At 41.3% G+C, this 72,089-nt stretch overlaps 1 protein-coding gene across 1 annotated transcript; it reads right to left on the reverse strand.

Annotated features, from left to right (window-relative positions):
- Positions 1–52,566: 52,566 nt before the first annotated feature.
- LOC145391687 (uncharacterized) lies at positions 52,567–53,853 on the reverse strand. The gene is made up of 2 exons (XM_080266233.1): positions 53,430–53,853; positions 52,567–53,177 (listed from the first exon to the last, which is right to left on the reverse strand). Exons 1-2 carry the CDS (start codon positions 53,851–53,853, stop codon positions 52,567–52,569), a joined length of 1,035 nt encoding a protein of 344 aa, XP_080122359.1.
- Between the last annotated feature and the right edge of the window lie 18,236 nt (positions 53,854–72,089).

A 72,089-nucleotide genomic window follows, 5' to 3' on the forward strand; every position in this document is an offset into this window, starting at 1 on the left:
TGCAGAAACACTTTCATGCAAGTGGTTTCGTCCTGAGCTGGCCATGGAAAGACTTCTACCTTTCTCTCTCTCATTGAATTCTGCTTAACTTTCAGATTAATGGAACAGCTACTTGTGCGAACTTTTTTTTTTTTTTTTTTCTTGATAAACATTGAAATAAATCAAATTTTTGCCTAACTTACTCTTATATTCTTTTTAGATCGCTGACTTTCAGAGAACGTGTCCCCCACGCCAACCACGTGCGGGCGGACTGATACATAGATACATAGGCAACATATAAGGATAGACAAGTTACAGGAACGTTTATACAGAGGTAATGAGACAATCCGGTATTCTCGTCAGTTCAAGGAAACTCACTTATACCTGTTCCCAAGCGATTTATTTTTTGGATATGAATGGCTGTTATCCTTTTATACTTTACCTATGGAGAACATGGCTATACTGGAAGGATTTATGTTTCACAGAAGAGGACACGGAAGTGTAATAAGCAAAATAATATACTCAGGAAAAGGTGTTAGGGAGCTTCCTTAACCGACAAAAATATGGGCCATAGACAAAAAATGCTACTTACTTATAGCTATACTAGGCAGATTTATGTAACACAGAAGAGACAGTAAACTGTAATAAGTAAAATATATCACTTAGGAAAAGATGTTAGGGAATGTAGAGAATTTGGGTCATAGATATACACTGCAATACACTCAACAAATATCAATAATTCCGATCTACCTGAGAAATAACTTTTTTTTTTATATATAATTTTTCCAGGGAACGACAGAGGATAATCAGCGCAAGAAAATCCATTCGAAATGGACGATTGATGTGAAACCTTTCACTGTACAAGAAGTAGGTAAGGTTATCTATATATTAATATTAATCTATTAGTTCTGGTAGGGCCAAAATGAAGTGTCTCTATCTATCAATCTATAGCCCGACGCCCTAATCCCGCAAAGGGTGGCCACAGACAAAACGTCCACAAGTCGCTGTCACCCACCAATTGACTGCCCTCCCCACAACTCACTCCTCCCACCCTCATATACCTTTAAACTCAATCCCTCCACCTCATCCTCGGTCTTCCCATCCTTCCATACACCCTCTTAGTCAGTCTTTCATTCTCCATTCTCTCCACATGTCCAAACCACCTCAGTGTATTTCTCCTAATTTTCTCAACCACATCCACCCCACAACGATCCTTCACTTCTTCATTCGTCAACTTGTCCCTCCATGTCACTCCACATGCTCCTCTCAAGTAACTCATTTCCACTGCTCTCACTCCTAACTTGGTCCCCTCTAGCAAGGCCCGTGCCTCGCTTCCATACGTCAGGGGAGAGATCACAATACTGTCATGCAGTGACTTCTTAACTTCCATACTCACCTCCCTATTTCTCATCACTGCTTTCAGTGGACCAACAACCTTCCTTCTCTGATGTACCCTTTCAAGCACTTCATCCACAATAGTTTCATCCCATCACACTACCTAAGTACTTGAATGCACTTAGACTCTCCATATCCTCACCATCCAACCTCATTGTGCATTCTGTGACTTCATTCCTCTCAAACTCCATAACTTTACACTTTTAACATTAACTTTCAGATTCCTTTTCCTACACACTGTCTCTAAGTCATTCACCAAACCTTGCAACTCCCATTCATCTTCACTCAACAATACCGTATCATCAGCAAACAGCAAAATCTTCCACATCTCACCCTCATTCATTAGAGCCACCCCCACATCCACTGCCCTACCTTGCACCTCCTTTACAACCCTATCCATGTATTTATTAAACAGTCACGTAGACATCACACATCCCTGTTTCAGTCCCACATTTAGATCAAAGAACTCACTCAGTTCACCATCCACTCGCACCGTAGCCCTAGCTCCTTCGTACATACTCTTCACAGCACTCAAGAATTTCCCCTCCACTCCATATATTCTTAATACCTTCCACATACCTTGCCTGTCTATTCTGTCATAAGCTTTCTCCAAGTCCAAGAAGGCAGCAAACAATTTCTCTCCCTTCTCTAGATACTTCTCCATTAAACATCTTAGTACAAATATCTGATCTACACACCCTTTTCCCTTCCGAAATCCCCCTTGTTCTTCTCCAACTAGCTCCTCTGTTATATGCCTAACCCTATCAATGAGTATTCTACCATATATTTTTCCAGTCACACTAAGAAGTCAAATACCCCTACGGTTACTACATACTTCTCTCTCCCCTTTTCCTTTGTATAAAGGAACAATTATACCTGGTTTCCAGTCCCGTGGAACCCTTCCGTCTTCCCAAGCCAATCTACACAACTTCCATATCCACTCCACAACAATCTCACCCCCATACCTCAGCATTTCACCACACACTCCATCAATTCCTGGGGCCTTTCCCATCTTGAGCTTCTTCACTGACGATTTTAAAATATCAAGATTCAGTTTGTCATCTTATTTACCTCTGTGAAGTTTATCACTAGACTGTCCATTTTCCATCGACAGCAACATCACTTTTACCTGCTAAAAGAAACAGCACAAAATAGAAGTTGCAAGCAATTCACTTTTCCCACTCTCCATTCAGCTTCCCCCCCCCCCTCCACACACACACACACACACACACACACACACACACTACTCACCAAATGAACCATATCACATCACAGATAATCCTTCAACATAACATCAACAAATACCTTTGGGAGTGACCAATTAAAGTGGCCAGTGCCCTGCAGCCCACAGAATTAACAACTAGATGAGCCTTGGGTTGCAGCAACAACAACCTTCAACAATATGGGTCTCAGTCTATTATTTCTCTCTCTCTCTCTCTCTCTCTCTCTCTCTCTCTCTCTCTCTCTCTCTCACCTGTCACTTGTCTTGGGGAACACCTCATGTGTTGCGTGTGCTATACCGACATTTCCACGTGATTTTGTGTGTTCTTACCTACCTAATTGTTCTCACCTAATTGTATCTGAACACGAATGAGTCAAGCTCGTACTATCTCATGTATTAAATCACTTTTATCTTACATAACCTTAAATTTATTCATTGTTTTGGCATACACTATTTCATTCGGTAGTGCATTACGCTGATCAATTGCCCTATTTTGGAAACTGAATTTATTTACATCTTTATCACTTCTCTTTTTTGTAGTTTTTTGCAGTGTCCTCTTTCTGATGCTTCCCCATAAGTTACAGTATATACTTATTTATGTCTATTTCCTCGTTCCCTGAAATACATTAATATAGCATAATCATGTCTCCTCTTTTCCTTCTCTCCTGTAATGTTGGTAGATTCAATTTTTCTAGTCTTTCTTCTTAGCTTAGATCCTTTAAGCTTGTTACCCATCCTGTAGAGGTCCTATGTACTTTTTCAGTCTTATCTATTTGTTTTTCGAGATAAGGATTCCAGACTACTGATGCATACTCCGGGGTTGACCTGATGAATGATGTTATTATCTTTCTCAGCATGTCTTCATTTATGTATGAGAATGCTTTTCTCGTTTTTACAAGCAGTGTATACATGTTCCGTACCTTCTCACTGATGTGGTCAGACGAGGAGAGTCTGTTATTAATAATCACTCCTATGTCCTTCTCCCTTTCTGATTATGTGTAGGGTTGAACTTCATAACTTATAATCTCAAACTGGTCTTTTTCCACTTTTACCAAATCGAATTACATGACAGTTGTCCACAATGAATTCCATTTGTCATTTATGGTTACATTCATGAAGTTTATATAATTCTTCTTGTAGCTCTCTGCAAGAATCTGCATTAGTGTTTCTCCTTGGTATTTTTGCATCATCAGCAAACATATTTAGATAGCTTCTATTTCCAGCGTTACTGTCTATGTCATTTATATATACTAAAACACAGTTGGTGCAAGCAATGAGTCCTCTGGAACTCTGCTAGTCACTTCCCTCCATGATGAGTAATTTCCCCTTAGTACTGTTCTCATTTCCCTATTTTCCGAGAAAATCCTGCATCCAACAATACAGGTTGATTGGATTCCTTCTTGAAGGTACAGATCCCATAAAAGTCTTTGGTGCTGTACTTTCTCAAGTGCTTTCTTGAAATCTAAATAGATACTGTCCACCCATCCTTCTCTTTTCTGTAATGTTTCTGCAGCTCTGTCATAATGGCTTAATAGATTAGTAACACATGATATTGCCTTTCTAAAACCGAACTGCCTTTATGTTATCATATTGTGCTCCTGTAGATGGTTCACCCAAACTTTTCTTATCAGCATTTCTAGTATCTTATTTACAACACTGGTCAGTCATACTGGTCAGTAGTTGAGTGGATTCTGTCTATTCCCTTTCTTGAATAATGGAAAAAATTTGCCTTCTTCCAAATATCAGGTAGTTTACCTTGACCTAAGAACTCTTTGAATATTAAATATATTGGTCTACTTAACTCTTTTGCACATTCATGTAATACCCAACCTGAAATTTCGTTAGTACCATTTGCTTTTCCTTTGTCCAATAATTTACTTAAGTCTCCCTGCACTTCTTTTTCTGATATTTGCATGTCTGGTAATATGTGTGGGCATGCATGTTCCATATTATCTCTCAAAATTATTTTCTTCTGCAAAAACTGATAGGAACTTTTTATTTAGCACTTTACAAATATCTTGTCAATAGATATTTTTCTTGTCAATAGATAATTCTCTCGTCCGTAATAGACTGTGTTTTATCTATAACTTTGTTTTGCTTCGGGTGTAGCTGTAATATAGCTTCGGTTGATCAATACTTTTATTTATAATGTCTTCCTCAAACTGTCTTTAAGCTTCTCTCGTTATCCTTGTATAATCATTTCTTGCCGGTTTGTAGTTGTCATATGCCCTCTCACTATCATGTTTTCTGTATGTCTTCCACGATAAACCTTTTTTTTTTCTTTTGATTTTCTACATTCTCTATTAAACCATTACTTTATTTTCATTTTTGTTTCTTTGTGCTGTGGGATGTAATTTTGGACTTCCATTTCATAAAATTCACAGTATTTTCTATATATAATATTTAAATCTTGTCCTGTAAGCTCCCTTTCTCAATCTGTTTTTAAGAAGTATTTCTTTTGTCATAGTAGTTGCCCTTTTTGTAATTTAGGTTCTTTTTGTAACTCTCATTATTGTTAACTAAGTCATATGCAATTCTAAAGTTGCAAGTTAATACTGCATGGTTGCTTTTGCCGATTGGATGGTAATACATTATACTGTCAACATAATTTTCTTGTGTAGAAAATAGAAGATCAAGTAGTGAGGGATCATCAAGTCCTCTTTTTCTGGTGTTTTCCTTTACATGGTGTGTTAGGAGAAACTCCTGCACAAGATGAAGAAGCTTTCGGTCCCAACAGCTTCCATGGTTTCTTACATCTAGAGTATTCCGATTTATAATTGTAATGAAATCTCCTTTTTTTTTTTTAATGCAAAGAAGAAGGAACTAAAGTCCAGGGACCCTCAAACCGCTCCTTCCAAGAAGAGAAAACAACACAAAAAAGAGCTAAATTCAAGATGCATTCATTTCGAGATGCCTGGCACACTGCGTTTGAAAGACTGGAGATTATGGGAAGTAGGAAATAGAGACAGAGTAAGACAGTTCCAGAGTTGACCTGTTGCGTTAATGGGGGACCTGGAGAAACGGTTGACCCTTACATTAGATGGCTGGACAGAAAAGGGATAAGAGTTTGTTGCTAGACAGGTGCTACATGCCCGCTTTAACAAGCACACAATTCAGAGGAGCAGTGACCATTGGTGCAGCGATAGAAAAGAGATAAAGATGCAACAGTACGTAAAGAGACAGAGGTTGAAGGGAGCCGGCAAGAGAAATAGAGTTAATGAGATGAGAAGCCTTTGACTCCACCCAATTGAGAAGAGCTGCTTTTGGGGAGCATCCCCACACATGAGAGTTGTTTATTACACAGGGGCGAATGAAACCCGTGAGTAAAGTCAATAACTGTGCAGGGGTAGAGAAGGCACGGAGTCGGCTTAGCACACCTAATCTCTTGGAAGCAGATTTTACAAGAGCTGTAATATGATCTGTACAAGATCAATCTCGAGAGAATGAAACCCCAAGTATGTTTAAGGATGATAGAGGATTGAGCTGGATGTCATTAAACATTAGTGGGTACTCCTGTGGAAGATTTTATCGGGATGATAGGTGAAAGAATTGAGTCATTGATGCACTAAAAACAACAAGATTACTTTTGCCCCAGTCAGATATACGAGCCAAGTCAGACAATAGGTGTACTATAGCCTCATCCCTTGTTTGTTGGAGTAATGGCTGAGATGGACGTTGTGGGAACAGAAAGGAAATGTGAAGGGTGGAATCATCAGTGTATGAGTGGACAGGGTTAGATGTACAGCTTAGAAGGTCATTGATGTTTATTTATTATCGTGGAAGAGAGTTGAGGATTGGACAGAGCCCGGAGGAACACCGCTGTTAATAGATCTAGGAGAAGAACGGTGGCGGTCTACAACATCAGCTATAGAACGACTAGAAAGGAGGCTATAGATGATGGCACAGAGAGAAAGATAGAAACCGTAAGAGGGCAGTTTGGAAATTAAAGATTTATGCCAGACTCAAGCGGAAGCCCTTTGAGATGTTAAGTGCAATGGCAAAGCTTTCGCCAAAGTCCCGAAAGGAGGATGACGAGGAGTCTGAAAGGTGGGTAAGAAGATCGCCAGTGGAGCATCCCTGACGGAACCAATACTGATGATCAGAAAGGTTATGAGAGGAAAGATGCTTTATTTTTTTTCTGATAAGAATAGACTCTGAATTGTACTCTCTGCCAGGTCTTCATTTTCGCCTCTTTCCGAAGTTTGTTTTTGGTGGCATGCATAAATTAGCCACAATTACTTTCCCTTCAGATGTGTCAATCTCTTCTGCTATCAACTCAACATGTGAGGGTATATCTAGTTCTATTTCTTTGACTTGTAGAATTTTCTGTGTTACTATTATAATCCCTCCTCCTTTTCTTAAATTGCTGTGTGTGCGTGTGTGTGTGTGTGTGTGTGTGTGTGTGTGTGTGTGTGTGTGTGTGTGTGTGTGTGTGTGTGTGTGTGTTCTTACCTAACTGTATCTTTATAGGAATGAGTCAAGCTCGTACTGTCCCGTGTCTTAAACCATTTTTATCGTACATATCCTAAAATTTATGAATTGTTTCGGCACACACTGTTTCGTTCGGTAGTTCATTCCACTGGTCAATTGCCCTATTTGGGACACTAAATTTCCTTATGTCTTTATCGCCTCTCTTTTTATGCAATTTTTTGCAGTGTCCTCTAGCTGATGCATCCCCATATGTTAAGTAATCATTTATGTGTATTTTCTCCTTCCCTGACATGCATTTATATAGCATAATCATGTCTCCTCTTTTCCTTCTCTCCTGTAGTGTAGGTAGATTAAGTTTTTCTAGCCTTTCTTCGTAGCTTAGATCCCTTGAGCTTGGTACCCATCTTGTAGCGGCCCTTTGATAACTTTTTCAATCTTATCTATGTGTTTTTTGAGATGAGGACTCCAGACTACTGATGCATACGCCAGGGTTGGTCTGATGAATGATGTTATGTTTCTTAGCATGTCTTCATTTATGTATGTGAATGCTATTCTCATACTTGCAAGCAGTGTCTACATGTGCCGTATCTTCTCACTAAAGTGGTCAGCCGGAGATAGTCTGTTATTGATAATCACCCCTAGGTCCTTCTCTTTTCCTGATGTGTGTAGGGTTTTACTTCCTAACTTATAATCCCAATCAGGTCTTTTTCCACTTTTACCAAACTTGATTACAAGACACTTGTCCACACTGAATTCCATTTGCCATGTACTGCTCCATTCATGAGGTTTATTTAATTCTTCTTGTAACTCTTTACAAAAGTCTGTGTTAGTAATTCTCCTTTGTATTTTTGCATCATCAACAAACATATCAGATAGCTTTCATTTCCAATGTTATTGTCTGTATCATTTATATACGCTAAAAACATAATTGGTGCCAGCACTGAGCCCTGTGGAACTCTGCCAGTCACTTCCCTCCATGATGAGTAATTTCCCCATAGTACTGTTCTTATTTCTCTTTTTTTTTTTTTTTTTTTTTTTTTTTTGAGAAAATCTTGCATCCAACAATACAGTTTGCCTCGGATTCCTCCCTGATGGTACAGTTTCCATAAAAGTCATTGGTGCGGTACTCTGTCATATGCTTTCTTGAAATCTAAATAGATACTGTCCACCCATCCTTCTCTGTTCTGTAATGTTTCTGTTACTCTCTCTAGTAACACATGATTTTCCTTTTCTGAAAACAACTGTCTTTCTGTTATCATATTGTGTTCTTCTAGATGAACTACCCAAACTTTTCTTATCAGCTCTTCTAAGACATTGCTTACAACACTGGTTAGTGATACTGGTCGGTAGTTGAGAGGATTTTGTCTATTCCCTTTCCTGAATAAGGGAACAATGTTTGCTTTCTTCCAAATATCAGGTAGTTTGCCTTGTCCCAAGGATTCCTTGAAAATTAAAGATAATGGTTTACTTAACTCCTCTGCACATTCATGTAGCACCCAACATAATATTTCATCAGGACCATTTGCTTTTCCTTTGTCTAATTCACTTAGCTCCTCCTGTATTTATTTTTCTTATATTTGTATATCTGGTAGTATGTGTGGGCATGCGTGTTCCATATAATTCCTCTCAAAATTATTTTCTTCTGTAAAAACTGATTGGAATTTCTTATTTAGTGCTTCACAAATATCCTTCTCTTGTGTGTAGGTGATCCCCTTATCTGTAATGGATTGTATTTTATCTTTTACTTTGGCTTTGCTTCGGATGTAGCTGTAAAATAGCTTCGGTTGATCACTACTTTTATTTACGATGTCCTCCTCAAACTGTTTTTGGGCTTCCCTCCTTATTCTTTTATATCCTGTTTCTAGTTGTTATATGCCCTTTCACTATTGTGTCTTCTGTTTCTGTTCCACAACAAATCTCTTATTTCTTTCGATTTTTTACATTCTGTATGAAACCATTTCTTTATTTTCTTTTCTGCTTCTTTGTGCTCTGGGATGTACTTCTGGACTCCTATTTCATAAAGTTCACAGAATTTTCTATATATAACATTTAAATCTTGTCCTCTAAGCTCTTTTTCCCAATCTATTAAATAGAAGTATTTCTTTAGGTCATGATAGTTGCCCTTTTTGTAGTTAAAGCTCTTTTTGTAACTTAATTACTATTAACTATGTCATATGCAATCCTGAAGTTGTAATTTAATACTGCGTGGTCACTTATGCCAAATGGAGGGTGATACATTATATTGTCAATATCATTTTCTTGCCTAGTAAAAATAAGATCTAGTACTGATGGTATGTCAAGTCCTCTTTTTCTGGTCCTTTCTTGTTGATGTCGTGTTAGGAAAAACTCCTGCACAAGGTCCAAGAGCTTTTGGTACCAATAATTTTCCTGGCTTTTTATACCTGGTGTATTCCAATTTATATTAACCAGTAAGTATAATTGTTTCAGATTTCTCCTCCATTCTATGTGGGAATGCTCTTAAACTCTGAATTGTTTTCTCTGCCAGGTCTTCATATTCGCCTTTTTCCCAAATGTTTGATCTGGGTGGCATGTATAAATTTGCCACAATTACTTTCCCTTCAGACGTACTAATCTCTACTGCAATAATTTCCACTTGTGAGAGTACATCTAGTTCTATTTCCTTGACTTGCAGAGTTTTCTTTGTTAATATTATAAGTCCTCCTCCTTTTTTTAAGTTCCTATCTCTTCTCCATATATTGTACTCCTCTAGGTTTAGTGTATCGTTTGATATCCTCAGTGTTAATTTTGTTTCAGTTAGGCAAACAATATGTGGTTCCTTTTCTTTGATATACTCATTCATCTCGAGTAATTTAGATACCATTCCAACCACATTAGAGTAAATCAACTTAATCATCTTGTTTGCATACTTGTCATGACCTGGGTCTACTACCTTTCTCCTTTTTATTCCCTCCTGTTTATGTACCACTTTCGAACCTGCAGTCCAATTACTTTGTTAAATAAAATGTGTTCTCTTCCTCTGATCTTGTGTCCTCCCTCTTCTCTTTTATAATCCAAGTTCCTCTTGAGTTAGGCTTCTTTTTATCCATACATTTTTGAAGTCCTCATTTTCCATAAGTTTGTTTGCATTTTTCAGTATTTCCTCCACGTGTTTACACTGTGGATGGTTACTTTCAGAGGCCTTGATTTATTTATTTCATATTTCCCCAGCCTTTCGTGTTCCTCTATGTCTTTACTACAGATTTCCTCTGACACTTCCTTCAGTATGTTCATTACATTTGCCATCTCCTTTTTGTCTCTAGAAATCTTGTTTTTAATTTCTTCCTCCTCTATACCAGTGATTACTAAAGATTTGTTGATGTCTGCTGGATCTTTGCCCAATTTTGGATTGTTTTGGATTATTTTCTTCATTTCCTTTTTAATGCTCTTTTCTTCGACTCTTGTTTCTAAGTCTTTCTTTACTTTCACCATTTCAGCATATTTGGTTTCCACATCATTTTTGTAGCTTTGCATCGCTTCAATTACCTGGGTTATCTTCTCCTCAGTATTACTTCTATGATCTATCAGTGTGTGTGTGTGTGTGTGTGTGTGTGTGTGTGTCTGTGTGAGGCAGTACTTACTACATATAGGTCTTCTTAACTCGTTTTTTTTTTTCGTCTTATCAATCTCCCGCATCCTCCTTTTCCTTTCATCGAATCTCTTCCTCTCTCTCTCTCTCTCTCTCTCTCTCTCTCTTTCTCTCTCTCTCTCTCTCTCTCTCACTGAAACTGGTACACTCAATATTTCCCATTGCTTATGAACTTCGGTCCTTAAAACCGGATGAAATCTCCATCAAGTTAAAGTCATTCTATTGTAGTTAACACACACACACACACACACACACACACACACACACACACACACACACACACACACACACACACACACACACACACACACACACACACAGACACACACACACACACACACACACACACACACACACACACAGTGCCGGATTTAGGCATAAGCTAAACAAGCTACAGCTTAGGGCATCACAGTCCGCTGGGGCCTCACAAAATTTCAGTTCTTTTTATGGGGTGGTTTTTAACATTTTATGCGGTTTTTTGTGCGCATCGTAAGTTTTTAAAAAGGCTTGTGTAGCAAATTTTAATGTGCAGTTTTAAAATTATTTTAAAAGTAATTATTTTAAGCAATGGTTTAAACCAAAATTTTCTGTTTTCAGGTGCACAATGAAAAGAACATTTGAAAGCGGATACCAGAAATGAAAAAGAAGGCAGCCGCTTGAGGAGCAACTCAAAGAATTACCAAAAGTTAAAAGTTATTTTAATCCGGGAACAAATAAGGATCCACAAATCCAAGGTGATCAGCAAAGTCCAAAACAACCACAGCCTTGTGCCTCTGTTACTGAGACAACAGAGTCTGGAATCTCAGCTGAAGAAAACACTGGAAGTGACTCAAATGTGAGCGTTGAAACAATAAACCAAAATTCACGGAACTCAATGATGTAGGTCAATGGGGTGTCTTAACCGAGGATGAACTCATACTGGATCCTTAAAGGTCCCTCAGAGTGACAACAGTGGAAATGCCCATTTGATAACTCAAAGAGGTCATTCAAAATTGAAGATAGATATTGTTCGAAAGGTAAGATTGGGAATGGCTAGTGGTCTCTACAAAAATAGGCTGTGTTTACTGCCTTGTCTGCAAGCTCTTTTCAACATCAACTGCAGTGCTAGCATATGGTGGGTTATATGACTGGCGAAGTCCCATTGCGATTCAAAGTCATGAACACTCTGAGGAACATAGAACAGCTCTCCTGACATACTTGACAAGAAAGCATAGTTCAACCTTAGACACAAATCTAGTAGAACAAATAAAAACCGAACAACAGTACTGGAGACATGGGCTCGAGCGTGTTGTTGCACTGACATGCACATTAGCAGAACGTGGGCAAACTTTTAGGGGAGACAATGAAACTTTTGTATCACTATATAATGGCAACTACCTCTGCCTGTTAGAATTAACAGCTAATCTTGATTCATTTCTTTCCCACCACGTAAAACAATATGGAAACAGACGACTTGGGTCTCTTTCATTTTTGTCTAAGACAATATGGAATGACCTTTTTCAGATTATGGATAACAGAGTAAAAGAATCAATTTTATATGATCTGAGAAAAGCAGGATACTTCAGTATGTCTGTGAACTCTACACCAGATCTTTCCTGTGTGGATCATCCAACTGATATAGTAAGATATTTATCACCTGATGATGGTTTACCATTGAACGCTTCCTAACTTTCCTAGAGTATGAATATCACTGTGGTGAAAGGATGACAGCTACGGTGGTGGACTCTCAGGCAAAGACTGCAAAGTTGATTTCAGTAAGTGCCGAGGACAGTCATATGATAATTCAGGAAATATGGCAGGTAAATGCAATGGAATGCGGCAAAAAATTATAGTGGAAAAACAAGCATGCCATGCATATTCCATGTGCCGGACATTCACTAAATCTTGTTGGCCATGCTTCAGTAGATTGCTGTTTTGATGCAGTAAACTTTTTTGCTGTTTTTCAAGAAATATACACTTTCTTTTCATCTTCTACAAAGAGGTGGGCTGTGTAATTATTATTCTTGGGTACAGACTCCAGAGTACCAAAGTATCTGTCCGACATTAGGTGGGAAGCACATGCCAAAGCTGTGTCTGCCATAAATGGAAGTTACAGGTTAATCACGATGTTCTAAGTTAGTGGTTCTTAACTGTTTTTGAGTCATGGACCCCTTCGAGAATCTGGTGAAAGCTATGAACCCCTTCCCTATAAAAATGCACATAAGCACATAAACACAGCATTTTGCATGCAATGAATATATTTTATTGAAAACTACCTCACGCAGCGTATGACATGCACAAAGTATAAAACAGTGTTTACAAAGAATTATTTTCTTACTCTTTTTCATGCAAAAATTAATGGCCACCCGATGAAAAAATGAAATACATCCAACTTGTGCAAATTAAACAAAACTTTAATTCTGCACAAAAGTTCATTTCAACGAGAGAGTTGTTGTTGTCTGACTTGAAGAAGAAGATGAGTATGTGGAGTGGTCTTTGACAAGGAAACAATTATGTCATCACTGACATCCAGTTGATTTCGACTTTTCGTTTTGATAGAAACACGCGCTGAAAACCCTGACTCACAAAGGTATGTAGTAGCAAACTGAATCAGAGCACCCATAGCTCGCGTTGCCAGACGAGGGTAGGTTTGTGTCAACGAACACCAGAATTCAAGACTCTTCGTTTTTATTTTTTTATTTTTTTGGGCAGCTAATGATGCCAAACGGCATCACGCAATATTGCTAAATTGTTCTCAATTATTCTGACCTTCACGGACTCCCTGAAGCCCATTCATGGACCCCTTGGGGGTCCATGGACCCCAGGTTAAGAACCCCTGATCTAAGTCATCTCCATACTAATGAGAACGAAAGTAGTGATACGAAAAGATAACCTTGTACTCCTCTGGAAAAAGTGGGGAAGCTGGAGTCTGTTTTTATACTACACTTATTGACTCGTTTACTGGAGGAGTTTCATAAAACCTGTATGGCTCTCCAGGATCCACAGATTGCACTTACTACATGCACAAATCTGTACACATCATTTTCCCACTTTGTAAAAAATATTTGAGAAAGTTTTCGTGATACTGAATAAGAAGCTAAATCCTAACTGCCTGATGTAGAACACAAGTGTGCTGAGAAAAGAAAGTGAGAGAGAGAAAAAAAAACAACAACAACAACGATGGAGCTGCACCTTTTGCTGCTGATGAGCTTTCTCTACGAGACAAATATCTCTTGAAATCTTTTATTCCTATAATATATGCCCTTGAAGCAAACTTAAGCAGAAGAGCAACAGTCTACAATTATGCTGCAAACATATTTTCATTGTTAGTTGATTTAGAAGCTTTAGAGGCACAGCTGCATGAAGCAGTAGAAACTTTAATGAAAGAGTATCCAGACGATAATGATATTAACCTTACTGGGGAACTGAAGGACTTCTACGCTTATGTCAAGCAAAATTAGTCACGAAAAGAAATTTGTCACTAGGATCTGTATGAAATCATCTTTCAAGACCAGATGCGTTTAGTTTTCCCTAATGCGGAAGCAATAGTACAGCTATTCTTATGTCTGATGGTAATAAATTGTTCAGCAGAAAGGTCATTTTCACAGCTAAAGAGAATAAAAATGAATTGATAGCAACCATGTTTCAAGACAAACTGTCTGCATTTAGCATCATGTACACAGAAAGCGACAAGCTGTGTACTACTTTATATTATTTTGAGTGCATAATTCATTATTATGCATTTGAGAAATCAAGAAAGAAAAATAATGTTTTAATTTTTATCTGATATCAGTTTTCTTATTTTGCAGACAAGTTCTTTATTACTTATATTAATAAGAGTGATTCAGATTAGTTACTGTGTCAGCATTTTGTATATGTATCAATGTATCTTAAAAAAAAAAAAATGTATTTTTAAGTAATGATTCCAGGGTATAATATATTATAAACTATGAAAGACCTCAAGACAGCCAAATGATACATATGTAATCAATAAATGCATTAATTTTAATATAATTTGTACTTTTTACTGTAAATACCCTGCTGTTAAATAATTAAAAGACATGCATATCTCTCCATTTCTTGATGGCGTCACAAGGTCCTGTTTTGGTATGCCTCTTTGTGAGCCCATCTGGTGTGACTTTTTAACAAGGGGCCTCCAAGCTTTATATAGCTTAGGACCTCACAGAGTTTAAATCAGGCACTGAATGCATGCTGTTGTTGTCCCACTGTCTCCAAATATTTTTGTACCTAAATGAGGTATGTCCTTAACATTTCTGATACAGTGTTGGTGTTTCTGATAATACAACGATGTGTATCCTAGTGATCATTTTGCAGTGAGGTAATAATTATCTTAATGACGTTATTGCATTTTAGGAACTCGTGTTTATGACTGTGGTCTTATGTGTGGCTGCTCAGTAGCAAATCTTACATGCTATTGGAGTTAGAGGAGGTATGTAGTCTCTGTGTGCTTTCTAGTGACTCTATTTTTCTTTTGACATTGGTGGTAATATGACTAGTTGAAGTTGTTTCTAATGTGTGCTGTTACGATGGTGGTTAAAATATGAATGGCTATCGTAAATGCCAGAAATTGTGTCTTCCGCGTGACGAATGCCTGAAGTTTGTACTGGGTGATTTTATGACGATTTTAATAATATGACCTCTTGATGATGTTTTGACTGATCTTTTTACATAATGGCTACCTCAAGATGTTCCTGCTTTGTGAGCTTGCGACGGTAGTGATAATATGAGTGCCTGATAGTGTTTTTATTGTGTAATTTTATGACGGGGACGATGTTATAACTGCGTGTCAGTGTCAGTGATATTATGTAAGGCTTTGGTTATATAAGTATTCTTATTACAATCCCAGATACCGTTATGAAGAAACCTACGTTCAGTATGGATTGACTACAGCCTAACTGAAAGGAAATAAAAATCATCCGACGGAAGAAGGAATAAGGTAAGAAAGAAAAACTCAGTAGGTAAGTCAATAAATAGATATCGTCTGTCTGTAACAAGACTAAATAAAGAATACTTAAAGGTAGTGGGAGTTTACTTAACTTGAATCGTCCTTGGGAGGCAAGAATAAGAGTCATGAGTGGAACTGGTCAGGGGATCAGCAGCAAGAATAAAAACCTAACTTTAGTAGAGGATAAAACCGTTCAGGGGCAGCAATGATGAAGGGGTCTGAAATCGAGGTCCGGGTGAAGGTGTTTAGGTTCGGCCGCAAATATACCAACTTGGGGGAAGCTGCGCGAGGAGTTCCAATGATAATTTGTGGATGAAGAAGTTATGATGGGTGGAGAGAGAGTGGCGTGGGGTGGAGTGGGAGGGGTGGTATGACTTGGAGTGGTTCTGGTGTGGAGATGGTGATAGGAGAGAGCGTATTAGTGGTGAAGGAAAGATGATGGTGGTGATGATGATGATGGTGATGATGATGGTGATGAAAAGTTATGACGGACAGGGGAGTCTGTTGGTGTGGTGTAGGTGGTGATGCGGGAAGGGGTGAGATGATGGTTTTGGTGGTGGTGGTGAGGGAGGTGATGAGATGATGATATTGGTGGTGGTGGTGAGGGACGGGATGAGATGATAGTGTTGCAGGGAAGGGTTTGGTGTGGTGGGATATAAGTGGTGATACTCTATAAATATGACATTACGTGGAAAAACATCCAGCCATTTTGCGAGATCCATCCTACGCAAGGCCATCACTCTGACCGGGGCGTCCTTACCACTAGACTACCCAAAACCAAACGGAAATGGCCTATAATAATTAACATTTTAAAAATCTTATCACCTTCAATTTTGGGGGCTGCTCGTTTTGACTGAGAGTGCATTAAAAAGACGCCCCTCCCACCCACCCCAAACACCATAAGAGCATTATCCAACATCATCAAATTTCAAAGCTGGATATACTGTTAAGAGTAAAATGAGTGTGTGTGTGTGTGTGTGTGTGTGTGTGTGTGTGTGTGTGTGTGTGTGTGTGTGTGTGTGTGTGTATGGAGACATTACTTCAATATACATCATCATCATCATCAGCCGTTTTAGTATCCACTGCAGGACCCGCCTATCCCGACCGAAGTGGGGACAATACAGCCTATGTATCTCTACCAGGTGGCTTAGGCTGTCTGGTAGAGATTGTATGTAGGGTGTGATTGTAATCTTGGAGTTGCTTTGGATGTGTGTGTAGTCTGTGAACCAAGTGTAATCGGCCCGCGCAAGCCAACTGGATACAGGCATACTTTATAGTATGCGACACTGGTTCATCCACAGCACCCCTTACGTCTGCCAAAGCCGGGTGAACACTCTCGAAGCTTATTACCGTGGTGGTACGCCAACCCTGGTTCTCTCATGTACGAAAATGCACACTTTACCACTGTACTACAGAAGCTCCAATTGCATATCTATCTATTGAATATATATATATATATATATATATATATATATATATATATATATATATATATATATATATATATATATATTCAGTTGGAGCCTCTGTGGTACTGCGTGCACTTGTGTGTAATTCACCGGGTCGGTCAGAATCACTTGATGGTCGTGATCGTCAGCTTTTACCCTCCCGGAAGGGAGCTGAGAGCTCATAGAGTCCGATCTAAGGGCAAGGCTGTGACCTTCACACACGCACACACCCGTCCCATTGCTCAAGGGGGACAGTAACCACCCACTTCGTCAGTGAAACTTTTCGCAACCTGAGCGAGGAGCGAACTCCCGTCCACCAGTTGGCAAGCGAGAGCGTTACCACTGCACCAGCGAGCGGTGTGTGTGTGTGTGTGTGTGTGTGTGTGTGTGTGTGTGTGTGTGTGTGTGTGTGTGTGTGTGTGTGTGTGTGTGTGTGTGTGTGTGTGTGTGTGAATAAGGGGAGACATTACGTGAATATATATGTACACAGTATACACTATATATATATATATATATATATATATATATATATATATATATATATATATATATATATATATATACACAGTATACACTATATATATATATATATATATATATATATATATATATATATATATATATATATATATATATATATATATATATATATATATATACACAGTATACACTATATATATATATATATATATATATATATATATATATATATATATATATATATATATATATATATATATATATATATATATATATATATATATAGGGTAACATAAGGGGTTGTGATGGAGTACCAGTAGAAAATGATAATGGGATGTAACTGAAGGATATGTATCAGGAAAGGAGGTTTTGCATTTGTAACTCGTATTTCAATCACAAAGATGCAAATAAATATACACGGTATAGAGGGAACGGGGATCGTGTTGAAAGGAGCATGATTCATTACGAGCTCGAAGAGAAGTCGATGCTGGGAATGGTTGCTGATAGGAGGGCCGTGGGAGGACGATGTGGAGGTCTGTCAGATCATATGATTGTGGTAAGCAAGATCAAACTGAGAGGAATGAGGTGGACCAGGAGAGAGAGGAGCAGTCAGGGAGAAAGACTGAAAGTCGAGAAGCTGAGGGTCAAAGAAATGGCAGATGATTACAGGACCAAAGTAGGGGAGGAGTTGGAATCAGTGAACTGGAATTAAGTGGATCTGGACAGCCTGTGGAATGCATGTAGGGATTCCTTAGTTAGAAATGCTAAAGCGGTGTGTGGTGTGGCAAGAGTAACAACAAAGAAAAAAGATACGGCATGATTCGATGAAGAGGTTAAGAAAGCAGTGGAGGAAAAGAGGAAGAAACGGCTAGAGTGGTAACAGGACAGGGTTCAATTGAAATTAGAACCGAATATATTGACAGCAAGAAGCACACAAAGATTCTGGTGAAGGGATAAAAGGAGGAGGTAAATGATGATCTGCGAAGAAAAATGAATGCAAACTACTCTGGGGATAAAGTAAGGATCAGATGAAAAGGATATTTTGAAAGCATGATGAATGAGAATAGAGAGAGCTGAGCCACTGAAAACATGATTGGTTTTTAGGGTGTGCAGAGAAGGAATGCAGTACCAGGAAACATGACACTCACACACGTGAAGAGCGCTGTGAAGGGGATGAAAAAGGGGAAAGCAGCTGGAGTTCATGAGGCGTATGCAGAGATGATTATGTGTAATGGACAGAGCGGAGTGAAGTGCTTGTTGAAGATATGTATGAAGGCATGTATGAGTGAAACCGTGCTATCAGAAAGGAAAAAGGCTGTGATTGTATCGCTGTACAAAAGTAAAGGTGAGGGAAATGAGAGCAAAAAAATATCGTGGCATAAGTTTATTGAGTGTGGTAGGGAAGGTATGTGGAAGAATTGTTATATAGAAAGTAAGAGAGATATCAGAAGTCCTAGTGAGTGATGAACAGTTGGCTTTAGGAGTGACAGAGGATGTATGGATCAAATATTTGCAGTGAGACAGATAGTGGAGAAAGCTTGTGAGAAGGACCATAAGGTGTGTTTGGCATCCATGGACAGGGGAAAAGCATCTGACAAAGTAGACAGAGACGGATTGTGGAGCGTTGGTAATGAATGGTGATGGAAGGAATATCTCAAATTTATTGTATGCTGACGATGGAGTACTATTTGCAAATACCGGACAAGAACTTGGTAGACTAATGCAGAGTTTGGCTAATGTCTGTGAGTGTCATGCCTTGAGAGTAAATGTAGAAAAGAGTAAAGTGATGAAAGAGAAGGTGACTTCCAGTGCAATGTTACAGTGAATGGAGAGAGACTGGAATTAGTGAGAAAGTTCAAATGTCAGGGTACAGTGATACAAAAGAGAGGAAAGTATGCAAAAGAAGTGGAAAGTAGAGTGACACAAGGAAGAAAAATAGCTGGTGCAGTGAAGGCCTTGATGAGAAACAGAGACTTGAGTGTCGCAGCTGCGCTAGACTTAGATTAAGGAGTGTTAGTGGCAACTTTAACATATGAATGTGAGAGTATGGTGTGGCACGAAAATGAAAATTCAAGAGTGAGAGCAGTGGAGATAGGACTGCTGAGGAATGTATATGGAGTGAAGAGAGTGGATAGGATATGAAATAATGTGATTTGTGAAAGCTGTGGAGTGAGGAAGTCTGTGGACACCAGAATCGAAGAGAGTGTACTGACATGGTATGGTCGTCTGGAGAGAATGGATAACAATAGAGTGGTGAAAAATGTATATCTGAGAGAATTTGAAGGAGGAAGGAGACGAGGCAGGCCAAGAAGAAGGTGGAGGGAAATGGTGGATGAGTGTGTGAGGAAGAGATGTTTGAAAGTCGGTAAGGCTAGGGGACTGACAGGAGATCGAGCTGGCTGGATGAACGGTGTGAAGACAAGCGCATGATCAGGGATTTGGCATCCCTTTCTAACGTGACAGCATCCGAATTGTTTCTATCGGATACGTTTATGTGAAGTTACAGAAAGTGATGAATGTTTTTGGTGTCTCATATAGAGCCAGGATTCCGGGGTCTTGAATGGTGAGCGAATGGAAGCGTGGCCCAACTGACAAGGCAAATTTAGGCTGTCTGGACATTGCTGATCCCCACCCTGCCCTAGGGTTGGAAATGAGGTCAGGATGACACACACACACACACACACACACACACACACACACACACACACACACACACACATATATATATATATATATATATATATATATATATATATATATATATATATTGTTACGGAACAGAGAAAGATAATGTACACTTTAAGTGAGAATACTAATAATCAGTACTGTCCCGTAAAGGTCCAGGTTCAAAATAACAGAGTTAGGTAAAATTACAAGTTAAAGTTTAATGCTCAAACTAACAACAAAACATTCAGGACTCATAAGGATAATGTAATGGCAAAACACAGGTTAAATATATGGTTAACTGCAATAGCCTCTATTAACACGAAATTAACATGAGTAAATTTATCTAAGTCAGCCCTGATAAAATGAAAACACACTGGATAATGCTCAGTTAATGCAAGATAAATTATTACAGATACAAAATATTATTAATAATGACTGACATAAAGAACCCTACATGAATTACAAAAAACGTTACTAGGCCTAAGAATTAACACCTTATGCTATACAGTACAAGAAAAAATGCAATAACACTTATACTCAAATTACACACAGCTGCTAGATGGCTGGAGACTTCCTGAGCACTCACAATAACAACTGTACAGGGGAGGACAGAGATGTGAACAAAATGAGGAGCAGATCTAAGTGGCAATAATGCAGAGACTGAGCTCATTATATAGGGGCCGGCAGAGCCCGATACAACTTGTAAGAAGGACGCGCAAACGAAGCCACGGGGACAAAGAGTTGACAATCCTGCTCTGAACAACAGAAAGAACGACTCACTCTACTATAACGGTAGAAGGGGGGGACTGAGGCAGAACACGCTCGTGATCAAACATGCAGCATACTGTGCGTTAAAATTACACAAAGGATGATGAAATCATAGGCTATGTAACACCTCCCCACAAAGTAAAAGAAATTTACAAAGGAAATTTCTTATTACTCTAAAACAATCTGTCTAAAGTCTAGATAAGCAATCTGCAATAACATTTTCTTTCCCCTTGACATGTTGTATGTCTAATGAATACTCTGATTTTTATCTTTAAACTTACTAAGGAATTTCAGTGGGTTATGATCGGTATAAATGACTATGGGGTCAAAACCAGAACACAAATAAAATGAAAAATGCTGTAAACCCAAAATCAAGGCCAAAAGCTCTTTCTCAATAGTTGAGTAGTTCTTTTGAGGTGGAGTGAACTTCTTACTGTAGTAAGATACAGAGTGTTCAATACCCTGATCATCCTCTTGCAGCAAAACAGCCCCAGCTCCTGTATCACTTGCATCAACAGCCATCTTAAAAGGCTTAGCAAAATTTGGAGTAGCGAGCACTGGCTGACTTAATAGAATAGCTTTAAGTTTGTTGAAAGAGGATTCACAGTTATCGGTCCAGACAAATTTAACTCCCTTTTTCAGTAGGTCTGTAAGTGGTGATACAAGAATAGAAAAGTTAAGAACAAATCTCCTGTAATAACCTACCATTCCCAAAAATCTTTGTAGCTCTTTCCTACTTTTAGGTCTGGGAAGATCACTTATAACCTGAACCTTAGCCCCTGGTGGTGCAACATGTCCATCACCAATTACGTACCCAAGGTACTGAACTTTAGCTTGATCAAACTCACACTTTGATAAATTAGCTACAAGATTAGCATGAACCAAACGCTCAAGAAATTTACTGACATGGCATAGGTGATCTTTCCAGTTGTCACTGAAGATTAATACATCATCAATATAAACAACACACCCTGCCAAACCCTCTGTTACAACATTCATGAGCTTCTGAAAAGTGGCTGGTGCACTCTTCATACCATATGGCATTACGGAACATGCAAAAGTCTTTCCTAGTGTTACAAAACACGAGATCTCCCTAGCACGTTCAGTCATAGGTACTTGCCAGTATCCCTTTAACAAATCAAACTTACTTATGTACCTAGCCTTTCCGATCTTGTCTATGCAATCTTCCACGCGAGGGAGAGGGTAAGTGTCTGTTTTGGTTATCTGATTAACACGTCTGTAGTCAATGCAAAGCCGCTGTGACCCACCTGGCTTAGGGACTAGAGTGACAGGAGAACTCCACTCGCTCTGACAGGGCTCAATCATCTTGTGGTTCAACAGGTAGCCAAGCTCCTTCTGGATGAGAGGAACTTTCACTGGGTTCACACGGTAAGGAGGCAGTTTAATTGGCTTTGCGTCTCCAACATCGACATCATGCATCAACACAGTGGTTTTTCCTGGAGTAGCACGGAACACTTGTGGGTGCTCCTGCAGTAATGCCGAAAACTCCTGCCTTTCCTCGGGAGGTAGATGAGAAAGCTTAGTCTGGAGATCATTCATGATATCAGGATTCTTCCCCAAACTATCACTCAGGCTCATGCTGCATGGGAGAACTTCACTTGCAGACTCGGGTGGAACAGCTACAGTGCAGACTGGATTATTTTCGTCCCGCCTGTGATATAACTTTAGCATGTTGATGTGACAAAGTTGCTTGTTCTTTCTACGATCTGGTGTGGCAATGACATAGTTGACATCACTGAGTTTCTTCTCCACAAAATAAGGACCACTAAACTTTGCTTGAAGAGGTTGCCCATGAACTGGTAGCAGAATCAAAACCTGATCTCCTAGCTGAAAATGGCGTAACCTAGAGTTCTTATCATACCAAGTCTTCATCTTCTCCTGAGCAGCTCCTAAATTCTCTCTCGCCAGCTGAAAAGCAGTGGACAGCCGTTCTTTGAACTTCATCACATACTGCAGCAGGTTGACGTCATCTTCCTCCGACAGCCAGCATTCCTTGAGTAACTTAAGGGGTCCTCTTACTTCATGGCCAAACAGTAGTTCAAAAGGTGAGAAGCCCAGTGATTCATTTGGAGATTCTCTTGCAGCAAACACAACAAATGGAAGACCTTTATCCCAGTCTTTCTGATGTTCCAAACAGTATTTCTTGAGCATCGATTTGAGTGTTTGATGATATCTCTCCAACGCTCCTTGAGTCTGGGGATGGTAAGCTGAAGACGTGATCTGGGTGATGCCCAACTCTTTCAGAGACTGCTTGAAAACATTTGACATGAAATTACTTCCCCTGTCTGACTGTACCTCCTTGGGCAGACCAAACTTTGTGAAGAACCCTAGCATTTCCTTAACCACGTTCTTTGCTGAGATATTTCTAAGTGGAATGGCTTCAGGATAACGAGTAGCCATATCAATCATGGTCAACACATAAGAAAATCCTGGAGAAGTCTTAGGAAGAGGGCCCACAATATCCACCAACACACGGGTGAAAGGCGCCTCAAAAGGAGGAATGGGAACTAGAGGTGCAACCTTTTCGGTCTGATTACACTTCCCCACAACTTGACAGGTGTGACAAGACTTACAATACCAGGAAACATCCCTGAAGATACCTGGCCAGTAGAAGTGTTTCAAAATGCGTGCCACGGTCTTCCTCACGCCAAGGTGTCCTGCCATACTGGAATCATGAGCCACTCTAACGATATCCTGCCTACAAACACGAGGGATGACAACTTGATGTACAAACTCCCATTCACAGTCGGCTGATGCTGTTGGGGGTCTCCACTTCCTCATAAGTACTCCTGACTTTATATAATAACAAGTAGAAGCACCAGCTGACTCTTCCTCACTGCAAGCAGAGTTAGCTAGACCTTTCAACTCAGGGTCAGCAACCTGCAACTCAATCAACTCTTGACGAGACAAATTATCAACACTACGGGGTACTGCCTCATCTGGTGAGCGGTCCAAATTAGCAAGAAAAGTGTCAGCTAGGATAACATCATCATCATCATTATCCTCTAAATCACCAGTAACTTTAGACTTAGCCCTAATGACAGCACATGCAGGGAACACATCAGGGACATCACAATCCTGGGACGCAGCCACTGGCTCACTAGACAACTGAGGAGCTGGACACACTTGACTTCCACCAATATCATTTCCAAGTAAGAAATTTACACCTGACATTGGGAGTGTCTCAACCAACCCAACCATAACGGAACCATTAGCAAAACCAGACTCTAAATTCACTCTGCACAGAGGGACAGAGAAGTAATTATTCCCTACACCTTGTAAGATTACAGTTTCATCAGAGGAATTAACATTAGAGCCTAGAACACTGGTCAGCATAAGGGATTGGCAAGCACCTGTGTCACGATATATTTGAACTGATTTCCTGTCATTACTGTCCAGAGGACTGACAAAACCATCAGACAGGAAATTAGCACATGAACTCTTGAGAGTGTCACCCACGTTACTGCTCAAAAGAGGAGCTCCATCATGAGAATTTAAGTTACCCCTCAAAGCAGGTTCAGTTAACTCAGTTAAAGAATTATGGGAACTCTCAAGGGTGGACACTAGACCAATTGACTGAATATTTAAAGACTCCTTTTTGTTCACATCACGCTGTCTCCTGAAACATCTCTCCGTAGTATGACCAAGCTTACTACAATAAGTACATTTACTTTTCTGAAATCTAGAGGTGAAGCTGGTATTTACTTCCTGAGAAACATCATCTTTATTCTCTTTCCTGTTACCTTTACTCTGAGTAGAGGCAACGTACTTACTCTCAGCTTTCCCTTTTTCTTTAGAATATCTCTTGTGAGTGAGAACATATTCATCAGCTAAAACTGCAGCATCAGACAAATTATCTATTCTTTTCTCATCAAGATATAGGCTTACATCTTTATAAATACACCTCTTGAAGTCCTCCAGCAAAATCATCTGCTTAAATTTACCAAAATCAGAATCCACATTCTTAGAATTTAACCACTGCTCTAACAGATCTTCTTTGATTTTTGCATACTCAACATGGGATTGCTTATCTTGCTTATAAGTTGTCCTAAATTTTACTCTATAGGCTTCAGGAACAAGCTCATAGGCCTTAAGAATCAAGCTCTTAACTACATCATAATTATCAGATTGATCCTGAGGCAAAGATGCATAAGTTACTTGAGCTTTACCGGTGAGAACAGTTTGAAGGAGTACTGGCCAATACTCCTTGGGCCAATTAAAACCTGTAGCTACCCTCTCAAACAACTGAAAATACTTTGTTAAATCAGATTCATTAAAAGGAGGGACAAGTTTAACATTTTTAGCCACATCAAAATCATCAGAGCTAGATGATCCAGTTCCACCTTGTTTCATGCGATACTCATGGTCTGCCTGAATCCTAGCTAGTTCAGTTTGTGCCTGAGCCTGTATCTGTGCCTCCTGAATCCGAGCCTGAGATTCAGCCTCCTTAGCATTTGCTTGAAATTCAGCCTCCTTAAAACAAGCCTCCTTAGCCTGAGACTCAGCCTCCTTAGCACGTGCTTGAAATTCAGCTTCCTTCACACGAGCCTCCTGCAGTGCTAGCTGTAACTTAGCTAATTCAATCTGCGTTTGCTCATTTGGAGGAGTTACATTAAACAAGCTTTCATGAATCATGCCAACAATTTGATCTTTAGAATGATGAGAGCGAACAGCAATTCCCAATTGTTGAGCAAGAAGCTTAAGTTCATTCTTTGTTCTGTTTTCTACATCCAACACTGTTTGCACATTTGACAAAAAATCTTTGGCTTCATCAAGTGTAGTAATAGTAGACATCATGAATAAATTACAGTCACAAAATATCAAGCAATATCCTTATGATAATATCCTGAATATCCTGATATGAGGTCGCCAAATTTATGTTACGGAACAGAGAAAGATAATGTACACTTTAAGTGAGAATACTAATAATCAGTACTGTCCCGTAAAGGTCCAGGTTCAAAATAACAGAGTTAGGTAAAATTACAAGTTAAAGTTTAATGCTCAAACTAACAACAAAACATTCAGGACTCATAAGGATAATGTAATGGCAAAAAACAGGTTAAATATATGGTTAACTGCAATAGCCTCTATTAACACGAAATTAGCATGAGTAAATTTATCTAAGTCAGCCCTGATAAAATGAAAATACACTGGATAATGCTCAGTTAATGCAAGATAAATTATTACAGATACAAAATATTATTAATAATGATTGACATAAAGAACCTTACATGAATTACAAAAAAACGTTACTAGGCCTAAGAATTAACACCTTATGCTATACAGTACAAGAAAAAATGCAACAACAGTTATACTCAAATTACACACAGCTGCTAGATGGCTGGAGACTTCCTGAGCACTCACAATAACAACTGTACAGGGGAGGACAGAGATGTGAACAAAATGAGGAGCAGATCTAAGTGGCAATAATGCAGAGACTGAGCTCATTATATAGGGGCCGGCAGAGCCCGATACAACTTGTAAGAAGGACGCGCAAACGAAGCCACGGGGACAAAGAGTTGACAATCCTGCTCTGAACAACAGAAAGAACGACTCACTCTACTATAACGGTAGAAGGGGGGGACTGAGGCAGAACACGCTCGTGATCAAACATGCAGCATACTGTGCGTTAAAATTACACAAAGGATGATGAAATCATAGGCTATGTAAAAATATATATATATATATATATATATATATATATATATATATATATATATATATATATAGCTATCTATCTATATCTATATATATCTATATCTATCTATCTATCTATCTATCTATCTATCTATATATATATATATATATATATATATATATATATATATATATATATATATAATTATGTATGTATGTATGGTAGGTGGTGGCGACCATCATCCACTCATTTGATGTAGTGCTGCCTACTTCTTCCTTAGCCTTTATCATTCTTTTTCTGTGCCTGCCCTCCTCTCTTCCTATTTATCCCATCTTTCCTGTCACTTCTTATTGCTTTTCTTTCCTTTACAGGTGGTTTTACATTGAGTGACAAGCCAAATGGTTTCCTGTAAGCCAAGAAACAATTTACAACGCTGGATGGTAACCTTGTAATCAAACCATACGTGCTCCCTACGTGTCAACAAATGGGTTGGTGGAGGGTTAGTGCCCTTCCCCGTAAAACAAATAACTCAAAATCAAATGGCCATCCCTTACGGGATTATGGCGTCTGGCAATATCTATCTACCTATCTATCTATCTATCTATGTATATATATATATATATATATATATATATATTATATATATATATATATATATATATATATATATATATATATATATATATATATATATATAAAGTGATAGTAAAAAGATATGCCAAATAAGAGTAGGTGAAACAAAGCAGACTTTCAGTTACAAATAATGAAACTTTTTTTTTTTTTTTTTGGCCTTTCGGCCATTGGGGGCAAAGCCCCTGGTCATTAAGGCCGTATATATATATATATATATATATATATATATATATATATATATATATATATATATATATATATATATATATATATATATATATAGTGATAGTAAAAAGATATGCCAAGTAAGAGTAGGTGAAACAAAGCAGACTTTCAGTTACAAATAATGAAACTTTTTTTTCTTTTTTTTTGGCCTTTCGGCCATTAGGGGCAAAGCCCCTGGTCATTAAGGCCGTATATATATATATATATATATATATATATATATATATATATATATATATATATATATATATATAAATTATTTTATTTATTTTTTATTTTTATTTTTATTTTTTTCTTGGTTTTATATTTTTTAGACCCTATATTATAAAGAAAAACCTAATCTAAAGACCCTAAAACTAATCATCTAATAGACAAATCGCTAACCTATACTAAATCCTACATAGACAAATAGTTAGAACTACATTAATGGTAACAATACCTCGACTAACAGAACACCATTGACTGCAGATATGTAATGCCTTTCTACATTACATACCTACACTTAACACCTGGTGACTGTCACTCGAGGCACAACCTAATATAGGGGACATCAATATATGAAAGAGAACCAGACGAGTCAGAAACATTTCCATATACGTCAGCTGTCGGCCCTAATTAGCACAAATGGAACAATATTGTATAATCTATTTACATAATTTGTACAAAAAAGTGAAGTACCTCGCCCAACAGACCACTATCGACTGTAAGTGCCCAATATCTTTCTTTATTGCACACTTGCACTCATCAGCTGGTGACTGTTAGTCGAGGAACGGGGCTTAATGTAGGGGACATCTATATTAGAAATAGATCAATGGGAGGAGGAACTATTTCAGATATGTCAACTGTCAACTCAAATTAATAGTACATTATATACATATTAACAGTCCATTGAAACCATAACCATATAGTAAAAAAATCACTCTGATTAGTCAGGTCTCTCTCAAGAAAGCCATCAATTTATCAGTCATAACAATGTCCCCATAACCCAGGATGGTGGAAAGGGTGATGGGTACGTCTGCTGAACCGCAGTAATTTATAAGTGAAGCCCTTTCACGAATAAATCGCCGACAGCGCAGGGTGATATGACTGACAGATAACACCGCATCATAGATATCACATTGCGGTGGGAATCGTTTTTCCATACAAGGGTTCATGTGTGTTAGGATGGTGGCATTAAGCCACAAACGTGCGAACACTTTTTCTTCCAGGCGACTGGGACGGTTGCCAGAGTCCCAGTCGCCCAGGTACAGCTTACATGTTCGAATATTTAGTTTGGTCCACTGACCTTGCCACGGAAGATTTATTGATTTCTTTCCGAGGGAGAGTCTCGACCGTAGATCACGAGGAACGTCCCAAGTCTCTTCGAGCTCTACAGCCGACTTTGCAAGTAAGTCAGCCTGCTCATTGCCGTAGATGCGACAATGACCAGGCATCCAGATCAGCGTGAATGACTTGTTGCATAAATGCAACTTATTAACAATGCGGCCCTGGATCTCGTGCGAGTCCGTAGTGCAAGATGCAATTGCGTGAAGGGCTGATTTTGAATCCGAAAATATGACAAATGAGTCATGCCTAGAATTGAGAGCATAGTCTATGGCTTTACCAATAGCAAAAAGTTCGGAGGTAAACACAGATGTATGAGTCGGCAACCGATACCTGAGGGCACATTCAGTCGACCACACACTAGCACCCACACATTCACTTGACTTGGAGCCGTCAGTGTACAAATGATGGGACCCCAAGTGATGCACGATGATGTTACGGAGCAAGTGGTGGACCTTCATCTCCGGCACCTTGGTCTTTGGTGCTGGGAGCCATGATACATCAACAGTAAAGCCTGGTGGCTCCCAAGGCGCTATATTTTTAAACACCGACTTGTCACAGTCACTGAGGTCCACGCCAAGCTCCTGAGTTAGTAAGTGGAGGCAATCGGCAAGTGGCCAATGCACCACCCGCAGAAGATGGTGGTATTGATGCAGGGGGGTACAGGCCACATTGCCGATATTACTTTTCCTCGATGTTCTGAGTCCATAGGACCAAGCCAGTTTGTCACGGCGAATACAGAGGGGAGGCACATTCGCCTCCACTTCCATATGAGCAACACGGGTACACCGGACGGGTCCAAGACACATTCGCAAACATTTATTCTGCAATACATCCAATCCTTTCAGCGTGGCATCAGATGCTGAGCCATACACCTGTGCACCTTAGTCTTGCTTTGAACGAATAAGGGACTTATACACCATTAATAAAGATTTTCTGTTGGCAACCCATGTAGTACCCACTAGGTACTTGAGGACATTTAATGGTTTATCACAACGACCAAGCAAATTATTATCAAGAATTTTGAAGTTCAAACGACGATCAAAATGTATTCCCCAAAAAATTTACAGAATTTTGAAAAGGTACCACCTGATTATCGAAAGTTAAGCACAAATTAGGTACGTTACGAGACGTAAAAACTACAGCAGCACACTTTGGGATGGAAAATGTAAATCCCCACTGCAAGGCCCATTGGTGGATGGAATCAAGGTCTGCTTGAATCCGCCCAGCCGAAAATTGTGCATTATGGGAAGAGTGCCATACTGCACAATTGTCAGCATAGAGCGTGTATTTAAGATTCCTCGGAATGGGAACTGATGACAGAATATCATTGATCATAATGCTAAATAAAGTAGGACTAAGCACGCTTCCCTGCGGCACCCTGTTTTCCTGGATAAATATATCCGATGTTACGTTACGGGGCAATTTGACAGACAAAGTCCTGTCCCATAAGAAATTTGAAATAAAAATAGGCAAATTTCCTCTTAAACCATAAGCATAGAGATTCATTAGTATACCGTGTCACTATGTCATGTCATTGGCCTTATGGATGTCCAAGAACATCCCTATCATGAATTCTTTATTGGCAAATGCCTCTGAAATACAATGCTCCAAATTCATTAAATGATCTAGTGAACTTCTGTATTTACGGAAGCCACATTGTTGATCATTTAACAAATTCTTCGACTCTAAAACAAAAAAAAAGCCTATTGTTTACCATTCGTTCCATGACCTTACATAGACAAGAAGTCAACACAATAGGACGAAATGAAGTGGGATTCATAAGACGACCAGCCTCTTTGGGCATCGGTATGATGTTTGCAAAGTGCCATGAGTTTGGGAACGTTCGAGATGCCCAAATCTCATTGTACAATGCTAACATCTTAATCAGGTTGTCGTGACTAAGATGCTGGATCATACCGTTCGTGATGATGTCTGGTCCAGGGCTGGTGTCTTTACAGGATTAAAGGGCAAGGAGCAGTTCATCTAGAGTACACTCTTGGTCGTACTGGAAGTCTACGTCTTCTGTGGCAAAGTCTATGATCTGTAGCTCAGTGGTGCGTTTATGATGTTGGAAACGCTGGTCATAATTGGCTGAGCTACTTACATGAGAAAAACTCCCAGCGAGGATGTTAGCAACGTCTACGGGCTCGTCATAGATGTTGTTCACCTGCAGGGTGGTGACAGAGAAGTATAGGCCTTTATTATTTAATACTCTTATAGTGGACCAGACTTTATTTAATGGTGTTGTACGAGTCACCGTGGGCATAAAGGACCGCCAGGAGTCAAGTTTGGCTCTTCTCATTATTCTCCTTGCCTCAGCTCGTGCCTTTTTGTATGCAATAAAATTTTCCTCAGTGGGCTGACTATCAAAAATCCTGTATCTCCTATTGCGTTTCCTTAATGCTTGTTGGCAATCTGGCGTCCACCAATGTGCTCTATGCCTCGCATGAACTGTAGAAGTCTTGGGAATAGCAGCCTTAGCTGCGTGTAATATGGATTTGGTTAAAATTTCGACCTTAACATCTATGGTCTCCCCAGATATATCTAAATTGGCGATCTTTGAGAAGGATCCTCAATCTGCTTTCTTAAAGTTAAATTTTGGAGGTGGAGGGTCCGAAATGATGTCGTGTGTATAAGAAAGACAGATGAGTAAATGATCACTTCCCAAGGAGTCGTCATAAGGGTCCCATGACAAATCTTGATGTATACCAGGGGAGGCCAAAGATAAGTCAGTGGCCTAAAAGTTACCAGTACAATCATCTACACGAGTCGCTCTACCATCGTTCAGAAGACAGATGTTGGGCTGTAGTATTAGGTCGCCTATTTGCTCCCCACGACCATCAATCCTCAAGCTGCCCCATTGATAGTGATGTGTATTAAAGTCGCCCAACACTAACTTATTGCCAGGAAGATGTTGAAATATGAATTTAAAGCATCACTATCAATGAGGCCGTGTGGAAGACAGTACAGAGAGCAAATAGACAGATACGTGTTATTTAAATTTTACTCTGCATGTGACAGCTTCCAGAGTAGAATTTAGAATCACTTCCGTTTGTGGGTGTGATTTGTGTGTGCATATGGCAACTCTGTGACCTTCATGTCTTCTTTACGAATGGTAATGTTGGAACTGTGGAGGATCAGGATGATCCTCCAGGCGCGTCTCCTGTAAACAAACAACGTGTGGCCTGTGTATTGAAAGCAAGATTGCTATATTTTGTAACTTACTCCCAACACCTCTACATTTCCACTGTAATATAGTGAATGTTGCGGTTTAAGATTTACGAGAGTGGCCAGTGCTCTTGGTTCTTTTACACCGCCCGCCAACAGGCAAGCGACTACCAGGGGACCTATCCCAGTGCTTGGTGACAGAAACCTCCATATTTTCATCAATAACTAGGGTCCCAGAGTCCACTGAGGAAGAGCTACCTTTTCTCTCCCTCGCTGGGCCAGGAGCAGGAAGAACATGAGGTCGTGACTTGGTAAGGGTGGTCATATTACTCTTACTAGAGTTGTCATGCTTCTGTTTAGGTTTCACTGACTGAGAGGCAGCAGCAGCCTGAGAGTAGGAAGGTGCAATAGGGGTGTCAGTTTGAGAGGTGGATTGGACAGGAGGCTCAAATGGAGAGGTAGAGAGTGAGGCAAGAGGAACAGGTTCAGGGTCAGTCTGTGTTTCAACAGAACACATCATAGGACGGGACATTACCGCCGAAGCATAGGACCTATTCAGCGTGGGAGTTGCATGCAACTCCTTCACCTTCTTCCTAGCTTCGTAGTAGGAAATGCCTGCAGTTGCTTTAACTACGCAGACCTCCTTCTCCTCCTTCCACTTGGGACAATCCCTAGAGGAAGTGGAGTGTGCGCCCTTGCAGTGAAAACAATATACCATCTCCGATGTGCAGTGTTCAGCATCACGTCCCTGTGTTCCACATTTGCCACACACTGACTGGGAAACCCGACAAGTCTTATCACTGTGCCCATATAATTGACATCTTAAGCAATGAATTGGAATTGGGGATATAAGGCCTTACGTTAGCAATTTCGTAGCCATTTTTTACATGGTCCGGGAGTGAAACTTTGCCAAAAGTCAAGACAATATTGGCAGTCTTCTTCCTCATGCCTTCGGAATATCTAGTAATAAACCGGGCACTGATTGCATCCTGCTGAGCAAGTTCCCGTATGATCTCGTCCTCTTCCATAACCATGAGATCTCTGCAGGTGATAACACCTTTGCAGAAATTCATGGAATACGGGATCCTTGGCTCGACATCATATTCATGGAACTTACACAGTTTCATTAAGTCTTTAACCTGGGATGAATTTACGGTTTTGATTAGTAGGTCTCCATTACCAAGTTTTCTGACATGTTCCACCTCCCCAGCACAGTAATCAATCACTTTCTTGATGATGAAAGGACTGATACTGCTCAAGGGAATGGAACTGAGAGCATGCAGAGTCACAAACTGGGCATTATGAACATGAACATCAAGGGTGGTTCGAGTCTGACCGAACTTCTCAGCAGCAGCCTTCAGCTCCGTACCACGTACCATCACACCAGCAGCACGTTGCTGTCGATACCAAGTCAATAGCAAGTCGATAGCAAACTTGGGAGTAAACATCACCTTCCTCTCCACATTGTGTTTGCTTCTCGATGAGAAGTCAGCCGTGTACTACATGAGTTTGTCTCGGGATCTCTTGATATCGAACAAAGTAGATCGGGCCAGGTTGAACTCGCGGAGGATGCGGGAAGAAGACCACCCCACATCTACTTTCTCCAATATCTCCCTTTTCTTCTCCAAAGTCAACACCACTCTCTTCCTCTTCTCAGGCGGCGGGGCCATCATCACACACACTAATAAGAGGTACGAGAGCATCAGGAGTGCCTGCAGCAGGTAAGGAACCACCACAAAAGTGAGCACGTGGGCAGCCATGACAACGAGCGTGCACTCGCGGCGAGAGACAGGTGGAAAGTGGGGAGGATGCAGGGGCGCTCTATCGGACGTCGGACAAATGATGCGCCACAACAAAGCTGTCCCGCGCCCCACACGCCAAGTTCAAATTACAGGTGGGAATTTTTTTTTTTTTCGAATTTTTTGCGGTTTTCAGACCATTTTGGGAATACTGGATCCCAGGACGATTATGTCGGGTTAGTGGGGATGTTCGGATATTGGGCATTCGGATATTAGAGGGATTACTTATACAGTAAACCCTCATTATACGATGGGGTTCCGTTCCTGAAAACCCCATCGTAAAGCAATCCATCGTATAGCAATCCCATTATAACATGGAGTCAATGGGGATATGTTCCCAGACGTGCCTAAACTCTCACATACACACACCTTAGCACTCACAGACATGAAATATCTTTATGTTTAAACATTTAAAGTAACACATTAATAGTGAATAAAGAGAAAAAAACATGAAAACTACAGTATACAGTAGATCTTACCTTTACTGAAGCAAGCAACGGTTGTTTATGTGGTTCCTAGACAATTCGCCGTGAAGTCGACAATTCGTCGTCATAATATGGACATTCCCCGTCCAGACAATTCCCCGTCATTCTATAAATATACTTATTACTGATTAACTGATACTTTAATAATTAATTCTCAGGGGGATCTATCAAAGTCTATTTTCATTCAATAGCATTGGCTTTGGATTTCATTTGTAAGTTGCACTTTTGGACAATATTTAACTTGTTTCTACCTAGCTGTACTTGAGTTTGAATTATGTTCTAGCATCACCCACAGTTGTTTTCATTAATTTCCATTGGTACTACAACATCCTGGGTATATTTTAAAACGACTTTGAAGAGGTACAAGTACAGTACTAAAAAACTAGTGTACTTCCTAAATAAACTGATATGAAAATAAACGCCGGGGAATCATCTTGACGACGAAAAGTCCCGATGGCGAATTGTCTTGTTCTTGTTGTGATGGCGAATTGACTTGATGGCGAAATATCCCGAAACATTTATATAGACTTAACATGAAGATTATTTGTATAATTCCAAAGTATGTCGATCGTTCACTTAAGGTAATTAGGCATTTATATAAATGCCAATGTCTCGTATGTAGCCTTATGCTAAGATGAAGGATCGATCATAAATCAGCTGATTCACGTTTCAATATATTATTATTTTTCATTTAATGCCCATGATTTGATGCCATAATTTACATTTACTATATAAACAATAAACTACCATCACTTTTATAACTTACATAATTAAAAAACTAGTGTACTTGCTAAATAAACTGATACGTAAATAAATGATGGGAAATCGTCCTGATGGCGAATTGTCCTGACTCGGCCTCACAGTCACAGGGACTCACAGCCCTCACTCATCAATGTCAGAACTGCCTGGCTGGGCAGGGCTGGCTGGCTGGGCAGGGCTAGCTAATGAGGCTGGACCGGTGGACAAGTGTGTGTGGTCTAATGCTGACAGTGTGAGGACGTTTTTGTTGCGTTTGCACATTCGGTGTTCACTGAGCCGCGGATGATCCATCGTTGTTGCAAATCGTTCCCATTGTATAGTGGGCATAGGGTACTAAAATTTTGACATTGTATAAGCAAAATATCGTACAAAGAGGCATCGTATAATGAGGGTTTACTGTATATATATATATATATATATATATATATATATATATATATATAACTCCGACAACCTGCGACAGGATTTATTACCTTGTCCCGGACCTTGAACATGGGAACAAGAATAAATACTAAACATTGGACTCAACCTCCACTTCATGACTAAACCCTAACCCCACCGCAAGAGGCTCGAGATTGAAGTCCTCCTGGACCAGTGGTTCTTAACCTTTTTAATCAACCGTACCCCTTGTAAATTCAGAAAATGTTCCCGTATCCCCTGTTACAGTAAAAATTTTAATATAATGACAATAATAACCATAACGTTTCATTATTTTGACTGTCGAAAAAAAAAGTATGAGGTGAAATGCATCAGTGTCACAAACATGGTTAATATTTTGGATTTATTATATTATGAATACGATAAACGTAATGCGAATTATTTCCTGAAAATAAACCTCAAGGTAGAGTAGTACAAAATAAACTTTTGAAAGGCATCCATACAATACAGTGACAGTCACATTGGTAAGTGCTGTCACAGGTGCCGTTATGTTATAATCACATATTCCTTTAGTAATGACAACTTTCATAACTATATATCAGTATTAAAATCTCTCTCTCTCTCTCTCTCTCTCTCTCTCTCTTTCTCTCTCTCTCTCTCTCTCATACACACACACATACATGCACACATTAACCCGAGGCGTCCCATCGACGGATGAGTACGTCGCAACGTTTTGTCACAGCTAGACCCATCGACGTACCAGTACGTCGTGCAATGGCAAGGTTCATAATTTGCACAATTTTCAATTTTTGCGTGTGATTTTTGGTACGTATACACGGGACACCTTCTTCTACAAGACGCCAGGCAGGGACAATGCCTTACCCTGCATGACCTCCCCCCCACACACGCCACTCTCTTGCCAATTCAACTGTTACCAGTGACCTGGCCAATTAAGACATTCAAGGCCAGAGTGATCGCCCAATCGATGACAGTGTGGAGGACAAAGTTTATGTGGCATTAGAGGAAGAAACAGTCAGAAATGATCAGGTAATGTCGCCAAAAAAGGTCAGGTATGTTGATGAGTTAGTGAGTGAAACAAAGCTTTTTATTAACTATATTACTGTTTGAAAACTAATATACTCTCGTACTACATATAAATTCGTACCAAATAAATAAATAAATACCATTTATGAGTGGTGTGGAAGAGACACCCTGCCATAGAACTCGTTTTCTTTGGAGCCAGCCTGATAGAAAACCCAGAAAGTTAAGGAGTACTGCTACCTGTATCGAGTATTTTAAACCTCAGGTGAGCGATTTCTCTGTGAATTTTCGATGTTTCTCACCAAAAGCGGAGGTTTGAGCCAAAAAATTTTTTTTTCCAAAATTGGTCGGGACTGGGGGGAGTCAGTGGTGGAAAATCGGTCGGGACGGGGTAGGTTAAATGTAGTATGACTTATGTTCATTCCATTTTTTGATGAGTACAAGTGCTTAGTGCTGTGACAGGACTTATTAATGCAACTCTTCATACTGAAACATTGCTAATGGTTCTTTTTTTGTTGATTGATGATCATGCCTCAATGACATTCTTTTTTTAAATAGACACACCCATAGCCTAGCGTCACTTGCATCCAAATGGTTCCTGGCTTTTGTTTTTATGTGTACAAGGACTGAAAATCCTGTTTCACACAAGTAGGTGGCCGAAGATGGCATTAGGACCTCCAATGCTCTCTCTTCTAACTGGATGAACATGTCGAGTTGTGCACAGCAGAAGATATCTTGCTGAACTGAATCAAAACCATTTGGAGTTTTTGACTGGCTTTCAGCTCAATGAGATCATTTTCATTGTATCACTGTCATCAATGGAATCCAGGTTGAAAAGAAAATATGGATCCTGGATCCATCCCGGTGCATCAGACATATCTCCATGGTAAAATTATCTTTGGAAAAACTGGCCCAGATTCATTTAAGTGGCGGTGGGTACTTCTTTTTTTGCATTAGCATTTCATCAAGTTTGGGAAAGTTTGTGAGGTTTCCATTCTCAGTGCGCTTTATCTAAACTGGAAGTTTATGGGTGAAGGAAGACACCTTTAGCCATGCTGTAATCATGTTCATTCCAGTTTCTTGGATGGTGTCCTGTTCATTGAGATGTGTGGATATACAGTAATCCCTCAATTATCCAGACATAATAGAGCCAAAGGCATGTCTGGGTAGTGGCAACATCGGGGTAATGAACACTATTCCCCTACCACTCCCAGACCCTACCTATACCCACCTCCAACCTATACCAAACTTATTTCTACAGTACCTATGCTTCATTTGGCAGTGTTTCCCAGTCATTCAGGCATATTTAGACATTAAAACACACATTGATATATCAAAAGTAATGGTGAGTGTAGCCTATACACTGTATATACACTGTATATGGCTAGTGAGGGAGTGATCGCCCTCTACCTACACAGATCAAAAGCCCTTGGGAGCAGGGGGGTGGTTGCTTTCTCAGGCAGAGGAACTCCTTGAGAGTGAAATGGCTGGGAAGCATGCCGGCATGTGACTGGCTACAGCATAGCTGGGTCTTTCGGGTGTGGGCAATCAGGCAAGTTAGCTGCCTACTGCGACTGCAACACAATGGCGAGGTGTTCAGGAAGTTAGCCAAAGAAACCTTGATGGACTCTGAGAGAACAATAATGGCCCCCAGTCCCGTGCAGCCCTTAAACGGGCAGGGGGTGCTAAGAATCTCACGGTTGCCTCAATTACAATCTAATTCCTTTGTTAATGCAAAAAATACAATTAAAATTGGTAACTGGAATGTGAGAACGCTAAATCATGACGGTAAAATCGATGAGTTAGTGAAAGTTTTTCAAAATTACGGACTTGATATTTGTGCTCTGACAGAAACTAGATTAACTGGAGTCGATAAACTGGATTTGGAGGATGGTATACGTTTATTGATATCTGGCCGACAGGACGGAATGCATTATCAGGGAGTAGGATTGTTGCTGGGTTGTAAGGCAAATAAGGCTTTATGTGAGTGGGATCCTATAGATGAGCGATTGTTATACGCACGGTTTAAATCAAATCATGGCAACATCAGTCTGTTTGTGTGTTATGCACCTACTAATGATGCACTCGATGAAAGGAAAGACACATTTTATGAAAAGTTGCAAGAAGGAGTAGGAAGGGTACCTAGACATAATGTTTGGTCCGCATTGGAGACTTTAATGCAGTAATGGGCTGTTCAATTGAGGGATTTGAGGCATGTATGGGTAAGATGGGAGTTGGTAGTAGGATGAGTGAAAACGGAGTGAGGTTTGGAAGCTTCTGTCTAGCAAATGACTTAGTCACCAGGGGCACACTCTTTCAGCATTGCAATATACACAAGACAACTTGGGTGTCGCCGTGTGGAAAATATAAAAATCAGATTGATCACATCGCTATCAGTAGGAGGCATAGAAGTTCTCTGCTAGATGTTCATGTTAAACGGGGAGTGGATATTGGTAGTGACCATCAACTCAGCATTGCAAAAATAAGGTTTAAACTTAAAAATCAGAAGAAGGAAAAATCTGGTGTTGGTAGATCCGATATTGTTAAGCTTAGAAGGGAAGGTGAAGAAAAGGAGGAATTCAGATTAGAATGCAGAAATAGGTTTTTGGTGTGGGAAACGTTGGAAGAGGGGGAGAGAAGTGTAGATGAGATGTGGGAGGATGTGAACAAAGTTTTGCATGAGACTGCTGAATGTACGATTGGAAGGAGACATAGATTCAGGAGAAAGAAATGGATATCAGAGGAAACGTGGGATATGATAAAAAAAGAGAGGTGAGGCTAAATTGAGGAGTAAGATGCAATACGTTGATGAACGAGAGATTGAATTAGCAAGAGCTGCGTACTGGAGTTTGAATTCAGAAGTAAGAAGGTTAGCTAAGAGAGATAAAAGAAGATGTGTGGATGAAATGGTTGCAGAGACTGAAATCTTAATAAACAAAAATGATGGACAGAGTCAAAGAATAGCATATGAATCGATTAGAGAACTGAGTGGTAATGCAGGTAAACGCAAGGAAATACCAGTTAGAGACAGGGAAGGAAATTTATTGACCAAAGATGGAGATATTAAAAATAGATGGAAAGAGCATTTTGAGACAGTTCTTAATAGACCAATACCACCAGAAGAGGATATATCGTCTGCTCAGGAAGATTTAAATATAGAAACAGGAGAGTTGAGGCTTGCAGAAGTGGAGAAAGCAGTAAAACAGTTAAAGAATAATAAGGCACCAGGGGAGGATGGTTTATTTCCGGAAATGTTTAAAGTGGAGGGATAGATTAATAATGATCTTGACCAAGCTATTCAATAAGATATGGGCGACGGGGTTACTACCATCAGTTTGGAAGAATGGTGTAATTGTTAAAGTTCCGAAGAAGGGAGACCTGAGTGAATGTGGTAATTGGAGGGGAATCTCTTTGTCACCGATAGCTTTGAAAGTTTTCAGTAGAGTGTTGTTAAATAGGTTGGAGCCGGTGGTTGAGGGTATTCTGAGGGATGAACAGGCTGGTTTTAGAAAGGGACGTGGTTGCAATGATCAGATCTTTATAGTTAGGCATTTGATGCAGCAAGTTAATGAAATGAGAGTACCGTTAAGTCTTTGTTTTGTTGATTTTGAAAAGGCTTTTGATAGTGTTTCGAGAGAGACTATGGGGAAGATCATGAGACATTATGGAATACCAGAGGAGTTTGTGAGGGTCATTATGAACATGCATGAGGACACATTTTGTAAAGTGATGGTTGATGGTTGTCTGAGTGATTCGTTTGAAGTCAAGTCCGGAGTAATTCAAGGTGGTGTTCTATCGCCTTTACTATTTATATTGGTGAGGGTCATTATGAACATGCATGAGGACACATTTTGTAAAGTGATGGTTGATGGTTGTCTGAGTGATTCGTTTGAAGTCAAGTCCGGAGTAATTCAAGGTGGTGTTCTATCGCCTTTACTATTTATATTGGTCATTGATTACATTATGAAACGCGTTGGAACAGAAACCGGTGCAGGTATACTTTGGGGAGAGAACAGGAAACTTTTGGATTTAGATTATGCAGATGATATAGTTTTGATTTGTGATGGGCCAGAAGAGATGCAGAGAGTGTTGGACTGTTTGGTGAGTGAAGGTCGCAAAGGTGGGTTTGGTTATTAATTGTGGAAAAACTTAAATAATCAATATGAATATGGAAAATGCGCAGGAATGTGTAATTGGAGGTATGGTTGTAAAGCAAGTTGATAGGTTTAAATATTTAGGTACTTATTTAGCCAAGGATGGTTCTTTGAACTTTGAATTCGAGGAAAGGTTAAAGAAGGCTAATCAGGCAATGGGAATGCTTAAAAATATTTGGAATAATAACAATTTTTCTGTGCAAACAAAAATCAAACTTTATAAGGTAATGGTTAGGAGTATCTTAATTTATGGACACGAGTCTTGGTACAGCACAGTGACTATGGAAAATAAATTCTTGGTGTTTGAAAAAAAAGCACTTAGAAGAATATTAGGAGTTAAGTGGTGGGAAAGAATATCAAATAGTAGAATTAGAGAAATAACGGGAGTGCAGCCAGTCGATGAATATGTTAGGTTCTCACGATGGAAGTGGCTAGGACATGTGTTTAGGAGACAGGGAATAGTACGAGGTACACCAGGGTGGGTGGCACTTGGTAGGAGAGGTAGAGAAAGGCCAAAAGAGACGTGGGTGAGGACAATGAGTCGGGAAGCTGGAGATGAGTGTTGGGGAGATCTTGAGGAGTTAGCACAAGATAGGATGTGGTGGTGTGAGTTCCTCGAGGCCCTATGCATCCCCGAAGATGCCACAGGAAATGATTGATTGATTGATTGAAACACTAGAAAACCATGCAGAAAAACCACTCAAAACCAAAAAACACCCTACTTGAACACTACTGTATGTACAGTACCCCTCCTTATTTTGGAAGTGTTTTAGTTCATTCTGGCATATTTTGGCATCCTCCAGCACCACCATCACCTCGTTGAGGAACCTCTAGTGGTATAGTCTCTTCGCAGCCACAGTCACACCCTGGTCCATTGGCTGAATCAGAGCAGTTGTATTAGGTGGAAGAAACATGAAACTGCCCACGAAAAGCAACCAAATCCATCTCAGATAGATGCGCAGGAGCATTGTCCAGGAGCAGGAGTGCCTTCACCCAGTCGGTAGCGATTCCAAGGACCTCCATTCGATAACGGATAACTTCAATGAAATGTCTGTGAAGCTAACCTCTGAAGATCATAGCGGTAAACCAGGCCTTCACAGAATGGTACCACACAACAAGAAGGTTATCCATCTACCCACAGAAACAACGTGGTTGTTTTTCACGCCCAACAACAACAGGTTTGAGGTGGTGCATCCTGTTAGCATTGGCACAGCACAAAACAGACAGGCTGTTTGGACAACTTCTGACCAGGCACAGACTTCTCCCATTCCTTAGCCAGTGTGTGGGTGGACAAGGAGTGGTAGAACAGATCAGTTTCATCAGCGTTATAGACTTGACCAATGGCAAGGCCCTCATCCTTGATCAGGTGCTGCACTTTCTGGCGAAACAGGTCAACTTTTTCTGCTGCAGCATCCAAGGATTTGTTGTGTGCCTTATGGCCCCAAAGTCCATGGTGTAGCTTAAACTTGAAGAGCCATCTCACTAATGGCTTGAAGTCCTGGACATTGTGCAGGTATGCAAACTTCACAGCAGCAGCCTTCACCTCGGTCCCATCCACTAGCACACCAGCACCACATTGCTGATGAAACCACATCAAAGTCGACTGGTTGATAATGGCATGTCGGGCCTGGGATATTACCTTCCTGTTGCCGCGTTGCGTGCTTTCACCAAAGTCCTGTCCGTACTGCGTACGTGACTTCTTGATATCAAACAATGTTGGATGGGATAGATCATATGCGTGAAGAATATGTCCTGTGGCCCAGCCTGTGTCAACCTTGCCTAATATCTCATGCTTCTTCTCCAGACTCAGAACCTTCCTCTTCCACTTCTCAGGTGGTGGTGTGGCCATCACCACACACACATGAATGCAACAGAGCAGGTCCACAACCTGAAGAAGGTAGGGAATCACCACAAAAGCAACTGCAATCACAGCCATCATTGCAAGTGGAACCACTCACGAGGGGCAGAAAGGCAGGAACTGAGGTGCGGGCTTCTGTTCACAAGCAAGCAGAACAGCCATCATTGCAAATGGAACCACTCACAAGGGGTAGAAAGGCGGGAACAGAGGTGCAGGCCTCTGTTCACCAGCAAGCAGGACAGTACATCCCTGCCATATCGCAACAAACAGTTGCTTTTCAGCACAGAGGAAGTTACATGCAGCAAACTGACAACTGTCTATAAGGTTCACTTCCATTTGCCCAGGCTAGGGTTAGTATGTTACGGCAACAGCAGATGACCAGTAGATCACCGCCTCAGGTAGTGGATGACTCATGCAGCCTGCCAGGTGACTCTGACCATTCAGTAAGGAAGCAGACAAGCATGCATGATTGAGGGTTTCCACACTAATCCCGGAGGCCGGGGGACCCCTGCCATTCAGTGTACATTAGGGCCAGAAGGGCAGTTTTACTGTAATTTTACTAGTGGGTTGTATTCTGTGTTACATGCTCACCTCATCCATTCAAAATAACCATAGAATTTTCTTGCAGATATGTTCAATGACTTTCCCAGGCAAAATTACATAGTATATCTTTACCTAACTTTACCAAACCTAACATTTCCTAATAAGGTGGCTGACTGTGGTATTGAATACCCATACCGAATGGAAGTGAATTGTACAGTACAGTACAGCATGGTACTGTACTGTACATACAGTACTGTACACACATACAGTAGAGTACAGTACTGTGTACAGTATAGTACTGTAGTACTGTACTATCATATGCATTGGTACAGAAATTCCTGTACAGGACTGATACTCTGTGGTATTGATTACCCATACCGAATGGAAGTGTATTATACAGTACAGTACAGGATGGTACTGTACTGTACATACACTACTGTACACACACATACAGTAGAGTACAGTACTGTGTACAGTACAGTACTGTAGTACTCTATTATCATATGCATTGGTACAGAATTTCCTGTACAGTACTGATACTCTTTATTTTCATGGCATGTGAAGGAATCTCTTTGTGTGTGTGGTGTGTGTGTGCCTTCTGGCAGCCGCACGATATTCGATCTTCAGTAGAGAGGCAGACGGGTGCTGTCACCAAACATGTACTCGTACGTTGTGGTCTGTGTTACACGAGCAGTGGCCACCCGCATTCCTCAGCCAGGAACCATGCTCACTTCATCCTGTCAAAAATAACCATAGGATTTTCTCGAAAATATGCTCAATATGTTTCACAGGCAAAATTACATAGATTAACTGTATTTTACCTTACAAAACCTAACATATCCCAATACGGCTGCTTGGCAAAGGAGGGTGACTGCAGCACTGAAACATATACGCATACCGAATGGAAGTGAACTGTAGAGTATTGTACTGTACATACACACATACAGTACTGTACTGTGTACAGTACACTATCGTAGTACTATCAAATGCATTGGTACATAAATTACTGTACTGTACTGATATTGTACTCAGCATAGGAAGGTCTCTCTCTCTCTCTCTGTCCGTGTGTGTGTGTGTGTGTGTGTGTGTGTGTGTGTGTGTGTGGTGCTAGTACCTCCCGGTGGCTGCGCGATTTTCAACGTTCAGTAGAGAGGCGGACGAGCACTTTCACCGAACATGTACTTGTGGCTCATGGTCTTTGTTCAATGGTGGTGGTGGTTGGGCAAAACTTAGCCTCTGACCACACGACTGTCGGCGTTCAGTGGAGAGGCAGACAGTGAACATGTACTTGTGGCTAATGGTTTGTGTTACATGCACAGTGGCAGTGAGGAAAGAGCTAGCCTGTTGGCCACATGATACTTCGACATTGGGTGGGGATGCATACGGACATTTTGAAACCACTTGCGGGTAACAGTCATATTGCTTGGGTGTTGGAGGTTCATTGGGAGTGATCGGATGAGAGCATGACTTTTACCATTCAGTACAGGAGTGGATGGACAATTTATCTCTGGTTGTGGTTTACGGACTTCTTCCCGCACACACCTTGAGCTCAGCAGCCATGATACCGAATGTTTGGACATGTCGGCTGGCCAGCCAAAGTTCTCGGGCACTTTTACATCTGGATAATAGCAAGTAAATTTGGATAATGGTTTAACCCGCCCCGTCCCGTTGACATATGGGTACGTTGCAACAATTTGCATTTGCCAGTCCCGGCGACATACCAGTACGTCGTGCAATTGCAAGGTCCCTAATTTGCACAATTTTCAATTTTCGCCAGTGATTTTTCGTATGTATACACAGGACACCTTCCTCTATTCCTCTACAAGATGCCAAGCAGGGACAATGCCTTACACCGCTTAACCTCCCCCCTCCCCCCCTCACGCCATTGTCTTGGCAAAGGACCTGTTACCAGGGACCTGGCTAGTAAAGATATTCAGGGCCAGAGTGATTCCCCAATCGATGACAATGTGGAGGACAATGTTTACATAGCATTAGAAGAAGAAACAGCCAGAAATAATGATCAGGTAATGTGGCAAAAAAAGGTCAGGTATGGTGATTAGTGAGTGAAACAATGCTTATAATGCCTTTATTACTGCTTGAAAACCAATATACTCTCATACTACATATACATTCGTACCAAGTAAATAAATAAATACCTATGAGTGGATAAAATAGTTACCCTCCCATAGAACTCGTTTTCTTTGTTGCCAGCATGTTAGAAAACCCAGTCAGGTAAGGAGGAACTCCTACCTGGATTGGGTATTTTAAACCTCAGGTGAGTGATTTCTCTATGAATTTTCGATGTTTCTCACCAAAAGCGAAGGTTTTAGCCAAAAAAAAAAAAAAAATCGAAAATACCTCGGGACTGGGGGATGTCGGAGGTGCGGAAAACATTGGGACGTGACGGGTTAATAGAGCCAAGGCCCGGCGTCCGGGTACTGAATAAGTCTGGATACTGAGCATCTGGATAATTGAGGGATCACTGTAGCAGCCAGGGTATGTGAAGGAAAAAACGAACATCCTGTTTTCAAAATGGTCAGCTACATCACCGTCTTGCTTTCTAAAACACCGCTTAATATTTTTGTTCAGTTCAAACACATGAGTAAGCACTCTGCCCAGGAAAGCCAACTAACTTCCATGTGTTACAGAACACTATCCTCAGCTCCAATTTCTTCACAAAACACTGTGATTCAGGGCACGTCCTCTGATAAAACTGACTGGAGGCACAACAACTGACAAAACATTGTTTAGGTGTTCTGGTAACGACTTTGCTGCAGGTGCATGACGATGCAACACAAAGTGCATGGGAGTTACATGGGACAACTCCTTTTTCATATCACCAGCAAACCCTGATTTTTTTCCTAGCATGGTGGAGGCTCCATCAGTGCACATGTTTAGAGTCATTCCATGCTTCATGAAAAACTTTTTCACAAGATTGAAATCATCAGTTGCTTTTGTGGTCGTCAGTGGTTCACAGAACGAGAATTCTTCCACTACTTTTTACTCCTTCACATAAATACAAATACCATTAAGTAACTACATGAACTGACATCAATTAAGTGATCTAACTGAAGACCCATTTTGACAGGACTAGTTTTGATAGCGATTATCTGCTGCAAGATATCTGTACTCATGTCACCAGTCCTCGAACAGATGATGGCATCTGACAAAGGTAAGTGTCGAAGATTTTTTTGTACCCAGGCACGTAACACTATTTTTGCCATTTCTAGTGCACAAGGTTTCACTGGTTTGCCAGCAATTGTATGAATTATTTTTCTTGGCACATAAATATGTAACTTCTTTGCTTCGACAAACCTTTGCATTGGCAAGGTACCGCCACGATCATATCGTGCCCTCTTGATCTTCAGTGTTTCGAAATCATTCCCAGAATTTGTACCCCCATGCTGATTGTTACAATGTTCATTAAGTCGTGAAGGTTTGAGATTTGCATTTGTAAATACCGTGCTGCATAGGATACTCTGTGGTCTCTGAGTTCCATCCTTTTCTGTCGTACAGGTCAAACCATAACGAATGTAGTCGTCACTTCTCTTGCATTTCTTACATGGTAAATCAGATCTTGACCACACTAATAACAACAAAGATATGGCTAAATGTTGTTACTTGATCTAGTCTACATTGTAACAAAAGCACACAATAAAATACAGTGAAATAAAATTATATCGTTAGGAAACAACAGAACATGGTATTTTTTTTACTTCATTATTGAGTAATAGAAAAATAACACTAAATTTCATATACACCATGATGTTACAGTATCTTAACCAAACAAACAGCACACTACAAAAGTTCGAACCTACTACTCCGAGATGCAGAATACGACTGAACACAATGTCAAACTTCCGAGCACGTACTGTACGAGAAATGCTGAAAACATACGAAACACGTCAACTGTACGTGTAAGTCTGGCAACACTTATATAAATAAAGTTACATCAAAGTAAAAAAAAAACAATCTGAAATTATTTACCGTCTTGAAAAAATGAGAATTATTAAATATTTAAAGTATCAGGATATTAAATCATTTACGATTTGAAAAAATAAAAATAAAAATAAAATAATTCCATAATGCAAGTACTCTACAGCAGTGAACTGGGCATGAGTAGCTCTTGATATCTCTAAAGCTTTCGACAGAGTATGGCACCATTCCCTGCTGTCCAAACTCCCTTGCTATGGACTAACGACTTTTGTTCCTTTGATTTCTTCCTATCTTAGTGACAGGAAATTAAGTGTAAAAGTAGATGATGTATATTCCCATTTCCACTCAATTAACACCGGCGTGCCGCAAGGATCAGTTCTGGTGCCAACCCTATTTCTGGTTCATATTAATGATCTCTTATCTGTCACCCACAGTCTCATTCACTCATATGCAGATGACTCAACACTACATAGTTCATTCACACTCAGACACCCATGTACAAAGTCTAATATCTCTACCTCTCAACTCAGTACAGCCATCTCCATAAATCAAGATCTATCTACAATCACTGAATGGGGACAAAACAACCTTGTCTCTTTTAATGCTAGTAAAACTAAATATATACAGTTTACTAATAGACAGATATTACCAGATTCGTACATTACCTTCAGTACTACTAATATTCCCATCTCCAAAAGTATTGAAATTCTTGGCGTCTCACTTAACAGTGCCCTCAGCTGGACCTCTCATGTCAGATCACTTGCTAAACCGCCTCAAGGAAGCTTGGATTGTTGTACAAAGTCCGTAACTTTGCCGATGAGCAGTTAGCTATAATTTATAAGAGTCATGTGTGCTCTCAGCTTGAATATTGCTCACCCTTGTGGAATGGTTGTGCAGAGGTTGCATTAAGACAACTAGACAAAATTCAGACCAAAGCTGTTTGAATTATTAACAACCCTGTTATTACATATAAACTACCTCCCCTGCAAGTAAGAAGGAATGTTGCCTCCCTTGCATTATTTTACAGATATTTTTGGGGGAAATGCTCAGACGAAGTTGCCTCCATGGTGCCACCTCTCCATGCCTTCCCTTGTGCTACACGGGCATCTGGTAGCGCTCATGACTAGAATGTCACTCAGCCATATTGCAGAACTTCTGCCTATCAGAATTCTTTCATTCCCCGAACTGCATTTCTCTGGAATTCGCTTCCCCAGTGTTGTTTCCCTCCAAATTTCAACCCACAGCTGTTCAAGTCTAACTGTTACAGATATTTTATGAATGGAGGACGCCAGTAATCTGGTGTATGGATTGTTTTTTATTTACTCATTTGTTTTTCCTTCCTCCGTTCTCTTATATATATATATATATATATATTATATATATATATATATATATATATATATATATATATATATATATATATATATATATATATATATATATATATATATATATATATATAATCGCCATGCATGGATTTCAGGATACTGAACCCTCCAAGTGGACTATACTCGTTTAATTGTCAAAATCTGTGGGCATAAAAGGAACTTCTGTATTCTATCACACCTGTGTTATCCCGTTTGATTCATTGCAATATACACTGAGTTGTGGCAACACCAATCAAGAGCATCACTGCTTAATCCTTATATGCATTTATATCTAATTCCATTATTCTCTTCATGTAATCATTACCTATTTGCACTGTCCACCACTGACCATGCCTAATCCTTAATTCCTCAGGAGACAGCTTACGTGTGACAGGTCCAGAGTAATCCAAAGTAATCTCCCTATGGCCAAGCCCCTCTGGGTAAGCCACTTCTCACAGCCCCGTGGGCGATCCACCGTTGGCCCGATAGTGTAGGTACAGTATGTCTTGTCACTCCAAAATCTCGACTGTAACAGCCCTTCTAGGGTACAGTCTCTCAGACTCCCTCCAACACCCATTTGTAACCTGAGCTGGCATCTAACCTCTAGGGTGCCCCTCTTTTTGCACTTCCATTAATATAAGCCAGAGTTGATGGTGCCTATCGCGATAACACCCCCTCCCTTGAGCTCTCACGCCCAAATACAAGATGGCACGTATCGCAATAGCACCCCCACCCTTGAACATTCACACTCAAATACGCCATCACGCCTTCAGTCACGCCCTGGGTGTTCGGTTCAGCAATCATCCAAAGATCCATCTAAAAAGCATAGCTTGGTAACAGGCCGTAAAACCGTTCTCCTAGCTGTCTTCACTAAGACCTGTCTAACTAACCCATCCTTGCCATATTTTACTTCTATTACCCTGTCAAGGCACCACTGAGTTGGGCAGTTATCGTCTGCTATCATGACTAAGTCATTTGGATGAAAATTCCTGTGTGGTTTAACAGCTTTCTGTCGGGTCCTCAGCTGTGGGAGGTATTCCTTGATCCACCTCTGCCAGAATCTGTTGGCCAAGAACTGGACGTGTGCCCAACGTGCTCGATATGTTACACTGAGTGTTGCACCTCCCAGAGGTAAGGCACCCTTGGGGCCCAATCGCAGCAAATTTGCTGGAGTGAGGGCTTGTAGCTCATAAGGCCCCTCTGGCACAGGTGTGATGGGCCTCTTACTGACAATAGCCTCCGCCTCACAGAAAAGTGTTTGAAGATGCTCATAATCTAGGACTTGTAAACCAACTATGGCGTGGAGTACTTTTCTTACTGTTCGTATTTGCCTCTCCCAGGTGCCCCCCATGTGCGAGGCAGCTGGGGGGTTGAAGACCCAGTCTATGCCTTCCTTTGTCAAGGCTGCATGAAGCTTGTCAGATTTGGCCCGTTCCTTCGCAGTTGCTCTCAACTCTTTGTCGGCCCTGACCATGTTGGTACCATTGTCTGACTGCAGGCGCTTGGGCTTCTCCCTCCGACTAACAAAATGTGTAACTGGATTTAGGAGGGCGTCAATGTCTGATGAAGCTAGAACCTCCAAGTGAATAGCTCTATTGGTTAAACAGGTGAAAATGCATCCCTGCAATTTTGTCTGCTTCTGTCCTTGTTTAACTATAAACAGGCTGAAACAATCGAACCCAATGAAGGCAAAAAGGGCCTTTCCGGCCGTTGTCCTATCAGGTGGTAAGTCTGCCTGCCTTTGAGGTGCTGACACCCAATTGTTCTTCCCACATGTAACACAGTGACGAATGATCTTGTCCAACAGTTGTCTGCCCTTGGGAATCCAGTACTTCTGTGTCAAACATGCCATTGTATGCTCATGACCAGAGTGACCAGCCTGCCCTTCGTGTACCTCCCTGACTATGATATTTGTAACATGTTAATCTCGAGGCAGGAGAATGGGGCTAGCCTGATCTCTTCCAAACGGCCCTTCCTTCAACCGACCCCCAGTTCTAAGCTAGTCTTCCTCATCCATAACGGGTTCCAACCAGTACAATCTGTTCTGCATAGGCAACGACCTCTTACACAGGGCCTGAATCTCTGCTCCATGCGCTTCATTTTGAATGGTGCGATGGATGGCCTTCTTGGCCAGGTGAAGATCCCTGATGCCCAACCTCCATGACTGCTCCTCTAGAGTCAGTGGGACAGTCCTTCATTGCAACCAATTACTGACAGTTCTCAGACTAAAGTCCTCTATAATTGCTGACCTACTCCTCCTCCTTTCCCTCCCTTGCTTCTCACCTATATGTTATAATCCTCTCTCTCTCTCTCTCTCTCTCTCTCTCTCTCTCTCATTACACTGTGACCATACCACAATCTCCACAATTTTATAATAGGAAATTTACCACTGCCTGTTTCTTGTTATGAAACAATGTGTATATAATCATACTATATTCGTGTAACTTTATATCTGTGATTATTAATCTATTTATATGTTTATTACAATGGTTCAACCCATCAAGGCAATCCACCCGACGTATGTGTTACTAGGGGGTGCGCCATTTGTGTAATTTTTATTATGTAAACCTTACACAATAAAATTTGTAAATCAATCAAAACCAGCACGCAAACTTCCTTAGCCAGGCCACACCTCTTTGCAGGCTGTACCACAATTAATAGGAAGACCACAGCTTCGCGAGTGGTGCATCAGAGATGTCCATATTTACTGTGAGGGTAGACAGACCATAGTCCCGCCTCACCTCCACGTCATCACCTAGCTGGATGGTAACTCTCTTCCCTCTGGCCAGTGGTCTTCGTCAGCATATAAAAACGCAGGGCCTTGGATCCACCTAGAACCCACATACAGATCCTGTGCACGTAGCCTTCTGCTAGCTTCGTCTGCTGGATTCAGTGACATGCTGATGTGTCTCCACTGGTCGACCCTAGGCAATTTCTGGACCACCGCTATTCTGTTTGACACGAAAGTGTGGAAATGTTGGCTTTTGTTTGAGATATACTGTAAATCGAACATGCTGTCCATCCAGAAGAAAGATTCATGAAATGTGATGGTGAGTTCATACTTGATCATTACATTTGCCTTTACTGCAAGGACTGCAGCACAAAGTTCCAGCTGGGGTTTTGTTTGTTGCTTAAGTGGTGCCAGTCTTGCCTTTCCATAAACAAAGGAACATTGCACATTACCCATGGTCTCCACTAGTTGCAAGTAGGACACTGTGCCATAAGCCACCCATGGCACATCACAAAAGGTGTGTAACTGCACAGAGGTGGTGGCCTGTCCAACAGACCCATTGTTCTAACAACTGGGCACCTGGAACCACTCCAGATGACCCAGCTCCTCCAGCCAAGTTGTACAGGTGACTTTGTTGTGCAGTAACAGTGGTTCATCCCAGCCCTCTCCCTGTTTGCATTCATCCTGAAATATAAGCTTTGGTCGAATAATGAAAGTGGCCACCAAGCCCAAAGGATCATACACTGAACTGACGAAACTCAAAATCCCCTTCTTGTTAGTAGGTCGCTTTGGCACCTGTACCTTAACTGCCAAGAGATCCGACTCTAGGTTCCAAAGCACTCCTTCAGCCCACTCCACAGGCACTGATCTTGATGAAAGTCGAGTGTTCACAGGCCACTATGTCTCTCTTCCAGCGGGACAGCTCCGATGACCTCCTTGGCATTGCTAGCCCACTTCGTTAGTCTGAAGCCCCCTCAGGCTAGCAACTGTCGGAAGTGTCGGGACATTTCCGATGCCTCCCTCTCTGAGTCCATGGACAGAAGTAAGTTGTCAACATAAAAGTTCCTTTCAGCCTGAGCTACCGAGCTGGGAAAGTCATCTCTATGGTCCTGGAATGTCTGATGAAGAGCATAAGTTGCACAAGATGGGCTCCATATTCCTCCAAACGGGTGCACTGTCATCCGATAAGCAACTGGCCATGAGGACAAGTGCCCCACAGGCCACCATAAAAAACAAAGGACTTCTCAATGCTCTGGTGCAACCTTGATCTGATGGAACACTGACTCCACATCTGCCATCACTGCAGTATGTCCCTGACGAAACCTAAGCAGTACTCCCATTAAACTGTTATTGAAGTCAGGGCCCTGCATGACCTGAGTGTTAAGTGAGAAGCCTTCGTATTTGGCTTCGCAGTCAAAGACAATGCGGACCTTTCCAGGCTTATTTGGGTTGTGTACCGGGTGGTGCAGGAGGTACCATACAACGGGCAATTCAGTATGGTGTGGCTTCTCTGGGGCCACCTCGACATACCCCCGAGAGAGGAGTTCACCCATCTCATGTGTTTACCTCTGATGTAGGTACTTGTCCTTCAGAAACCTCTTGTGTAGGCCTTCCAAGCGACGAAAGGCCATGGCCTGGGTGTCAGGGAAACCTGGATTCTTACTGAGGAATGATATTGGGAACTCGTAGTGGCCATTCTCGAACATTCCAGACCCAGACCACAGCTGAAAGGTGCAACTGTCCTCTGCTGAGTACGCGTTGGGTAACAGGCAAGCAGCGCCCTCATCTATCTCCCAGAATGATCGCACCTGTCTTTCCAGGTGAGTACCACAATTTTCTGACAAGCTAAGTAGACACCCTGTCTGGCATGTCCATTCCTGGTTATTATTGTCAATCGGTCCATGAACTGTCCAGCCTAGCCTTGTCCTGACAGCAAAATGCTTTCCATCCCTCCCTGTCCTGACCTCCAAGGGGATCAAAGCCTCAGGAGTATCCTGCCCAATCAACAGCTCGACCATACCTCCTTCAGACCCTGTTGTCACAACTCCTATCAGGTGGTTCCACTGAGCCAGCTCACCAGTAGTCACCACTGCTCTGCTTAGCATAGATGGGAACTTCTCCACTGTTAGGACCTTTGACAGGTTAATGGCCCTCCCTTTCTTTGTGCTTGTCCCTGAAATGACGAGGTCTGCTACTTATGACCAGTACAATGATTCATGGGCAAGGGTTCCCATGTACAGGTGAGTGAGTTTCCCTTCCTGGTTAAGTGATCTAGTCAACGTCTGGGTACAGAATGAACTATCGCTGCCTGTGTCCAAAAGAGCTAATGTTTTCACCATTCTCTTTCGGGGAATCTCCGCCTCCCACACCTTGACTTCAGCTATTGGTAATGCAGTTTTTCCCTGTAGATGTCAGATGTCCTCACTGCGTCCATATTCTGTGCAACCGGTATGTGCCCCCACAGTGTGCACATGGCTGCATTGGCCCGTAGCTTGTACCCTTGTGGTCGTGGCTGCTGTTTGGTCTCCTGTTTTGACATTTGCCTTGGTCCTTCCCTTGACACCTGAATCGGCCTTCATCCGAACATCAAGTTCTCTATTCCAACCGGGATTAAGCCCTCCCTTACCTTCACTCAACTGAGCAATGAATTTACTAAGTCCCTTTCCTCCAATCAGGTTGGACGATCCCATGTTCTGCAACCGATGTAACAAAGTTTCATGTTCTCCCCCGCACCCTCTGTAGCCACAGCGAAGGAGTGACCGACAATCGGGTGCATAGTGTCCTACTTGCAGGCACTGGAAGCACCCATTAAGCTTCTGTAAAATGCGAACTCTATCGTTGACTGTCATACTCTGGAATCGACTGCATTACTCTAGGCCATGTGTCCTGGCACATAGGGTGCACCTGAACTGGCCCTGACTGTTCCCTTCCCTTTGGGGGCTTGTTTCCCCTGCTGTCGTCAGGCCTACTGCTCTATTACTAGGGTGTGACCTTTCTCCCTGCAACACTTGCATGTCGTCCAGAGTGATTGCATTTTCTTCAAGGAACTGCGCTAGCCACTTGACCAGCCCAGTCCTCTTTCCAGTTGTTTCCTGATATTTTCTTACGTCAAAGATATATCGTTCCCTCAGTCTCTGAGGGAACTTAACCCATTAGTGCCCATGAGTACTTTAAAGGACGTAAAAATTGTTCTCATAAACATCTCTCTGATTTTTTTTTTTTTGCAGAAAGGTCTTGAGATAACTTTTTTTCTGGAGACAGAGGAAGAGTTGTACTCTCCAATTAGTGCAGTGGAAAAAGAGTGAAGAGAACAAAACTCCTTGGTACAGGCCTCTAAAGTGAAGGCACCTGCTCAAAATGGATGGAGGCTCGAGTTGCATGAACATATCTTACAGAAAAAGGTAAATATACTAAATCAATCCACAAATCTTTTCTTCTAAAAAAAACTATAATGATGTACAGACGTCGGAATAAGTTCGTTTCCTTTTCTGTGGACTAAGGCGTTTGTAACACTGCTCGATGGAGAGCTACCCCCTCCTCCACCCTTCCTCATAGTACCACACTCCCATCCAACCCCTCCTACTTTTCTCTCCGACCCCATAACTCCATCCGGTACCCTCCATACTCTCGCTCACAGCCAGCTAGGGGTTTCTGTACTTCAAGCACCTCTCTAATTACGTATAGTCCGAACAACTAATAAAAAAATAGTACAGTATATACATAAACAAAGTTAGGGAAAATTTACTTCACTGAGAGAGAGAGAGAGAGAGAGAGAGAGAGTTAAAAGACAGGGAGCGACAGGCCGAGAGGGAGAGCGAGTGGAATAATGAGAAATGAGAGGGCATTAGAGAAAATAAAAAGGGGAGAGGCAAGGAGAGAACAACGAGAGTTAAGAGACAAAGGATGAGAAGAAGAGACGGTGAGAGGTGAAATGAATTTCAAGCAGTGTGTAAGGGAAAGTGGAAAGGGTGATGTGAATTGGAAGGCTGGGAGACAGGAAGCAGAGACAAAATGGAAGACAGCTGAGAGAAAATTGGAATGGAGCAAACATAGAAATAGGGATAAGAAAAGGAGAAAGTGGGAAAGCGAGCTACGGAACGAAATACTGAGAACGATATGAGGAAAATTAGAAAAGGAGGCAAGGTAATGGGGAGGAGGAAGAAAGTGCGTTATTATGGCAAGGACGCAGGGACAGAACTAAGACGAAAGCATTGAGAATGACATTCAAGTGAAAAGGGAGGGAGAGAAATAGAGAAATTAGAGAAATTTGCGGAGAGAAAGTAGAGATTATGGGTGGGAAGAAAACAGGTTTAATTTTTAGGGCAAGAAAGGGGAAGGAAAGACAAGGGGAGGGAGAGGGAGGGAGGAAGGGAGGGAAAGACAGTGGGAAGAGCGGATTGAAAGAGGAGATTTCGGGTGACAGGGAGAGACGGAGAGAGGTGAGAGAAAAAGGAGCATGCAGTTATTAATGGGGAAAGAAAACAGTGAAGGAAATGGGTTTAGTACAAGTAAAGAAATACGGAGAGAGTAATGGAGAAAAGGTAACACATGACAAATGAAAAAAGTAAGACAAAGTTGTGACACAGGGAGGAAGAAAGAAGAGTGAGGTAAGGAGGGAGTGACTGAGGGGGAGACAGACGAAGGAAAGGCGAGAGGGAGGAAGTTAGGAACTGAGCAGATAGTTAAAAAGAAAGAGGAAGGAGGGAAAAGGAAACTGGGGATGAGACAAAGGATCCAGAGAGAGAGATGGGGGGGGGGAGTACACAGACAGGCAGACAGATAGGTCGACAAATGTTCAGAAAGTGTGCGTTTGTGAGTGTGTGTGTGTGTGTGTGTGTGTGTGTGTGTGTGTGTGTGTGTGTGTGTGTGTGTGTGCTTCCATCCCTGTGTCACTTCTATAACATTGTTCCATTTTTTCACCTGCGTGTTTTCCTCTTCTCTGCTTCAGTTTCTCCTCTCACTCACTTTTCTTATCAGTATTTCTCCTGATTGTTCTTACCATTCCAAGTCTCTCTCTCTCACTCTCTCTCTCTCTCTCTGGGAATAAAGAGATTGTTCTCATAGTCTATGTCTCCTTAATACGGCCACTTCCTGAGTTGCTATGGAATTTTGGTCGCTTGAAAAAGACATACGTCGACTTAAAAAGAGTTCAGGAGACTAAAGTGTCAGGTTCGCCTGAGGACTGTGGGACTTTTTTAGTAGAAACTCATAGACTACGAGGTCAGTTCATTAAAGTGTTTAAAATCTGAATGGGTTTCACAATCATTACATAGAGAGTTACTATTAACACGGACTCGGTACACAACCATGGCTGGAAGCCGTAAATGAGAAAATTTACCAACAGAATTACGTGAAAACTTTTTCACGTGCATGATCTGCTCCACATGGAACTGACTCAACATGGACGTTGTTAATACTACAGTAGAGAAGTTTAAGGGATTCATCGGCAGGATCTTGCACCAGAATAAATGTGAACTGGATATGCATTCCCAGGCAAACAAGATGTATCTCCACGGTATTGCCTGCATAGTCATGATCCTAACTTTTCCTTGTAACTCCTCTCTCTCACTGTGTGTGTGTGTGTGTGTGTGTGTGTGTGTGTGTGTGTGTGTGTAAAAGAGGTGTCTACTATCGCAACATTTAATCACAGCAGATTTATTCTCTCTCTCTCTCTCTCTCTCTCTCTCTCTCTCTCACACACACACACACACACACACACAGTGTGGTAAACCTTTCCCCCCCCTGTGGAGGGGGTGGACACAATCTGGCCGCACTATGGGGTGGTACTACTACTCTGCGGCCAGGTTGTGTTAGGAAGAATACTGCCACCGTATTCCCTGCGTGTCGTAAAAGGCGACTAAAAGGGGCGGGGTGAAGGGACTAGGGACCCCTCCTCCGTTTTTTAGCTCCTAAAAAGAGACAGGCCAGAGAGAGGAATGGGGGATTGAGTTATCCCCGTACCCTGAAGATTGGGTCTATGAATGTGCGTGGATGTAGTACGATTGAGGCTTAAAGGGAGGAGATTGGAAGAATGTTTGTGAGAAGAAAGTTGGATGTGTTAGCTTTGAGTGATACGAAGATGAAAGGGAAGGGTGAGTCTATGTTTGGAAATGTGAATGGAAGGTTGTCAGGTGTTGATAGAGGAAGGGCAAGAGAAGGTGTGGCCTTGTTAGAGAGTCCGGAAGTATAGCAGTGTGTGATTGAATGAAAGGAAGTGTCATCGAGACTGATGTGGGTGAAAGCGAAATTTGAACGTGAGTTGTGAGTGTTTGTGAGTGCATATGGGCCTGGTAGTGAAAAGGATGAAGAAGTCAGGGAGTCCTTCTGGAATGATGTTGATGAGTGTCTGCAGAGTTTGGGAGCAAATGTGAATGTGGTAATGATGGGAGATCTGATTGCTAGAGTGGGAAATATAGCAGTTGAAGGTGTAGTTGGTATGCATGGTTTGCCTGGAAGAAATGAAAATGGGGAACGAATGATAGGGATGTGTGTTGAGCGAGAGATGGTGATTGGAAATACCCTGTTCGAGAAGCAAGATATTTACAAGTATACAAGGGTGAGACAGGAGGATGGAAGGGTTGTGGATACTATGTGGTTGTGTCTAGGAATGTAATAGGAAGATTGTTGGATGTGAGGGTTCTGAGAAGGGAGGGTGGAGGTATGTCTGACCACTACCTGGTGGAGGGAAAGTTAACAGTAGGTAAGAGATGGGTGAGAGCTAGGAGGGTTAGGTGTGGCAGGAAGGTTTTGAAAGTGAGCGAGTTGGATAAAAGAGAGAAAATGATAGAGTATCAGGAGAAATTGAAAAATGAGTGGAACGCAGTGAAAGATCAGGAAAATGGCAGTGTGGAGGAGGAATGGCAGTTGTTTAAGACTGCTGTGGTGGGGCATGCAGAAGAGGTGTGTGGTGTGAGATGTGTGGGTGATGGTGTAAGAAAAGGAAGTGAATGGTGGTGCGAGGAAGTACGTATGGCTGTGGCTGAGAAGAGACGTGCATATGAAGCGTGGCTACAGAGGAAGGATGAGGAGTCATGTGAGAGGTATAAGGAAAAGAGGAATAGGGCGAGAAGGGCTGTGCGTGATGCTGAAGTGGCAGCAGATGAAAGGTGGGGTAGGTTGTTGACTGAGAATTTTCAACAGAATAAGAAAATGTTCTGGAAGAAGGTGAAAAGGGTGCGAAAGGGAGAGTCTGGGAAGGAAGAGCGAGTAAAAGCAGAGGATGGAAGGATGTTAATTGAGATGGATGCAGTAAGGAAGAGATGGGCAGAGTATTTTGAAAGATTGTTAAATGTAGAGGAGGAAAGGGTGGCTGAGATTGTGACGGATGGAAGAGTGCAAGGAATAAATGTGTTGGGAGAGTTGAATGATTCTTTGATCATGCAGGAGGAAGTGGAGAGGGCAGTAAAGGAGATGAAAACAGGGAAAGATGCACATATTGTTGGGTGTGCTGTGGAATACCTGAAGGGTGGTGGAGTGACTATTGTTGACTGGTTAGTAAGATTGTTGAATGTGTGCTTTGTGAAAGGTATGTGTGCCAATTGACTGGGCAAGTGCCTGTGTGGTCCTGTTGTATAAAGGCAAGGATGATAAATATGAATGTACTAGCTTTAGGGGTATAAGTCTGTTGAGTATTGTAGGTAAGGTGTATGGCAGAGTGTTAATTATGAGAGTAAGTAAGGGTACAGAGGGAGTGATTGGTGATGAGCAGTGTGGCTTTAGGAGAGAGAGGGGATGCTTGGATCAGGTGTTCGCTGTGAGACAAGTGTGTGAAAAGTATTTAGTGAAAAGCAAGGATGTGTTTTGGGCATTCATGGATTTAGAGAAAGCTTATGATAGAATTGATAGGGAGGCTTTGTGGACTCTTTTAAGATTGTATGGACTTGATGGTAGGTTACTAAAAGGGGTGAAAAGTTTTTATGTAAATAGTAGAGCGTGTCAAAGAGTGGGAAATGCTGTGAGTGATTTGTTTCCCATGAGAGTGTGGCTGCGACAGGGATGTGTGATGTTGCCTTGGTTGTTTAATATTTATATGGATGGTATTGTAAGGGAGGTGAGTGCAAGAGTGTTAGGTGGAGGTCTGAGTTTGGTGAATGTTGATGGTGGAGAGTGGAATCTGACGCAGCTGCTGTTTGCAGATGATACTGCACTGGTGGCTGATTCAGAGGAGAGATTAAGACAGTTGGCAGAGGAGTTTGGAAGGGTGTGTGATAGGAGGAAATTGAAAGTAAATGAGAATAAGAGTAAAGTGACGTGTACGAGGTTGGTAGATGGTAGGGGGATGAATATAGTTTAGAATGGTGAATTGCTTGAGGAGGTAGAGTGTTTTAAATATTTAGGGTCACATGTTGCTGTGGATAGAAGAATAGATGCAGAAGTGAAGTTTAGAATGAATGAAGTAGGTAAGGTGCTTGGAGGAATGAAAAAAGTGTTTAGATGTCGTTCGCTTAGAATGGATGCAAAGAGAAGGCTGTATGAGGGTGTTGTGGTACCGACTGCATTATATGGGGCTGAAACATGGAATATGGGTGTAGTAGAGAGAAAAAGTTTGAATGTAATGGAGATGGTGTTTGAGGAGTATGTGTGCAGTGACGCGTATGGATCGAGTGCGATATGATGAGGCGCGAAGGAGAACTGGAGTTGTTCGGGAGATGGCTGGTAGAGTTGAGCAGAGGGTGTTGCGATGGTTTGGGCATATGAAGAGAATGCAAAATGAGCGATTGGTGAAAAAGATAACTAGATCTGATGTGAGAGGTGTAAGGCTGAGAGGGAGACCACGAATAGGATGGATGGACAGTGTGAAGAGAGCGCTGGATGCGAGAGGGATGTCTGTTGAGCAAGGAAGAGTGGCTGTGGTGACAGAAATAAATGGAGAGAAATTGTGAATGAATAAATGATGATGCAGCCCTGAAAGGATATTCTCCCACATTTGGTCTGATCAGCTAGTCAGGTCAGGTGCGGGTAAGGGGATGGGTCTATTATGATGTGGCAGGGGTAAACCAGCTCTACTGTCGGGCCCTGCTGCTGATATCACTGATTGCACTGCGCAGTTGACCCTTGTAGGGTGTGATGCGGTGAGGATCTGTCCCTTCTCCCCTTTGGGGCTAAGATATGGATGAATGTGTTTGAATGGATGAGTAAATTGCTAGTGTGTCGTCCTGTCTCGGCTACCTCCCTTTCCTTGGGGGAAGCAGCCTAGGTATATAGATAGATAGAGATTTCTTTATTAATTGTTCGGACTACACGTAATGGGGTGCTTCTGAAAAAGCCTAGTATTCCGGTAGCTGCCACTACCATTGGGACCGAGTCACCGCGCTCTTTAAAAAGCATATTTTTCTTAGTTAAATTTGTACACTGTTGTGTGAAACTGTGAAATATAGTAATGTCATATACCGTAATATAAATAATACAAATAGAACACGTATATATAACGTGGCGTGAATTGCTTATATTTATCATAAACGGAAATTAAAATATCATTGATGGAATATGATGGTCCTATATTATTTAATTCTGCTACATTTAGTGCAAGTTAGGTCTTAATACATAGTTTGTTCAGACTGTAAATTATGCCTAGTAGGTATCTTGACTCATTCAGTCTCTATGTGGGCAGAAATTTAATGCTGAGTAAATACTTGGACTCAACATTTTGCTCACTCACTTCACGCATGCGCACAAGACAGTCCAGTGTTTAAGTTTTTTCACATGAGATTTGTTTTCAAAACAAACGCACTAAGGCTAATGCTTAAAATAATACAATTTAGTCTAGGCTACTTGTGGTCTGATTAGGTTAGATAAAGTAAGGTACTGTAATTGCTTTGGAGGGTCTGAGGGGTCAACACCATGGCCTTCTCAAACCGTGGCAACACTGGTCTTGAGGTGTGCATGGGTGAAGGGAGTTAACAAAATGTTGAGTCCCAGTATTTACTCAACATTTAATATCTGCCCACGAAGAGACTGAATGATTCAAGACACCCACTAGGCGCAATTTACAGTCTGAACAAACTGTGTATTAAGAACCTAACTTGCACTAAATGTAGCAGAAATGAAATAATATAGGACCACTGAAATGGCGGGTTGCCATCGTATTCCATCAATGATATTTTAATATCCGTTTTATGTATATAAACAATTCACGCTACGTTATATATATATATGTGTGTGTGTTCTATTTGTATTATTTATATCACAGTATATGACATTACTATGGTTCACTGTTTCACGCAACAGTGTAGATATTTATCAAAGCAAAATATACTTATTAAACAGCATGGGGAATGTGTTTGTCCTAATGGTGGTGACATCTACCGGAATACTAGCTTTGAATGCACCTCATTAGAGAGGTGCTTGAAGTTAAGAAACCCCTAGCTGGCTGTGAGCGAGAGTATGGAGGGTACCTGGTGGAGTTATGGGGTAGGAGAGAAAAGTGGGGGGGTTGGGTGGGAGTGTGGGACTATGAGGAGGGGAGGAGGAGGGGGTAGCTCTCCATCGAGCAGTGTTACAAACACGGAAAAGGAAACGAACTTATTCCGACGTCTGTACCTTTGTATGTGCTAACAAATAGTTTTAAGTTATTTCTATTATCTTGCCCTAACTGAAGGTTGATTTTTAGGAGTACTTTAAAATATGCTTGGGCATTAGGCCCAAAGAACATGTGTATAAGTAGAAAATATAGGAAATGTAAGTCTGTATCATTTACCTATTTTCAAGCCTCCCTCTTCCCCCGTCTGCTTTCCTCTTCTCCCATACCGCCTCCCCCTCCTCCCCTCCCCCCTCCCCCTCCCCTCCTTCCCCTTCCCCTTCCCCGTAGGCATGCCAGATCAAGTATTTTCTCTAACATTTGTCATTTTAATTGTTTCTTTCATTATTTTCAGGACAGTTGGGCTGACAACGGCACAAATACTTGCAATATTGGATAAATATCCACCCAATGAACCAACTGACATTGTCCTCCTCCCGCATGATGAGAATAACGCTGTCAGTGACGAGGACAGTGATGTCGAGGAAAGTGGACCAAAAGACCCCAGTCATATTGGGAGCTGACAGATGAACCAGCAGGCAGAGATGGAGAAGCGCACCTCCCATGACAACACTGAGGAAATTGTGGACTCATGGCTGGAGGAGAAGCAGGATGAAATGGGGAGGATGATGATGGCGCAGGCCGATGCCATCCTCGATGACACCCTGGCTGAGCCTGGACCATCCTCGTCAAATTCCAGATGAAAGACACCAAAAAGGAAGGTTATGAAGCCATCTGCTTCAGAAACTAACCAACAGATAGTACACGAGGTGGAAGATCCTGTGGAAGGGACATCAGGTGGACGTGGACGTCCTCAGAAGCGGCCACTTGCTGAGGAAAGCACGTCTAGTGAGGACGACCTGCAAGACCCCAAGCAAAAGCTGGTCTGTGTCAGGAATGCAGATAGACTCCAGTGGAAGGACAACAGAGGCAATGTGGGGAAATGTATCCCATCCTTCCACCCCGACTGTTTTGAGGCCTATCATGAATGAATCAACCACAAAGCTACCAGGCAGGCCACCAGAAAGGTTGAAGTAATCCCAGGCCAATTTGTTTTTTCTAAATAAAGGATGTTATAATTATTTTTCTATGCATTTCAATAAAAATGTAAAATAGCAAACACCAGAGAGGTTGAGGTAATCCCATTCACCCAGGTCACGTTTTTCTAAGTAAAAGATCTTTTATTTTCATATGTTCACAAATAAAAAGTAAAATAGCAGAGACAACTGGCATTTCATTTGTAATAACCTTTTATATATATTAAAAAGTTATTAAAATTTGTTAAAATTAGGCAAAATTAATTTAAAACTTCATTCATATTGTTCTCTATAAGTTTTCAGTGCGTGCTGAAATATTTCGTAACAGTACAGGTATTGTCAGAGCTTGTGCCTACGGGTACTTTAACCCGCCCCATCCCGACGTTTTCTGGGCAGTGGTACAAGCCAGTCCCGACATTTTTGGACCTTTTTTTTTTTTTGGCTCAAACATCTGCTTTTGGTGAGAAACATCGAAAATTCATAGAGAATTCGCTCACCTGAGGTTTAAAATACTCGATTCAGGTACTAGTACCTCCTTACCTGACTGGGTTTTCTAACAGGCTGGCACCAAAGAAAACGAGTTTTATGGGAGGGTAACTATTTTATCCACTCATAAACAGTATTCATTTATTTACTTGGTACGAATTTATATGTAATACAAGAGTATATTGGTTTTCAAACAGTAATATAGGCATTATAAGCATTGTTTCACTCACTAACTCATCACCATTCATGACCTTTTTTTCCCACATTACCTGATCATCATTTCTGACTGTTTCTTCCTCTAATGCTATGTAAACTTTGTCCTCCACATTGTCATCGATTGGGGAATCACTCTGGCCCTGAATGTCTTTATTGGCCAGGTCACTGGTAACAGGTGAATTGAGACAATGGCATGCAGGGGGAGGGAGAGGTTATGGGGTGTAAGGCATTGTCCCTGCTTGGCATCTTGTAGAGGAATAGAGGAAGGTGTCCCGTGTATACATGCCAAAAATCATTCGCGAAATCAAATCACTTGCGAAAATTGAAAATTGTGCAAATTAGGGACCTTGCAATGTTGCCGCATTAATTCACGTCGCCAGGACATGAGTGCACCTCATGTGCAGACGTTAATTCACGTCGCCGGGACGGCATGGGTTAAAGGACGTACCTGTTTCACCCACTTCAGGTAACATTTTTAAAAATTTTCTTTTTGATTCATCATTCTGATCACACAGGCTCCATTTGTACAAAATTTCATTTAAAAAATCAAACTGGATCCATGACCGGGCACTAATGGGTTAACAACTAGTGAAACATATGTCTGTTGTCCAGTTCAGACATTAAGCCCATCTGTTCCAAGTGGTTAATAGTAGCCCATAGTTGGTAAGGCAACCGACGTATTCCCTCATTGTCACTGGGTCTCACTGCGGGAGTTTCCATGAGAGATTTGATTATGTGATCAACATATGCATAATCATCCCCAAACCTCTCTTGCAGAAGTTGTAGTGCCTTCTTATAAGATTCTGGAGGATCCAGGTAGTCACAACCCACTAGCACCTTTTGTAGCTACTCACCAACACAAGCATCCATAAGCATCTGATACTTGTAGGCTTCTGGCACATTCTTGTTTCTCACGTAATGACGAAATGAGTGAATAATTGCTAGAATTCAACTCTACTCCTTCCATGGAATTTTGGCAGCATTGTTTGTGGCATGCGGATTGTCGCTATGCGTTTCTTCATATCAGAGTCCTTGGTTCCCTCCCGCTCGGGACCCTGGTGCAATTGTGGATGTTCAACCTTACCGCATTGAGTGATGGGGTGGCTGTGGTGGGAGTATTCATAGCACTATGCATAGGGTCAGAATTGGCATTTGTCTTCTCATCTTGCTGAGTAGATTCTCCCTTCATGTTCATCAGTTTTGCCTTGAGAGTTATAAATTCTCGCATCACCTCTGCCATGACTACCTTGGCAATGGCGGCAGCTTCAGTTATGGGAGGCCCTTCCATGGCTTGGTGCAACTCCCACCCACTGTCAGATGACTCGTCTCCCCTTTCTAGCATTATCAACTCCTGTCATGCCCCAGCGCCATCCGAGGCTGAGGCATCTATCAAATCTGATGGTGCCAAATCCAAATGGCTAGCATCGGCATCCCGACCCACCTGTCGCAGTCCATCCATGATTCTACCTTCCGACAAATCCTTCTCCCTCTTATCTTAAGCGGTTCAGGTGTATGGCCCAGCAGTCAAAGTATAGGGCAAATGTTCGGTGCTTCTCTCGCAATTTCTATTGATCAGTACGCGTTTAATCTCGCACGCTGTGTATACTGTCATGTGCACCTAATGTGCATCCACTCGTACATCCAATGTGTACTAACTCATACACTCAATGCGTATCAGCTTGTACACCTGATGTGTATCAACTCGAGCACTCCATGTGTATCAACTCGCGCACCCAATGTGTACTAACCTATACACTCAACGTGCATCAACTCATGCACCCAATGTGCACTAACCCATACACTCAATGTGAATCAACTCGTACACCCAGTGTGCACTAACTTGCACACTCAATGTGAATCAACTCGTGCACCCAATGTGCACTAACTCGTACACTCAATGTGAATCAACTTGTGCACCCAATGTGCACAAGCTCATACAGTCAATGTGAATCAACTAGTGCATGCAATGTGCACTATCTCTTAAACTCAGTGTGAATCAACTCGTGCACCCAGTGTGCATTGACTCGTGCACCAAATGTGCACTAACTCGTCTACTCGTACCGAATGTGTACCTACATCCAGTGTATTTACAACCAAGGTGTATTAGCTTGTAAACGCATACATGACCTGCGCACCCAATGTATTAACTCATAAGCTCGTACACCCAGTGCGTACGTACTTTCAATGAGCATGAATTTGCAAACTTCTAGGCCCGATGCATACGTATGCTCAATGCATATTAGCTTGTAAATTCTTACTCTCCTGGTGTATTAGCTCGTAAATTCTTACTCTCCTGGCCTGTCACACTTATTTGTCTCACACAACCACTTTATACTACTGTTAATTCTGCCTATGTCGATGAGCCCTTTGCCTCTGTGTTAACTAGTGCAAGGTATTGTCAGGATTACATCTAGATCACTTATATTTAATTGCTACAGTCCAATTCCGTTCATATTACAGCAGGCCTTCAACCCCGAGTTAGTGTTACTCTCATTGTGCCCAAGCACCATTCTTAGCGTATTTGTGAGTGTGTATCTTCGAGGGATAATGAGTGACTATGTGTTGTGCCAGTGAGGGTAAAAAAACCTCCTCGCTGTTATTCGCTCAGCATTTCTGAGGAGGAAAAACTCTTTGGCACGACACCACTCTCGCTCATCCTCGGACAGCAAGCAAAGAAGACGGTGGTAAACAAACAGCCACCATTAGTCTACTCTACTTCTTATAAAGATACACAGTCACGATTATCTATACTGGCCATCACATCTCACTGAATATATATATATATATATATATATATATATATATATATATATATATATATATATATATATATACTTGTTTAATTCCAATTCTCCAATTCCAAAACTATTATAATTGCACTGTGAATATATTTCACCGCTGACTCACAGCTCTCACCACTTTTAGCGTAGTTGTGAGTGTGTATCTTCGAGGGATAATGAGTGACTAGGTGTTGTGCCAGTGAGGGTAAAAAAACCCTCCTCGCTGTTACTGACTCAGCATTTCTGAGGAGGAAAAACTCCTTGGCACGACACCACTCCCGCTCATCCTCAAACAGCAAGCAAAGAAGACGGTGGTAAACAAACAGCCACCTTTACACTATTCTACTTAGTCTCTTATGAAGATACACAGTCACGATTATCTATGCTGGTCATTGCATCTCACTAAATAAATATATACTTGTTTAATTCCAATTTTCCAATTCCAAAACTATTACAACTGCACTGTGAACCTATTACACTGTTGACTCACAGCTCTCCACAAACTGGTTTCACTGCACTTTACACCGCTTTCCACTCAATCATGCCTTTGGGTTCTCTTCTTAATCACCGTATGCACACCGCACAAACAGTTAACCCATAACTCAGTGTCAGGCAGGCGATAATGCCGGCCCGCTATAACTCAAGTGTCGTATGGGCGATAAGGCGTGAAGAGGCTGGGGACCCAGGAAGGGTGGACTCATTGCTCAGCCTTCGGGATGAACTCACGTGCCTGGTGACTCGTTGTTTCCCGACCATACATTTTGACTATAATCGCCATACATGGATTTCAGGATACTGAACCCTCCACGTGGACTTTACTCAATTATTTGTCAAAACCTGTGAGCATAAAAGGAACTTCTGTATTCAGTCACAACTGTGATGTGCCGTTTGATTCATTGCAATATACACTGAGTTGTGGCAACACCAATCAAGAGCATCACTGCTTAATCCTTATATAGATTTACATCTGATTCCACTATTCTCTTCATGTAATCATTATCAATTTGCACTGGCAACCACTGACCATGCCTAATCCTTTATACCTACAATATAGCATGCTTATGTTACAGAGACATCTTAGCTTATGTGTGACAGTTCCAGAGTATTCCAAAGTAATCTCCCTATGGCCAAGCCCCTCCGGGTAATCCACTGCTCACAGCACCGTGGGCGATCCACCATTGGCCCGATAGTGTAGGTACAGTATGTCTTGTCACTCCAAAATCTCGACTCTAACAGCCCTTCTAGGGTACAGTCTCTCAGACTCCCACCAACACCCATTTGCAACCTGAGCTGGCATCTGACCTCTAGGGTGCCCCTCAATTTGCACTTCCATTAATATAAGCCAGAGTCGATGGTCCTATTGCGATAACACCCCGTCCCTTGAGCGCTCATGCTCAAATACCAGAGGGCGCTTATCACAGTAATATATATATATATATATATATATATATATATATATATATATATATATATATATATTACTGTGAAACTAACTAAAAAGGCAAACAATAAGCCTTGGACAAGGACTGACCAAAAGATGACGACCAAGGACCGGACAAAGGACATGGTTATTGGAAGGTGGAATGTAAGGGGAGCGAATGATGAGGTGAAAGAGAGAGAGATTGTCCAGGTGCTTGAGGGTGCGCAAGTTGATGTATTTGGAATAACTGAAACGAAATGGAGGGGTGAGAGTGTGAGAGAATGGGAGTATGGAAGGGGTATATGTGCTGGAGTAGGTAAGAATGAGAGGGCAAAAGAAGGAGTATGTATAGTTGTGAGTAAAAGATGGAAGACGAGCATAAGAGAGTATGGATCAGTTGGATCAAGGATTGTGTGGGTAAAATTGAAAGTTGGAATACAAATGTGGGTGATTGTGTGTGTGTATGCGCCAACACAAGATCGTGCAAGCAGAGTGAGAGAAGAGTTCTGGATAAATGTGGAAGTGTGCATGTGTACTGTCACCTCTGCGATCCAGACTTTTACATGGTCAAAAGGGCAGAAATCAAGTCACTATTGATGACCACTGTGTGCTGGAACGGTCGGGAACTCAGATTGATGGAGACTTTCTCCCATTAGTGGCCTCTTCGGTTGCGTTTATTATGTTTCGAGTGGCCAAGATAAGAGTGGTAGCATGCCAAAATGACGGGGCCAGTCTCCAACTAGGCCAACCCAAGCCCAACCTTTGCAGTTTCCCAGAATGCTTTTAAGTTGCACAATAATAAACTACTAGGTAAGCTCTATACCACCAGGTCTCAAGGATTATACAAACAATAAAGTTCAAGTGGGAGGGAATGTGTATTAAAAGACCAAAAAGTAGAAATCTTCCCCAGCTACTTGCTTTACAGATTAAACATGAATCAGTTGGCACATTGTTCGGAAAATATATCTCTATATAGTCCTAATATCAAATGCACAAAACTTAGCTCCTCTGTCCCGGTCCAAAGTGTTTCTTCATAATCGTCCCTGAGCACAAATTTCACTGGTCCAGTCCTCTGCCACTGCCGACCTTGACCTCCACACTTGGGACCTTGACACACCCACTGGTGCTTAGACCACACTTGGATTTTGACCCACTGGTACTTCAGCCTCCACACTTAGACCCGCTAGAAGTTAATATGTATAATGAATAGCTATTCTCCCCAGTGCAAGTAATCCCTTCACATGATCAGGGAGGTCTCATAATAAAGAAACATGAGTTACAACACTCGGCATCTCAAGTAATAATAGAATAACACATGGCACTACAGACACATAGGTCTGCTCAAAATAATACTTATTGTAGGGATAACATAAAAGAAAAAGTACTATAACAAATACAGTAAGCATGAATAACTGTAACTCTAACCATGAAAATCATCACTGTATCAATATCACTGTGCCTCAGAAAGTAACTACATGAACACTAACTCGCAACACAGCCCTAACAAATACTGAATTGCAAAGTCAACACAATAATAAATAATTCACAGTTCCTGGGCACCTGATACTTGGCCTACAAAAATCACACATTTATCTGAAGCTCAGACAGAACTAGGTAGCATTTCGTATTCTGGTTACTAAATAATAATATAAAGCACAGTACACAAAAATATGGGAAATACCTTACTATCCACCTCAAAAATGTAGGGGAGGTGAGCGGGAACACAGGACTCGCTTCTCCAAAGGCTAATGGTGTCACCGTTACACTACCTGAAGAACGACAACACTTAATTCTACCCGAGTCCGTTTCTTAATTTCGTCACTATTATCACTCGTGTGATATCACTATTCGTGCTTCAACATATCAGACATATCATTAATATCAAATTACTTACAGAATTCCTTGGAGGGGGGGGGGGAAGAGGATGATGACAGTACCGACCAGCTGCCATCTATCACGGCCGGTGAGCATGTGAGACATGCCAAACTGCGTGATGCCAAGGGAAGGGGGGGATGACGGCGTACACAATTTAAGATTTTAATCATTACAGACTCGAGATAGACTCAGTGTGATGTCATTCCCCTCACAAACGATTACCCCCCAAAAATAACATTCTTTAGTTACAATAATTACTCAACATCACCTCTCACTTTATACCCTTACATCGAAAAATAATGAAAATTATCGTGCTTTACATCACTTTGCACACGCGTACATTATGCTGGATTATGTGAACAAAGGCACATGTTCCCATCGACTCGAGATTTTATATTATAAAGAGACTTAATCCTAGTGAATTACAGTGGGAAAAAATAAAGTGACTTAGCAACTAGGTAATTAATCTATGTTCTGGACACGTCCGCATGGTAACAGCCATGCCTCGGCCACTCTCTCTCACTTAACCGAACTTTTGGTCATATAAAATAAACTAGATACAACTCATTATCACTTCCGGGCACTACACATGGAAAAGTTTGGAAGGAGTGAGAGAGTGTTTTTGATCGGTGATATGAATGGTATAGTAGGGAATGTGAAGGTGGATGGATTAGTTAGTGAGTGAGGTGTGCCTGCTGCGATAGATGAGAATGGCAGTGCGTTAGTGGACATTTGTGCCGGGAGGGGGTTAGTGATAGCCAATACCCTCTTCAGGCACAAATTGATCCACAGGTATACATGGCGAGTGATGAGAAGAGTGGGTGGTGAACTGAATGAAAGGAAGGCAATGATTGATTATGTGTGTGTGGATGAAAGGATGCAAAAATGGATAATGGATGCAAGAGGTTATCGAGGATGGGGGAGGGGACTTTCTGACCACTACTTGGTGGTGGCCAGAATCAAGGTCCAATTAGGATGGAGAAATAGGAGAAGGGAAGGACGGGAAGGAGTATTTGTAAGGGGAATGGAAAGGTTACAACAGGATGAGAAAAAGGCAGAGTATAAGAGAGAAGTGGAGGAACGATTGGGCAAATATGAATTGGAGCAGATGGGGGACGTGGAAGGTGTGTGCAGGATATTTACAGAAGAAATATGTGAAGCATGTGATGTGCTGTGTGGGATGAAGAGAAGACGGAGAGGTGTGAAAGGAACAGCGTGGTGGAATGAAGAGGTGAGACAGGCTGTGGCACAAAAGAAGAAAGCATACAATGAATGGATAAGAAATAGGGACGTGGAAGAAGTTGAGAGGTGGAAGAGAGTTATATGTAGAATGAAAGAAAGAAGTGAAAAGATTAGTAAGAGAGAGTAAGAAGAGAGTGGATGAGGAATTTAGAAGAAACTTGAGTGTAAAGTGGAGGGACTGTAAGAAAATGTTCTGGAAAGAGGTGAAAAGAGTAAGACAGGGTGGAAACGAAGTTAGCATGGGAGTGAAAGATAAAAATGGTAGATTTACTAGTGGAGAAAGGAGAAAAAGTGAGCAGATAGAGAGAACACTTTAAGGAATTGTTGAACATGGAGGATAGAAGTAATGCAAGTATAAGTGGCTGGGGAATGGCTGGGAGAAGGAGGGAGGTGAGAAGACAGGAAGAAATCGGTAGAAGTTATGGAAGCAATGAAGAAAGTTAAATTGGGGAAAGCCCCAGTAATTGATGAAGTGTGTGGTGAAATGTTGAAGCATGGGGGAGAGATTGTAGTAGAATGGATGTGGAAGATGTGTAGATTGGCCTGGGAGGAAGGTAGAGTCCCGGAGGATTGGAAGTCAGGTATAATTATTCCCTTGTACAAAGGAAAAGGGGAAAAAGATGTGTGAGATAATCATAGGGGCATTTGTCTTCTTAGTATAATAGGAAAAGTGTATGGTAGGATACTTATTGACAGAGTTAGAGAAAGAACAGAGGAATTAGTTGGAGAAGAACAGGGAGGCTTTAGGAAGGGAAGAGGTTGTGTAGATCAGATATTCATTCTTAGATCTTTAGTGGAAAAGTTTCTAGAGAAGGGAAAGAAGTTGTATGCGGCTTTCATGGATTTGGAGAAAGCATATGACAGGGTGGATAGACAAGGATTGTGTAAAGTATTAAGAATATATGGAGTAGATGGGAAGTTGTTGAATGCTGTGAAGAGTATGTATCATGGTGCTAAGGCTGCAGTGCGTGTAGATGGTGAACTAAGTAAATTTTTCTCTTTGAAGGTTGGGTTGAAACAGGGATGTGTCATGTCTCCATGTACAAATCTGTACATGGATGGGGCAATAAAAGAGGTACAAGGTAGGATAGTGGATGTTGGAGTGGCCCTGGTGAGAGAGGATAGTGTTTGGAAACTCCCTGTAATGTTGTTTACAGATGATACTGTGTTCTTGAGTGAAGATGAAGGGGAGCTGCAAGGCTTGGTGGATGAGTTTGGGAGAGTGTAAGAAACGGAATCTAAAGGTGAATGTAGGAAAGAGTAGAGTGATGGTCTTTGAGAGAGGTGAAGTCAGTGAATGTATAGCGAGGTTTGATGGTGAGGAATTGGAAAATATGAGTACGTTTAAGTACTTGGGTAGTGTGATGAGTAAGGATGGATGTTTGGAGGGTGAAGTGCTTGAAAGCGTACAGCAGGGAAGAAAGGTTGCTGGTTCCTTAAAAGCAGTGATAAGAAACAGGGAAGTGAGCATGGAAGTGAAAAAGTTACTACATGACAGTATTGTGATACCAAC

This window comes from Coenobita brevimanus, chromosome 19, assembly GCF_032717465.1.
Source record: "Coenobita brevimanus isolate Jiangsu-jjx chromosome 19, ASM3271746v2, whole genome shotgun sequence".
Lineage (NCBI taxonomy): Eukaryota > Metazoa > Arthropoda > Malacostraca > Decapoda > Coenobitidae > Coenobita > Coenobita brevimanus.

Bases quoted from the DNA above. Each gene is read 5' to 3' on its own strand.
- LOC145391687 (XM_080266233.1), bottom strand. From the start codon at position 53,853: ATGACAGTCAACGATAGAGTTCGCATTTTACAGAAGCTTAATGGGTGC. The intron at 53,178-53,429 runs GTGAGGACATCT...TCGTCATTTCAG, and splicing joins TTGCACAGAATATGGACGCA to GGACAAGCACAAAGAAAGGG.